This window comes from Lucilia sericata, unplaced genomic scaffold (assembly GCF_015586225.1).
Source record: "Lucilia sericata isolate MDLA Ls3-8-SP2 unplaced genomic scaffold, ASM1558622v1 Contig001642F_arrow, whole genome shotgun sequence".
NCBI lineage: Eukaryota > Metazoa > Arthropoda > Insecta > Diptera > Calliphoridae > Lucilia > Lucilia sericata.
Window position 1 is genome coordinate 1 of NW_023995556.1, and position 71,926 is coordinate 71,926.

The following is a 71,926-nucleotide window of genomic DNA, read 5'->3' on the forward strand; positions in this document are numbered from 1 at the left end:
GACTTTCTTCGACTTTTTTCAACTTATCGACTTTTTTCGACTATTTTCGACTTTCCGATTTTTTGACTTTCCGATTTTTTGACTTTTCGACTTTTATTTACAAAGTCGACTTTTTTCATAGACGATAGTCGAGTTATCGACTTTTGTGGAACAAAATAGTCGACTTCGACTTTTCGACTTTTTTCGACAAAAATCGATTGTTCGATTATTCGAAAGTAGATTTATAGAACCCTTGGTTGCTGTAGGGAATGTGCTAATTGCAAGCATACAAATATAGCAGGGATGGGTAATTGTGAGTATAGAGTGTATAAACTAACTAACTAACTACTAACTAACTAACTAACTAACTAACTAACTAACTAACTAACTAACTAACTAACTAACTAACTACTAACTAACTAACTAACTAACTAACTACAACTAACTAACTAACTAACTAACTAACTAACTACTAACTAACACTAACTAACTAACTAACTAACTAACTAACTAACTAACTACTAACTAACTAACTAACTAACTAACTAACTAACTAACTAACTAACTACTAACTAACTAACTAACTACCTAACTAACTAACTAACTAACTAACCAACTAACAAACTAACTAACTAACTAACTAACTAACTAACCAACTAACTAACTAACTAACTAACTAACTAACTACTAACTAAACTAACTAACTAACTAACTACTAACTAACTAACTACTAACTAACTAACTAACTAACTAACTAACTAACTAACTAACTAACTAACTAACTAACTAACTAACTAAACTAACTAACTAACTACTAACTAACTAACTACTACTAACTAACTAACTACTAACTAACTAACTACTAACTAACTAACTAACTAACTAACTAACTAACTAACTAACTACTAACTAACTAACTAACTAACTAACTACTAACTAACTAACTAACTAACTAACTAACTACTAACTAACTACCTAACTAACTAACTAACTAACTAACTACTAACTAACTAACTAACTAACTACTAACTTAACTAACTAACTACTAACTAACTAACTAACTAACTAACTAACTAACTAACTAACTAACTAACTAACTAACTAACTAACTAACTAACTACTAACTAACTACTAACTAACTAACTACTAACTAACTAACTAACTAACTACTAACTAACTAACTAACTACTAACTAACTAACTAACTAACTACTAACTAACTAACTAACTAACTAACTAACTAACTACTACTAACTAACTAACTAACTAACTACTAACTACTAACTACTACTAACTAACTAACTAACTAACTACTACTAACTAACTAACTAACTAACTAACTACTAACTAACTAACTAACTAACTACTAACTAACTAACTAACTAACTAACTAACTAACTAACTAACTAACTACTAACTAACTAACTAACTAACTAACTAACTAACTACTAACTACTAACTAACTAACTAACTACTAACTAACTAACTACCTAACTACTAACTAACTAACTAACTAACTAACTACCTAACTAACTAACTACTAACTACTAACTAACTAACTACTACTAACTAACTAACTAACTACTAACTAACTACTAACTAACTACTACTAACTAACTAACTAACTAACTAACTAACTAACTAACTAACTAACTAACTAACTACTAACTAACTAACTAACTACTAACTACTAACTAACTAACTAACTACTAACTAACTACTACTAACTAACTAACTAACTACTAACTAACTAACTAACTAACTACTAACTAACTAACTAACTAACTAACTAACTAACTAACTAACTAACTAACTAACTAACTACTAACTAACACTAACTAACTAACTAACTAACTAACTAACTAACTAACTAACTAACTAACTAACTAACTAACTAACTAACTAACTAACTAACTAACTAACTAACTAACTAACTAACTAACTAACTAACTACTAACTAACTAACTACTAACTACTAACTAACTAACTAACTAACTAACTAACTAACTAACTAACTACTAACTACTAACTAACTACTACTAACTACTAACTAACTACTAACTACTACTAACTAACTAACTAACTACTAACTAACTAACTAACTAACTACTAACTAACTAACTAACTACTAACTAACTAACTAACTAACTCTAACTAACTAACTACTAACTAACTAACTACTAACTAACTAACTAACTACTAACTAACTAACTAACTAACTAACTACTAACTAACTAACTACTAACTAACTAACTAACTAACTAACTAACTACTAACTAACTAACTAACTAACTAACTACTAACTAACTAACTAACTAACTACTCTAACTAACTAACTAACTAACTAACTACACTAACTACTAACTAACTAACTAACTAACTAACTAACTAACTAACTAACTAACTACTAACTACTACTAACTAACTAACTAACTAACTAACTAACTAACTAACTAACTAACTAACTAACTAACTAACTAACTAACTAACTAAACTAACTACTAACTAACTAACTACTAACTACTAACTAACTAACTAACTACTAACTACTAACTAACTAACTAACTACTAACTAACTAACTACTAACTAACTAACTAACTACTACTAACTAACTAACTACTAACTAACTAACTACTAACTAACTAACTAACTAACTAACTAACTACTAACTAACTAACTAACTAACTAACTAACTAACTAACTAACTAACTAACTAACTAACTAACTAACTAACTACTAACTAACTAACTATAACTAACTAACTACTACTAACTAACTAACTAACGAACTAACTAACTAACTAACTAACTAACTAACTAACTAACTAACTAACGACTAACTAACTAACTAACTAACTAACTAACACTAACTAACTAACTAACTAACTAACTAACTAACTAACTAACTAACTACCTACCTACCTACCTACCTACCTACCTACCTACCTACCTACCTACCTACCTAACTACTAACTAACTAACTAACTAACTAACCAAACAATGTACGTTACTTTTAAGTAGTTTACTAATGGCTGACATGTAATCTCAAATAATTTACCAAAGAACTTCAAACTAACATCCTTAAATTAATTATATGTTTAAAATATTACAAAAACTATGAATTCTCCTTCCCTGGAAAAAAATATTGTCAACAAACTTTGCTTTTACAGTTTGAGAATACCTGTAATATGTTAGTTTTCAAAGCCTTCAACCTACTTCGTATCTAAGTACAACTCTGCTGTCGAATTGTAAATGTTGACCGTTAAGTTTCCTCACAATTTTCGTATCTGTTAACACATTTTACAAAAAAACTCTTCAAATTACGAAAATAATAAAAGTTAATTTAAAAGCGGGAATTACATTAAAAATATACTTCAGAATTTTTAACAAATCAAACAATTATGGAATTATTTTTGAAAATTAACCGTTATAAAAATTTTCAACAGTACATTTCAACCCAATTTGTCTTCTGACATTTTTAACAATGGCTTTAAAACCATGAAGAAATTTTAGTTGGAAAGCCACTGATATTAATAAATAAAGTAACAAAAATAGCTGCGACCTAATGTCTTTTAAATTTTACTTGAAAAATTAAAGATTCCGTCACAAAATAACGAAATAAATATAAATAAATGTGTGTATTTGTAACGAGTTATAAAAGAATTTGGTTGCATATGGATTAATGTGAAAATATGTGTTTTAAGTTTTTATGCCCATAGAATTTTGTGCAACAAAAAAATAAGAAAAAAAAAAACGCGCGTAAGTTATGAAAAGTCAAGTTGTGTATTTGCCAATAAAAAATCTCTTGTATTCACAAATTTTATTGAAATGTTTATGGTTACGTATTGAAATGTTTGAGCCCGCATCATCGTGTAACCCACTTCTGGAACCATTTAAGCCTGGAACACATAATTATAAAACAAACGCCGGCAAATTGTTTTTGTTTATCCCCACACAATCTACTAACGTATGGCGTGTCCCATTAACCAGTGAAAATTCTTATAGACCAATTATCATGTAACAATTTATCCAAGAATCTAAGTCATCTTCTGCCCAATTCCAATTGGTTATAGAAGTTGTAAAAAGCGTTTGGTTGCATATCGGTTAGAGTGAAAATTTGTGTTTTAAGTTTTTATGTAAAGATTTGTACAAAAAAAAAAAAAACGCGCTCGAATGTTATCAATAGGTAGTCACGTTGTGTATTGACAACAGTACAAAAAAATCTATTGTTCTTCACAAATTTATTGAAACGTTTTTGATTACGTATTAAAGAAAGTAAGTTGCACGCATCATCTTGCAATGTACATCGTGAAACACACTTCTGAATTTGAAAACAAAGTCCGGTAAATTCGTGTTGGTCATCCCCACACAATCTACTAACGTATGGCGTACTACTTCTCCAATTCTATTCGATTGATAAAATATGGTCGAAGATCATCCCTTGATAGTTCGTTGATATTTAAAAAATATAATTATATATGTAGGTTAAGTCGCCTTTAAGGATTTTATCCTATTGGATATACACAATACCGGCTCTACTCGCTCTACTGCTCGCGAGTGCAATTATGTAATCTGGACATTTCTATATCCATCCTTCCTAAACATTCTTTGTGTTTTGTAGTAGTTTTGCATGTAATTTAACATGTCATAACTCCGAAACAAGTGACCACAACATGTATTTTTTGTAAACAAAACTGGAAACAAACCTTTTTATCAGGAAACCTAAGCTTAAACAATGACACACCAACTTCAAGCCGTGCCGATAAAGCTTTTTATTAAAGGTAATTATATTAAAATAGTCATAACATATTTATACATATGTACATATTAATCTATTGCTCACCTTTGACGGTACCCGGTCAAACGTTTATATAGAACGTTTATCTTATTTAAAGGTTACAATTTTAAAGATTATCAGGTCGGTTATGAAAAATTATTCTCCGTGACTTTGTTTCCTTTTACATGCTTTAGGTATAGGAGAGGGAACAAACTCCCTAGGAGTTTATTATTCAGAATAGGCCTGTATTACTTTTAATCGCCCCTATTCTGCATTTCAATTCGAATCGAAATTTTCTACATTTGGCAACTTTGGTATTCTGCATTTCGATTCGACTCTCCGCCACATAAACAACAGCTTGCAAAAACGTAGGTACAATCGTAACTCAAAAGAAATGGAATTTCGTCAGTTTTTTATTGGAAGACCTGAATGCGTAAACGTAATCGAAATGCAGAATAGAGGTTAATATATTTATAAAATCTAATAAGAAGGGGCAACAAAATTTTAACCTTAGATTCCCACTTTTGAATTGTAAATCAAATTTTTCCCAAATTCAAGATGTTATTTTAATGATAGATACGGCATATCAGATTCGATTTCAGTAGCTAAAAATCAATCGAATTGGCTTAAATGGTATTTACAAACCTTGATTTCATTGAACTGTGTTATAGATATAGTTCAGTTTTCCTTTAAATGAGTTTAGAAATTCATTCCTATTCTGCACTTTAATGCGAAATTTCTACTTCCAAAATGATTAAAAATACGGTTTTTTAGGAAAGCATTTAAAGTATTCAACTCCAGTATATCAAGAAATTTCTAATCTAAAAATGTTTGTCATCGGACTATACTAGAGGTAATATAGAAAAAGTGAGAAATGCTTGCTTTCTGTTACATAGTTGAATAACAAAACGACAGTGATGCTTACTGTAGATTTAATTACAAAATCAATTCAAATTAGTTGGAAATAAATTGCTAATTCTTTTTACAAATTCATTTAAATTAAATCAATTCAAACTAATTGGAATTTTAATTTTAAATAATTCATTTGATTTAGAAACGAATTGAAATTCTTTCTACAAATTTATTTGAATTAAAAACCAATTGCAATTCAATTTTACCAAATTTATTTGAATTGACTCACATTTCATTCAGTTCTTTTATTAGTACGAAAAGAATATAATATTTGCAAATTCGCGAATTAATTACAAAATGGATCATATCCATGTTATAAAACAAAGCTTTTAATTAAAAACTTATAAAAATTTACTAATTGCTTATTTCTCTTTTTTATTTCAGGTAAGTCTCTTCAAAACTTTATTACATGTTTATTAAGTTATTGGTAAGTCAGGATTTTTCATTTGTATAATAATCATATCCGAAAGGAGTAATTATTGTACTTAAAAATAATATTGCTTAGAGCCCCAACCCTTTTCAACCAATTTCCCTGGTGTAACTAAAACATGTTTAAACTTAAAATTCCCAACAAATAAAAAAAAAAAAAAAAAAAAAAAAATTAAATAAAAACCATATTTATTTTACAAGTTTACTTTGTAAAAATTTATTTTGTTGTTGTTTTGGTTTTGTAAAAATCTATTTCTGAATTTCAGAAATTTGTGTAAAAGAAATTTACAAAATACTTCCTTTCTTTGTATTCTTTAAAATGATGCCCCAAGTTTTTGTTTTTTTATTTAAAAACAAGCGACAAATAGTGTTGAACAACATTTTCACTATATAAAAAATAACATTTATTTTCACAATTTACATGGTCAAATAGTTATCGGGGAATTCAAAAGTGACATCACGGCCGGTAAGTTTCTTGTAGACCGAGGTGAAGGTGTCAACCTAAAAAGAAGAAAAGAAAAATATTAAATTAATAAAGTAAAACAAATAAATAAAGTGATATATTGTTTATAAGACTTATAGAACTATTTAAACATTTATTAACTGTAAAACTATAAATTACTTTAGTGGTTTCAAGTAAAATATTTTAATTTTTAAAGTTTTTTAATCTACCGCTTACGTAGGAAGTCCCATAACGCTAACAAGTTGAAAAACATCACTTATGGGAGGCAAATAGGCGGTGTTAATAATAAATTTAACCATTCTAGTAATTTAGAGAGCATGTAAGCAACAAATGGAATAAATTTATTCTTATTTAAAGAGTGAGAATAAATTATAACGAGTCGTTGTTTTAAAATTTACTGTACGTTCTTTTTGACAATCATTGATTTTGTAAATAACAATCAACAAAAAACACAAGAACGGTAGAATATTTGTTTAAAAGGAACCAAAAGTTTTAGTTTTTTTTATATAATTTTTCTATAATTATTTTATTTATTAACTTAGGAAATAGAAATTTCATTGTTATTGTCAAAGTAATTTGTAGTAAATTTCAAAAGTTGTTTAATCTGCCGCTTTGTAGGAAGTCCCATCACGCTAACAGGTTGAGAAACATCACGTATGGGAGGCAAATAAGCGGCCTTAAAGATACTGTTATTAGGTTTTAAAAAAGAAGATAATTTCACTGCTAGTCTATATTGATCCCGATAAAAATAGAAAAACAATACTTTATCTGACAGTTTTGAAGTGTCTATGGTGTCACTTCACATAGGTCAACTTTGTCACTCAATTTGTTGAGTTTGTGTGAGAGAGTGAAAACGAGAGAGGCAAGTTTTCTCTCAAAAATTTCAGCAACAAAATTTTCACTTTGTGAACCTAAACTAAGCGAAATTCTTCTCTTTTTATTCTGATTTTTTTCAATTATAAGCAACAAATGGAATATATTTAATCTTAAAATTTCAGATTCAATAATAACGAGTTGTTGTTTTAGTTTAATTTACGTTCTTTTTGACAATCATTGATTTTTACAAGAAAACACAATCAACAAATAACACAAGAACGTAATATAATACACTTTTAAAAGTAAGACCTGGGTCACACTAGGAAACTGTTTTTGGGAATCTTTTGATTTTTATGTGTGAGAGAAATATCAACGATCTAATCCATAATCCAGGTCTAATAATAAAGTTCGAATAATATATTCGTATAATATATTCTATCAAAAGTTTCTCAACAAAATTTTCTCAGTATGAACCAGGTCTAATAGAAAAGTTCGTATAATACATTCTAGCTTTTTTGACAATCTTATTCCGTTCTCTCTGAACTATTGTTTGTGTTCTTAATTTAAGCTCGAAAGGACAAATTCCAACTATTTTCTTTTAAATAGATTTCACTTTTCAAGAATTATCTGCAATTCCTTAAAGACATTCCTAAGATTTAGTGCCTACTCCTCTAAATACGAACGAACATGTACTTTCATACTTTGTTGTTGCTATTGTTTTCAACATAGAGGAACAGGCCCTTAATTCTAAGAATATATTCTTAAACCTTTACATGACTTGAATGACTCAAGTCTTTGCTTGAATCAATTCCCTGATAAAATTTTTGAATACATTTGGAAATTCATTGGAATCTAAAACCAAAGAAATAAACTTTTAAATGACTTACAAAAGAATGAGTTCAGAGTATGAAATATTCAAATATTTTCAGACGTATTGAGAAAATTAAGTTGAATTAATTCCTAATTCTTTTTTTTATCATTTTGTGAAATACCTTTTTATTTTTATTACAAATTTGGGAAAAAAAACTTGTAATTTTTTAAGTAAAAATATTTCTTGTAAATTTTACTGTTTGTCCTTTTTGACGATCACTGTGACTAGTGGTCATAATTCAGCAATTAACACAAGGACGATAATGTTTATAAAATTACTTCATGTTCCTTTTAAATATATTTCTTTAATGTTCAAATATTCAAATATTTTTAAACGTTTTGAGAAAAATTAAGTTAAATTAATTCTAAATAGAATTAATTCTTTTAAACTTTAATTCCTAAATCGCGCAAAATTTATCTTTTTTATCGTTTTGTAGAAATACTTTTTTATATTTATTACAAATTTGGGAAAAAAACTTGTAATTTTTTTTAAGTAAAAATATTTCTTGTAAATTTTACTGTTTGTCCTTTTTGACGATCACTGTGACTAGTGGCCATAATTCAGCAATTAACACAAGGACGATTTTCTTAATATATGAATCACTTTTAGTTCCTTTTAAATATATTTCTTTATAGTTAATAATTGATGATAGAAATGTAACCAACGTATGGAAATGTTTAAAGGCCATTTATAAGCATTTTCAAACAATAACGAGACATTGGCTGTATCATTTAATATTTGTCCTTTTTGACAATCACTGATCTTGGTTAAATATACAATCAGCAAATAACACAAGGACATTATAGTATTAAAACATAATATTTAAACTTATAGGAGTTCAATGAAGAAGTGTGTGGAGTTTTTGAAATGTTATAAAGTTCTTCAAATTGAACTTAAATTTAGTTACTATTCTCTATTTTTCAAATCTTTCCAAGAAGTTGTTTTAGAACTAGTAAGCGTTTCTTTAACTATTAAAGTGTTGTAGAGCTGTTGTCCTGAAAACTTCCGAGAAGTACTTTGGAGTCACAATATTTTACATCGACGACAGTCCCAAATATGCTGTTCATGAATCTGAAGTGGCTCTGTTTACACCCATTCTAAAACTAGTTCTTTTGGAACACATTCTATATTTGTTTTCTAATGAAACTACTTTAAACATTTTCAATTTTTCACAATATTTCTCATTGAACACACGCACATCAATACAAAATACTATTATTCCAAAAACAACAAACACTTCTTCATTTACACTTGTCTCCAACAACAACAATTAAAATCCACAAAAACAAAACCCCTCCCATTTATTTACAACTCCCGTGATCAACTTACTTTGTGTTCAATGGTGGTTTGTTGATTCTTGTCCAAATGAACCTTGATCAATTGAGAGCCATCCAACTTAACGCGGATGCGCTTGCCAACGATTTCAGCGGGGAAGACTAAATCTTCCAAGATGGCATCGTAGACAGCGGTCAAGGTGCGGGAACGTGGACGCTTTTGTTTCAAGGGGTTTCTGGCCTTGCGGGTAGGTTTGGGCAAAATTTTACGTTCGCCAACAACAACGACATGTTTGCCAGAGAATTTCTTCTCCAATTCACGAACCAAAATGATTTGGATCTTTTGGAAGGTCTTTTGTTGGGGAATGGGCACATAGATGATGACAGCCTAATAATAATAAAAAAAAAAACAAAAATCCATTTTAATACTATTAACACAACAATATAAAGAACAGCACTCAACACTCACCTTCTTGTTGCCGAATTCAATTTCACGGGCACGTGTAATGTGCAAATCTCTCAAGTAGGGCTTGAGGTCACTGTTGGCCTCCAACTCCAAGAGAGCTTGAGCAATGGATTTCTCAAAATCATCGGGCTCAGCGCCACCAGGCTTAATAATCTTGGAGCCAATCATCTAAAAATTGCATAAAAGAAACACAAACACATCATTTTAGTTGCTGCTTCTTTAATCATTTTCTTTTTACATAAAAAAATCACTTTTATTTTCCATCTTTTAGATTTTTTAATTTATAAACACAAACGTAAACACTTTTCAGCTTTTCTTTTCCCAGCCGGCTGCTGACATTTTTCTTTTTTTCTAATCGTTTAACATCTTGCTGTTTTTCTTTTTGTTAACACACAAATTTCATTTATATTTTAAATTCATTCTCTTAGTTTTCATTTTCAATACACATTTTTACTTTTTTATGGAAAATAATCGTAATTTTTTTGCTTTTTCAAAAACTTATCACAAAAAATACACCAACCTTGGTCAATTATTTTGACAGAAAAGGAAGTAAAACAGACCCACTGAACAGTAATTTCCTTTACTCGCTCGTTTTTCATTCGTTCGGAAGTTGGCTGCAGTTGTTGACAGGGTTGTATTTTTGTGTGTATAGCGAGTGCTAGAGATGGGTGTACACGTTGCAAAAAGTATGTGTGAAATTAAACAATATTTGTTGAAAATAGTTTTAAATTAATATAATAATTCAAAATTATATTTAATAATATTAAATAATTTATTTAATTACATTTTTCCGTTAGTAAAAAAACATAAATATATAGATTAATTTGGAATAACAATAACAATTGTGTGAAAATTCTATAAACGTTTTTTTAATACAAAATTTTGTTATCTTTTTGTTTCAAGTTAATTTTGATTTGAAAATTTGATTTTTTATAAGGCCAATTTTAAATAAACTTATTGTCTTTTTAGTTCATTTCTTTAAATCGACTTTGTGTAAAAATTAGTCCTAACAAAGTTAATATTAGTTAAGAATAAAATTAAGTTTTATATACCGACTTTCAAACAATCGACTTTTTGTCGAACAAATGTCGTCTATTTTGTCTAATCTAAGTCGACTATTTTGTAAGAAAAAGTCTAATCATCGATCTAGTAGGGTTCTATAAATCGACATTCGAATAATCAAACAATCGACTTCTGTCGAAAAGTCGAAGACGACTATTTGGTTCCAAAAAAGTCGATAACTCGACCATCGTCTATGAAAAAGTCGAAAAGTCGACTTTGTAAATAAAAGTCGAAAAGTCGAAAAAAGTCTATAAGTCCAAAAAAGTCGAAAAGTCGAATAAAGTCGGAAAAAGTCGCAAAAAGTCGAAAACTCGTAAATAGTAGAAAAAAGTCAAAAATAGTCGAAAATTTTAAAAAAGTCAAAAACTGTAAAATAGTCGGAAAAACTCGAAAAAAAATCAAAAATTAGTCGAAAGAAGTCAAAAATAGTGAAAAAGTCGAAAAAATCGAAAAGTCGAAAATAGTCGGAAAAAGCCGACTATTTATAAAATACTAATAGTCGAAAAGTCGACTTTTAATTAAATGAAAAAAGTCGAAAAGTCGACTTTTCATAAAATGCAAAAAGTTGAAAAGTCGACTTTTAACTAATTGCAAAAAGTCGACTTTTCGTTTCTACTATAGAACCCTACGATCTAGTAAATCAATTTCCGTAAAAATATATTAAAAAACAATTTTGTTATGTTAGATCATCGTATTTTTATAAATTGCAAAATTCAAAAAGTCGACTTTTCATAAATAGACAAAAGTTGATTTTTTTGTTTCAACTATAGATATCCAGAGAAAAGTCGCTTAATTGATGTAGTAAATAAAAGTTAAGTCGATAAAAGTCGAAAAACGTTAATAAGTCGGATAAAGTAGAAAAATACACGGAAAATGTTGAATTTCTATATTAAAAAGAATGAAAAACATATTTTTGTAACGGTCGCCTAAAACTTGATCATCGATATACTTTAGGGGGACTTTACACGATCACACTTTACGTACGTAAAGTCTAATGAAAAAGTAGATTCTATAATGTAGGGTTCTATAGTTGAAACGAAAAGTCGACTTTTCGACTTTTTTCATTTAATAAAAAGTCGACTTTTAGACTTTAGTATTTTATAAATAGTCGACTTTTTCCGACTTTTCGATTTTTTTGCGACTTTTTGACTATTTTCGACTTCTTTCGACTTTTTTTTTGACTTTTTTCGACTATTTTTCGAGTTTTTCCGATTATTTTAGAGTTTTTGACTTTTTTTCCACTTGTTTAAAATTTTCGACTATTTTTGACTTTTTTCTACTATTTTCAAGTTTTCGACTTTTTCCAACTTTTCGACTTTTTTCGACTTTTTTCGACTTATCGACTTTTTTTGACTTTTCAACTTTTTTCGACTTTTCGACTTTTATTTACAATGTTGACTTTTTTCATAGACGATAGTCGAGTTATCGACTGTAAAATTTCTCTACAAAATTTTATAAGAATTGGTCTATAATTGGCCCCCATATAACCTCTTTTTCAGATAATTACTTTACTTTTAATAAATAGTTTGAAAATCAACATATTAAGAGAAAGAGTTCGGTTCATAATTGATCCAAGTCCTAATGTTCACATTAATATCGATTCGAAATAGTCGAATATATCACTTGTAGTTGTTTTAATATTTACCAAAAGTTCAAAATTCTCCTCATTAATATTTTTTCAACTTTTAAATAAAAAAAATCAAAGATAAAATAAAAAATAATAATAATAAATTTTTTAAATATTTATATTTTGAACATAATTATAAATTTTCTTAATATTTAATATTTATATTAATATTTACTTAAATAACTAATTTAAATTATTTATTAATACTACACAATCTATTACAATTTTAAATATTTCAATCAACCCTTTAAAGTTGCAGCAACATTAGCTGCCTGCTGAGCAACACCAATAGTTTGTGTGGTAGCATCACGAGTATGTTGACCCACATGTTCCTTTATGTAAAAAATATTTATTAGTTAATTACATTATTTTCTAAAAATTATTTAATTTTATTTTTAAAACTTACAATTTTCTTGCCAATCTTTTTCAACCAACCACCTTGACTTTGAGTCACAAAAGCACACAAAATCAAAGCAAAGAAAAGCAATATTTTATTAAAGTTCATTGTTGTTGTTTTTAATTAATAAAATTTTATTTGTTTAAAGAAATGTTTTTTCGTTACTGACACTTTATTGCTGTACGGTTCTGAATAATAGTTTAAGCTGCTTTTTATATACATTTTTTTTACTCTCTTAAATACCACAAATGATGAATTAGGGGATTTTGCTATGGGTTTTGATATTTTCATTTATTAAAAGGGGTCTTGCTAGATTTTTTTATAAATATTAAATAATTTACAGAGCTTTCTTTTCTTAATGATTCATATAGAAAATTTGTAAACTTTTTGTCTATTATTTTTTAGAAATAAATTATGTAGTTAATCAGAACTATAACTTAATTTTGGGGTTTATATTTTATTTACTGAAATGTACTTTTAAATGAAATATTACCAATTAATTTGAGACTGGACTATAGACTAGACCATATACTGAATACTTAACTATAGACTAGACTATAGACAAGACTATAGACTACACTATTGACTAGACTATAGCCCAGACTATAGACTAGACTCTAGACTAGACTATAGACTAGACTATAGACTAGACTATAGACTAGACTATAGACTAGACTATAGACTAGACTATAGACTAGACTATAGACTAGACTATAGACTAGACTATAGACTAGACTATAGACTAGACTATAGACTAGACTATAGACTAGACTATAGACTAGACTATAGACTAGACTATAGACTAGACTATCGACTAGACTATAGACTAGACTATAGACTAGACTATCGACTAGACTATAGACTAGACTATAGACTAGACTATAGACTAGACTATAGACTAGACTATAGACTAGACTATAGACTAGACTATAGACTAGACTATAGACTAGACTATAGACTAGACTATAGACTAGACTATAGACTAGACTATAGACTAGACTATAGACTAGACTATAGACTAGACTATAGACTAGACTATAGACTAGACTATAGACTAGACTATAGACTAGACTATAGACTAGACTATAGACTAGACTATAGACTAGACTATAGACTAGACTATAGACTAGACTATAGACTAGACTATAGACTAGACTATAGACTAGACTATAGACTAGACTATAGACTAGACTATAGACTAGACTATAGACTAGACTATAGACTAGACTATAGACTAGACTATAGACTAGACTATAGACTAGACTATAGACTAGACTATAGACTAGACTATAGACTAGACTATAGACTAGACTATAGACTAGACTATAGACTAGACTATAGACTAGACTATAGACTAGACTATAGACTAGACTATAGACTAGACTATAGACTAGACTATAGACTAGACTATAGACTAGACTATAGACTAGACTATAGACTAGACTATAGACTAGACTATAGACTAGACTATAGACTAGACTATAGACTAGACTAGACTAGACTATAGACTAGACTATAGACTAGACTATAGACTAGACTATAGACTAGACTATAGACTAGACTATAGACTAGACTATAGACTAGACTATAGACTAGACTATAGACTAGACTATAGACTAGACTATAGACTAGACTATAGACTAGACTATAGACTAGACTATAGACTAGACTATACTAGACTATAGACTAGACTATAGACTAGACTATAGACTAGACTATAGACTAGACTATAGACTAGACTATAGACTAGACTATAGACTAGACTATAGACTAGACTATAGACTAGACTATAGACTAGACTATAGACTAGACTATAGACTAGACTATAGACTAGACTATAGACTAGACTATAGACTAGACTATAGACTAGACTATAGACTAGACTATAGACTAGACTATAGACTACTAGAGACTATAGACTAGACTATAGACTAGACTAACTTAGACTAGACTAGACTAGACTATAGACTAGACTAGACTAGACTATAGACTAGACTATAGACTAGACTATAGACTAGACTAGACTATAGACAAGACAATAGGCTAGATTAATGACTATAGACTAGACTTTAGGATACACTGGGCTAGATTATAAACTAGACTGTGGACTAGCCTATATACTAGGGTGATCGATTATTCGACATTTTTCAAAAACCGGTTTCGAATAGTTCGAATAGTTGACATTTCAAAAAAACCGGTTGATATTTTTCAAATTCAGAAAAAAAAACCGGTTAACCGGGTTTTCAAAATAAATAAAAAAATATATGTTAATTTGAAGAAAATAATGTTTATGTTTAAATTTGATTAATAAAACAGATTATAACTTAAGATCTAGTCGTCTGATTTACATTATTTCTTTAATATAAAAAAAATAGGAAAAAAGTGGACACTTCTGTTAAACATAAGGTACTATGTAATCCTAGCTTATTCTAAAGCCCTTTTAGGAAATTTTCATAGGCATTCTAACACTTCCATAATATTTCAGCGGTAAATTAATTATTGTAATTGGAATACAATCTTAAGATTAATAAAATTTTATTAAACAGTTATCAATTTTACAAATAAAATTTTTTAATTAATTAGGAAAAGGTTTAACCAATGGTGCTTTAGAAAAATATATCCTAGTTCCTGGACTCGAATATTTTTAAAATTTAAATGGGCTGTATTATTTACTTCAAAATTTCATTTAAATAATCTTTGAATACAAAGCAAATAAAAGTATTCGAAACCGGTTTTTAAAAAGTGAAAAAACCGGGTTATTCGATATTCGAAAAATCAACATTTAGAAAAAACCGACACTGGTAAAGCAGAAAAAACCGGTTTTAAAACCGGTTGAAAAATCGAGTCGATCACCCTACTATACCAGACGTAGAATTGAATTTTCCTGGCAAGTTAAAGTACTTTATAATCACATCGAATTGCAGGGCAATAACTGTTAAGACGAAAATAAAAAATACATATTTTTTTCACTACAGTAATTCCCCGTTCTAAATCAATAAAAGTGTTGTGTTTCCTTTTCCTGAACAAAGAAACGTTAAGTCAACATTGTTGTATCATGAATTATTATAAAAGCCCAACTTAAAGCTTTATTTATTAACAGTTGGCAATTGTATACAGCAAAAGAAACTCACTTTCTTCAAACTAACTAAACAAATATTTAAAGACAAAATGAATTTCAATAAATTGTTCGTATTATTCGCTCTAATTATGGTTGCTGTTGTGGGACAAAGTGAAGCTGGTTGGTTGAAAAAAATTGGCAAGAAAATTGTAAGTTTTGAATTGAAAAATTTCTAGTTAAAAAACTAAATATATATTATATATTCATTTTAATAGGAACGTGGGGGTCAACACACCCGAGATGCTACCATACGAACAATTGGTGTTGCTCAACAGGCCGCCAATGTGGCCGCCACTTTAAAAGGATAGAAAATTAAGTTCAATTAGTTTTTGTATTTTATAAGTAGTTCTACAATTTATTTATTCCCAATAATACTTAATAATAAATAAAAAAATAATTTAGAATATAGATAAAAAATATATTTGTTTTATGTGCCCTAATTAAACTGTTTAAAATCAATCCATTAGCCCATCTATGTGGAACGGCCCATAATTGACCCTACCCTCTATATGTAATCCTCTTCCGAAAAATGGGTTTAAAATATCGGTGTAATAAAGAAGTTCGACACAAAAAAGATTTTTATAAACCGAAATCTATATATTGGATTTTATGAGGATCGGTATATAGTTGGACCAACCCTCCATATAAAGCTTTTTACAAAAAAAGTTAATAAGCCATTTTTTATATTTTAGTTATTTCTGGACCAAGTTTATTATACATTTTGGTCTGTCAGATATCTTGAAGTCCACTAGACGAACATTGTTATAACGAAATTTTTATTTTTATGTTTCCAAAAGGGAAGTTCGTGATTTACTGAAAACACTTGATGTCCATTAATTTGTTCCATTCTGGAGCAAATTTTCATATATTTCTTATTTAGACGGTCTTGATATTATTATGATCCCCAGCTAAATAACCGGCACACAGAGGGAAAAATTAATATACATGCCTGGTACCAAATTGACAAAGAGATTATAATTTTTCAATAACACCCGTTGTCAAAGTATATAGGTACATCCATACGTACGTGTATATTTCATTTTCCCTCCGTGCACATTTAACAAACTAAATTCGTAAGTGATACATGCTTGATATAGTCCAGATCTGGAACGAGTCTCGTACAAAGATATCTCAGTTCGCGCTTTTGTAGAGTGGGCAGTCAAACATCGTTTCATGTTCTTTGTCTAAACATTTCGGAGGTGTTTTTACATTCCATAGGTATTAATGTGAAGGTTCTCTTTCAAGAATCCATCATTATAAAACTACCATTCAATCTTAGTGGTCGAAATTCTGCAATTGAGTTTCTTAAACAATAGTATGAAATCCCCGATATTTATAAACCCGTTTTGATGACTGTAAATTTAAAATATTAGCCAAGTTTTGGATTCCAAAAATATCTAAGGCCTTCAGAAAATTTGTATAAACAAACATACATACTTTATAGAGTCCCACGATTAAATTGTTCAAATTTCAAAATGATTGAAAAACTTATATGTATGCATTTACTTCAAATAATTAATTATATTTATTTAATATAAAAATAATACTAAATCAATTAATTTATTAAACATAAGGCAGTTATTTTGTACATTATACTAATTAAAATTATTAAATAAATAGTAAATTCATATCCATAATTTAACTTTAAATCAACCCTTTAAAGTTGCCGCAACATTTGCTGCTTGTTGGGCAACACCAATGGCTTGTATAGTAGCATCACGAGTATGTTGGCCCACACGTTCCTAGAAATAAAAAAAATTTAAATATTTTAATTTTTTGTAATATATATTAAAATTTTGTTGCAAACTTACAATTTTCTTGCCAAACTTTTTCAACCAACCACCTTGACTTTGACCCACAAAAGCGACCATAATCAAAGCCAGGAAGACAACAACTTTGTTAAAATTCATTGTTTAAGTTTTAAAATTATTTAAACAAGTGCTTTTTTTGTTGGTATTCTTTATTGTTGTGTGTTGTTTAAAGAACTGTTAATGATCGAAGCTTTAAGCTTAGCTTTTATATACATTTCTCTTTACTTATGTTTATTGTCTTTATATTTCTTTGTGTTAATTTATATTTTTGTTTAAGAGGGGATTTACTCTTTTTTCCTAACTATTTGGCTAAGGGGATTGACATACCCTTTCTTAAATGTTAATATTTTTCTGCTTAATTAATGTGTCACTAATGGTTAAGTGACGTAGGAATTATACTTTTGTAAATTAATTAAGAAAGTTAGCTTAGGCACTTTTGAGTTGAAGCAACGTTTACAAAATTTACCGAAATACCATAAAAAATTTTCCATTTTTCACCATTTTTATCCACTTCCGGTTCAACTTTCGAAGGCTTACAGTTCCAAATATAGTTCAGCCGTTAGGCTTGATTGCAGAATAAACAAACAGACTTTTAAAGAGATTTATAATATACTCTACCCGGTATGCTTCGCATGTTAAATTTCATATTTCTTAGTTCAAAATTAAAGAATACTCAAAGAGTTCCAATTGAAGAACGAAAAAGTACCAAATAATAGTCCTTCGAACCCTTCATAGATAATCATACAATCGGGTTCAATATGTATTACAGAAAATTTAAAAAAGTATCGGTTGAAGAACAAGAAGAGATTTTTCTTCACTCAGGGCCCTAAATGTTCAATTTTATGTTTCTAGGTTCAATATACCAAAAAGTACCATTTAAAGAACTAAAAGGTTCTAAAATTATCTTTCTAGAGATTTCCAATTACAAGTGATTTTCGACAAGTGACCCTGTAATGGTATTGTTGCAATTAGTTTTGTTATTAATTTGCGTAAAAATTACGATTTCTGAAACTATTTAGAAATAATTATTTAAATAAAATTTAATATTTGTGTAACAAATGAAATCATTTTCCACTAAGTGTATCAAATTCGTTCGTTATACAATATCATGCGAAACGAAAATAATGCACTATAAATAGTAGTTTGTTTGAAATGAATTTTTACTTTACTTATTTCAAAAGTTAAACAACATTTAAAATAAATATTTTACAAATTTTATTTACCTTTAAAAGTATTTTGATAATTATCTGAAAAATTTCAGATAGATCCGTAAAAAAGAAAATTTCAATATAAATATGAATTTCAGTGCAGTGCTCATTTTAGTCACCTTAATTTTCGCTATATTTGCGGGAAATGTTAAAGCTGATTTAATGAAAAGTATTACCGGTTTGGTGGTATGTTTTAATAGAGTTTTTCTTCTTCTTTTATCTCATTGATTAAATATAAAAAAAAAATACTTTAATTTTATCTTATATCGTTTGACAGGGCGATGCAACTGATCAATTTTCAGGCGCTGCAAAAAAAGTAGTAGACAGTGTACCCACTTTATAAATAAATTAAAATTTTAATAAAATAAATAATAATATTTTAGGGCCCATTATTAAAACTTGTCAATAACTAAAGATAGGACTTTATAATGCCGATAATTTGTTTCTGTTTATTATATGTATACGGAATGATAAGCTGGCGGAAAGATCTCCTATGCTTTATCGATATCCTTTAACTAAAGTACAATTATAATAACTAGAATAGAGTTATGTGCATTATAAAATCCTACTTTTAGTTGTTGCCAAGTTGTAGTAATGGGATTAAGATATTAACTTTATTTAAATACTATATGATTTGCCAATTTCATATCTATACCTGGACGAATTTTATAATACCAAAATTATTTTTGTCGCAAGTCGGGGTAATATTGGTTATATTGGTATAATTGGGGGATATAATTCCAGATTATCAAGGAAGTCATGTCGTAAGTATGGACTCTACGCTGTAGGGGAAACGTAATTCTGAGAGTCGAATATATAAGGCACACTATGAATTATATTCTTGCAAGAAATCTAAAAGGAAACTAAGGGCCTGTGTTATAGTTTAATTGAGGAAAGCGGTGATAACCAAATCACATTTGTCTTGTTTTGCGCACTTGTTTTGCTATTTATGATTATAGCAATCTAGGTCGCTCTGTACAGAATGCCTGTATACTTTAATCGGCTGTTAGAAATCTAAGTTGTTTAGTTAGATAGATAGATAGATAGATAGATAGATAGATAGATAGATAGATAGATAGATAGATAGATAGATAGATAGATAGATAGATAGATAGATAGATAGATAGATAGATAGATAGATAGATAGATAGATAGATAGATAGATAGATAGATAGATAGATAGATAGATAGATAGATAGATAGATAGATAGATAGATAGATAGATAGATAGATAGATAGATAGATAGATAGATAGCTCGCTCGCTCGCTCGCTCGCTGCTCGCTCCTCGATCGCTCGCTCTCGCTCGCTCGCTCGCGCGCTCGCTCGCTCGCTCGCTCGCTCTCGCTCGCTCGCTCGAGCTCGCTGCTCGCTCGCTCGCTCGCTCGCTCGCTCGCTCGCTCTCTCGCTCTCTCGCTCGCTCGCTCGCTCGCTCGCTCGCTCGCTCGCTCGCTCGCTCGCTCGCTCGCTCGCTCTCTCGCTCCTCGCTCGCTCGCTCGCTCGCTCGCTCGCTCTGCTCGCTCGCTCGCTGCTCGCTGCTCGCTCGCTCGCTCCTGCTCGCTCGCTCGCTCGCTGCTCGCTCGCTCGCTCTCGCTCGCTCGCTCGCTCGCTCGCTCGCTGCTGCTCGCTCGCTCGCTCGCTCGCTCGCTCGCTCGCTCGCTCGCTCGCTCGCTCGTCCTCGCTGCTCGCTCGCTCGCTCGCTCTCGCTCGCTCGCTCGATCTCGCTCGCTCGCTCGATCTATCGCTGCCGCCCCGCTAACCTCGGAACAATTCCTTTACCTGTGCCTCAGATAGGAATAGAATCTACGACCTCCGGTCTACCAGACTAGAACACTAACCTACCGAAGGCGACTTTAACATCCATAAAAACATTTTAAGCAAATAGGTGGACCGGCTATCAATATGAATATTTGGTACGAAATTAAGCATACCATCATATCGTATAACTATCTGGGAAACTAAAATAGTTATAGTCTTAAAATTTTACACAAATAGTTTTGCTACAAATATGTACATACATTTAGGGAAAAAACAGACGGACTAATATTTATACCCTACGCCACCATAGTGAGGGTACTATACGTATGTGCTGATGTTTGTAACGCACAAAAATATTGGTCCTACACCCACCTTAAAGTATACCGATCGACTCAGACATACGTGTTTTTCGGCCCAACGACGAAGCCTATTGAAAATGGTTGAAATCGGTCCATTATTTCACCTAGCTCCCATACAACAGCACCACCCGAAAAGGGCTTCTGAACTTATAATTATGTTAAATATTGTAGTATCTCTACAAAAATCGGCAAAACTTAGTTCTATATACGTCTTAATAATACTACCAATTTTCATAATTATTGGACTTTATTTGACCCTAGCCCCCATACAAAGTCCTTTTCAGAAAATTACTTGAAGGTCAATAATTCCCTAATAAACACTAGTATCACGATGAAATCCAGCATACATAACTGTAATGTAAACGTAAAGCCATGTACCAAAATTTATAAGGATAGGCCCATATTTAACCTCTCTTTTAGAAAATCACCTTTTTGAACAAATTGTTAAAATATTTCGGAATTAAGGTAAATAACTTAAATGCTTTGTTATTAAATATAAATTTGTTATTAAATATAATATATTGCTTAAAGTAAAGTTAAATTGTCTTAAGTACACATGAAATCTTCTAATCATCATCTTCATTTGAATCTGGATCAATATTTCTTAATATATGGCCAATTTGATGAACACTACTGGCAATATTATTAACTTTGCCAGCATTTTCATTAACAACATTTAATAAACGACTCTAAAAATAAAGAAAAGTTTTTAAATTAAATAAAAAATATTAAAAGTTTAAATAACAAGGAACTTACCGTTCCTTCATTTAAATCATCCAACCAATCGGCTGTGGTAAATCCCCAGGTGCCGACGATTAGTAGAACACAGAAGAAAGCAAATTTTTGAGCAGACATTTTTTTTAAATAAATTTTTAACACACAAAGCGAAATTGTAGTGAGCGAGTGATTGAGTGTCTAGAAATCAATCAGTGCTTTATATACCTGAATTATAGCCAAAAGAGGAGATAAGCGAAGATCTTTCGGGTGAATAAGGGGGTTTTTATACTTCTAGTGCTTAATTTGAATAAGGGAATCCCTGAGAAAGAAATAAGAATGTTTGAGTGTATATTTTTGTTTACCATGGATCTTTATGATTCTGACTAAATTCTTTGTTCACGTGCCACGCTTTGAGGAAATAAACATGGGCTCGTTGTACTCAACTTGTACTCAACAAGTTTATTAACTACCGGTTCATTGACTCGTGTTTGAGATTTAAATTTGATAGTTTTTTGTTGTGGTAGGTGACAAGCAACAAAGAAATTATTAAGGGTATTCGTAGAGACCAATACTAGTTTGAAAAAAATTAAAATATTTTATATAAAATTTTAAATATTTTATGAAGATGAAAATATTCTATTTGAATGTTCTGTGTTTTCTAGAATACCTTTTCGTATTTTTATTTCGGTACTTTTTATATAGGGGATACCCTTAATTAATCATTAACTATTAACAGTAGACCTAAAATAAAATGTGCAAACTTTAAGCTCTGTTATGCGTCACCTAGAAGCTACTTTTGTTTTGTTTTTATTTTATTAATTAATGTATGTTTTTTGTTTTGCTACCGGCATTCTTGAGGTAGATCAGTGCCAAAATTACAAATTATTTAAAATTTAAACAACATTTCTGTAGAAATTTTAAAATTATTTGATTTACTAATGGGACTTTTTTTATTGACTCAATTGTTAATCAATGGGTAAACTACCAGGAAGCTGGATGTTATTAAAAGAAAGAATCAATATTAAGATTTCGGAAAATAACTCCATTAACCAAACCGGTTAAATTTATTTGGGTGATTTTTTTATTAGAGCATACGTATGTAATAAACTCAAAATTAACTATTTAAGACCAATTTAAAAATGGCGCTTAATATATGTATGTATAATCCAAAATCCAAAGAACGGAGGGATTCCTTTCATATTTTTGCATTTTGAAAAATATATACGATACCTTATCCACAAATTGTGTATTAATAAGAAGTGGCCCGATAGGATATTTTCACGATAGTTAGACGATCTTCAAGTATAATATTCATCGTTCCTACCATCGCGAAATTCTCTACAAAGACGTTAAAGGTCTACTGTCGTCGTTGAAAGTTGAAACTTTTTAAACCCTCCACCACCATCAGTGGTGATAGAGGGTATATATAAGTTTGTCGTTCCGTGTGTAACACCAAGAAACATTCATCTAAGACCCAACAAAGTATATATATTCTGGGTCCTTATCAAATTCTGAGTCGATCTATGTCCGTCTGTCTGTCTGTCTGTGTAAAACACGCTCACATTAAAACTAAGCAAAGGAAATCAACCAAATTCACCCAAAGTATTTATTGTTATCCTAAGCAGTTTGGTATCGAGCTATGTCCGTCTGTCCGTCTGTCTGTCTGTCTGTGTAAAACACGCTCACATTAAAACTAAGCAAAGGAAATCAACCAAATTCACCCAAAGTATTTATTGTTATCCTAAGCAGTTTGGTATTGAAAATCAGCAAAATCGGTTCACAACGTAAAAAGTTACGAGTAAAAATTTCAGACTACCTCGAAAAAAATTACGTTTTTTTCAACATTCTTTTGAAGTTTTCTCAGAAACTACCAAAGATATTTCGATGAATTTTCTTACACATTAATTTTTTATGCCTGTGATCAATTATGTTCAAGATCTTTACAATCGATCGAATATTTCCCATAGCCCCCATACAAAGGTATATATTCCCGGAAATTAGTTTATCGTTAATAACTCCCTCAAATATATCGGTATCAACACAAAATTTTGTACATGCAAATATAATATGAACAGAAATCATACAGTCAACGTAGATCTCAGTCGGTCCACAATTGGTCATAGCTCCCATATAAGGTCCACTTCCGAAAATCACCTAAACGTATATATTTCATTGATGAATATAGCTATTTTTGATAAAATTCGAGTTAAATATGTTTTGTGTACATACAAATCAATCTACCAAATTTTTTACGGATCGGTCCATTATTGGTCATAGCTCCCATATAAGGCCCACTTCCTAAAATCATTTAAAAGCTCATATTTCATTGTCAAATAAAGCTATCTTGAAAAATTCGACACAAATATGTTTAGTCTAAATATGAATCACTCTACGAAATTTTTTTCCGGATAGGCCCATAATTGGTCATAGCTCCCATATAAAGTCCACTTCCGAAAATCACTTAAACTAATATATTTCATTGAATTATAAAGCTATCAGGATAAAATTCGACACAAATATGTTTTGTCTAAATATGAATCACTCTACATTTTTTTTACGGATCGGTCCATTATTGGTCATAGTTCCCATATAAGGCCCACTTCCGAAAATCACTTAAATGCATATATTTCATTGAATAATAAAGCTATCGGGATACAATTCGACACAAGTATGTGTTGTATACATACAAATCATTCTACAAATTTTTTTACGGATCAGTCCATTATTCGTCATAGCTCCCACTTCCCAAAATCACTTAAAAACACATATTTCATTGTCAACTAAAGCTATCGTGATAAAATTCGACAAAAATATGTTTTGTGTACATTCAAATCATTCCACAAAATTTTTTACGGATCGGTCCAATATTGGTCATAGCTCCCATATAAAGCCCACTTCCGAAAATCACTTAAAAGCACATTGTCAAATAAAGCTATCTTGATAAAATTCGACACAAATATGTTTTGTCTTTATGTATATGAGTCACTCTAAGATTTTTTTTCCGGATAGGCTCATAATTGGCCATAACTCCCATATAAAGTCCACTTCCGAAAATCACTTAAACGCATATATTTCATTAAATATAAGGATAAAATTCGACTTGAATATATTTTGTGTGCATATAAATCATTCTACTACTTTTTTCCCGGATTGGTCCATTATTGGTCATAGCACCCATATAAGTCCCACTTCCGAAAATCACTTAAACGCACATATTTAATTGTTAAATAAATTTATCTAGATAAAATTCGGCACAAATATGTTTTATCTTTATATGAATCACTCTTCCAAAATTTTCCGGATTGGTCCATATATGGTAATAGCTGCTATATAAGGTCCACTTCAAAAAAATCACTTAAGCGAACATATTTCATTATCAAATAAAGATATCTTGATAAAATTCGACAAAAATATGTTTTGTGTAAGGTCATAGCTCGTATACATATAAAGCACTTCCGAAAATCACCTAAACGCACATATTTCATTAATTAGTAAATCTATTATAGTAAAATTCGAATTGATTTTTTTTGGCATATAAATCATTATATGAAATTTTTTCCTTATCGGTCGATAATTGGTCACAATTCCCATATAAGGACCATTTCCGAAAATTACTGAAATGCACATTGACAATCAAAGTTATCGGGATAAAATTCGACATAAATGTGTATTTTGTATATATAAATCATTCTACGGAATTAATATACATTTTTCTCGACCTTATTAAAATTAGTTTGACATATGCATTAATGTTAGTGCCCTCAATACGGAAACAAAAATTTTGCCAAGTTATCTGAAAATTAGATATTTAAATGAGTTTTAATAAAAAGTAGCTTGCTGGTGAAGGGTATTTAAGATTCGGCATAGCGGAATATAGCACTCTAATTTGTTTTTTTTTATATTTACAAAGATTCCCTTAAATAAAGTGTCCTGGATAACCGGTGCATTTAGAACTTTTTAGTTTGGAGGCGTCGATATATGTATACGGCCAACATTCGAAAATTCGGGTGCCCTTCAAGGATATACACAATCATCGAACATGTTAGATCGCATACCAGACGCAGAATATGTCAGGAACTTTGTAACAGATAGAATGTCATGGGCAAGCGGAACATTAGTGCAAATACCCTCAGGGATCCGTTGCTACATGGATTGCCCTAAATTGGAAGATAACACGGGCCTGAGGTTCTATTTTGAAGACCCAGAAACAGAAATATACTACCTGAAGTTCGGACAACAACAGAATGCGTAAATTTAATTAGAATAAATATGCACCAACAGGGGTTAACATAGTTACCGACAGCCAGAAGGGCGATATCAGTTGATAAAGTTAAATCTATGACCGTGTGAAAGCTTTAACCGAATTCTCTCCCAGATGTAAGGTTTACATCATTATAGGTGCCAGGCAACTCGGGAGTGTTCGATAACGAAAGAGCGAATGTACTAGCTTTAAAGGGAGGGGAGCTCGAGGTTGTTAACCTGACGAACGCAAAACCATTCGACTGAATTAAAATGTGGGTGAGAGAATCACATAAGGCCTCTTGGAATAATGAGATGGGGGCGAAAACCGCAAAGACTCTAACGGGAAGCCTCCTCATATTGAATAATTCTGAGGATAGTATGCTGGGTGGACACACGTGTGGATTCAGACAAATATGGAGCATGTAGAGAGGACAGTGAAACTCTGGAGTGCTTTCTTTGTAATTGTCAGGCTTTTGTAGAAATTAGATCCAAATCTTGGGAGTGCTATTATTCCGGATATAACATTCCACACGAACACTGATTAGAAAATTCTTTGGAATTACATCCAGGAAATTGAGTTTCTAATCATTGGTCTATAATATATTCAGAAAATACTCTAATAAGGTTTTTATTTTTACCAACAAATATTTTCCATGAAAAGGAGCGCTCAACAGGTCCGATAATGGCCTAGATGTATTTCTTGGGATACCGATATTAATACTATATAAAAGTGTTTTTCTCGAGAAGGTCTCCTATTAGGGCCAGGTAAGGTGTTGTTGTTTATTAAAAAAAACTTCCAAAATAAATTTGTTCAGCTGCTAAACTGCTGTATTTTACCAAAATTTTGTTTTGTTAACAAAAAAAGGTATTAGTTATAAACAATAACTATGGTCGAGTAAATCCCGTTAAGCAAAGAAAAAGTACCGCACAAATTCTATTAACTCTATGAATTTCATATAAAAGCCAAGTTTATAACCGTAAACAATAACAGTTGCATCTAAGCTGAAGCATAACAAACTACAAATCATTCTAAAATATTTTTAAAAAATTTCTAAACTTTTAACATAATTATCAATATGCAATTCTACAAAGTATTCACTTTTATTTCCTTGATTTTTGCCGTTTTTGCTGGACAAAGTGAAGCTGGTTGGTTGAGAGATTTTGGCAAGAGAATTGTAAGTTTAAGAAAATATTTAATTTAGCTATATAAATTTTAAAATATTATTTTTTAAATATTTATCTATTTTAGGAACGTGTGGGCCAACATACACGTGATGCCACCATACAAGCTATTGGTGTGGCCCAACAGGCAGCCAATGTTGCCGCCACGGTACGGGGTTAATTATAAAAAATTATGTTATTTTATTGATTTAAAAAATAAGTTTATTTTATAATACAAATAAAGATATATCGTCATATCGAAATAATATATTAAATTGACTTATAATCTCGTCGATCAGCAAATATTTTATTTATTGGGGAATTAAAAAAATATATGTATAAAAACTCTCCAACTTGAAAAAGTTTTGGTAAAATAATTTCGAATAGCAAAGTAATCAATATCTATAGTGGGCGTGGCACACTGGGTGTTGTCACTATTTATTTAAAATTAAAATAAATATTTTAATTTATAATAACCTTTTGAAGGAGAGATATGGGAATAGTGATGTGATTATAGATCCAACAAAAATGGAAACCTAATTCAAAGCTTTTACCGATCCAAATACGAGAAAAAGCGGTACAATCATGATGACAATTAGAATAAAAACGGATATGAATCAGATTTTAGAATGAACGGGCGTTGAAGAAGGTATGTAGAAAATTTACCAACCATCACCAACTCATAAAGGGATGTTTGAAACATCCCAGGAAAAATTGAAACATGGGACGGCCTAAACTTCGGGCAAAGGAGCATCAGAAGTGAGCTTTAGTGGTGATGACATGTTAAGGAAATCGAAAACGAAATCGAATGGGTGTAGAAGCTCACAAAAGCTCATTGAAAACCCCACTTGGATAGGATGATTGCGGAAAGATTCTGAACAAGAGCGCGGAAATAAACATGCATTTAATGCTACAGAGACGGCTGAACATAACGACAACGAATATTTAAACAGCTCATTAGATCGGACACTTTTGACAGTTTACCGAGAAGACATAACTTACTTCTAGGAGATTTCAATGCACAAGTAGGTTCGTCTAATGTAAACATGTGAATGATATACATGGAATGGTGACCAAGAATGTAAAAGGAGAGTTATTTCTTGAAATTTGCCCTAAACATTAACTGATCATCGAATATGTTTGCTCGTTTATAAGCACAAGATTACATGATTATTACCAGACCAAGGTAGTTATTCCGTATTTCGTGTCGAAAGAAAAACTTTCGAAACATACTGTATTAAACATACAGAGGACAATTATGAACAATTATTTCCCCGGGAGTTTGTTCCCTTTTACATGCTTTATGTAAGGAGAGGGAACAAACTGCCAGGGAGTTTGTTAATCAGAATAGGTCTAACAATTTTGAAATTTTTTTCTTTCGAATCGAGTTATACATTAACCCCCCAAGTGATCGAAAGAAAACCACATAGCCATAAGCAGAATATGTTCTTTTAGACGTAGGCAATATACATAAGTAGCGATCATAATCTACTAGTGGACATCTTACTTCTTAAACTACCGGCTGTTTATACAAATGAGCGAATTCCCGGCCTTAAGGACAACCTATGTAAGTTTCGCGCTTGTAACAACGACATCAGTGATTGGGTATACATACATACGTTTTACCATAATAGATGATGCCGAAAGGTACGTGGCTCATGTGGCCTCTTAGAATGTCTGGACCATGAATTTAAAGAACTTAAGACACCAATACAGGGGAAATCGATCGAAGTGTGCTAACTTGAGAGAAATAAGCATGATTAATTTCATTACTACACATATTGTGACCAACCCCCTCTCGAGTACATTGAAACCTGACGACAGCAAGTTGGTTTCCGGCCACATCGATTTTACGTCAGAGACTGTAGAATGAAGATCTCTTATCCACACCACCATAAATGCACAGTCTTACATAAAAATCAACGGGGGTTGTTGTTATTTAATATTGTCTTAGATGTCATAATGAAAGCTGCGTCTAACGCATCGAAAACTACATCACGGGGATTACTTGAGAAACTCGGAGACCTGGAGTATGCTGACGGGTATCTGTCTTCTATGTTATAGGCAGATTAATAAGGAACAATTTAAATCTATGCGAATAAATATAAATTGTTACCAACCATTCCTTATTATTAAACAATAACTGAGGGTCTAGTACTAGAAACATGTATCTCGAGAAAAGCGAATCTGAAAATTTTTATGGTTGTTAAACCTGGAACACAAATTTCAAAGATTTGAATGCAATTCAAGTCTTCACCAACAGATGTCTAAGAAGAATATATGTATATAATCTTAAATCATGATCTATGGCTCCTGAAAGAATAATCCGCTCCGTTGCTTCAGAAATCCTACATTAAGAAAGCCACAAGTGGACCTGGCGCGAATAGCTCTTGATTGGAATCTACATTGCAGACAGTGAAGGGAAATAAATCGACACCGAAATTATTAAAACAACTACTACACTACGACTGTGGAACAACGGGAATGAATATATAGTTACAGTAGTTTTCCGATTTAACGAACCCATATGTTATCAGGCCTGTTCGTAAAATTGAAAAATTCGTTATATGCAGAACTAACTAAAACGTGGGTTTTTGGTAGGAAAATAATTAAAAATAGGTGCATAAAATATTTTTTATATGTATTTTATAAAAATTAATTCTTTTTTTATAAAAATAGCACAAAACACAAAATTCCGAATCTTATATACCCACCTTCAAACCATATTTGTGTCGAATTTCATCGCTGTATTTTTAATTCAGTCATGAGCGTTAAAGTTATTTCTCGAAGTTCATCGCTATACTCGTATTTTTAAGCGAGTAATGAGCGTTGAAGTAATTTTCTTAAGGGGGCCTGATATGGAGGGTAAGGTCAATTATGGACCGATTCCCATAAAATTTGTTAAAGATTTCGGTTAGTATAGAACATGTTTGAATCGAATTTCATCGGCGTACTCGTATTGTTAAGCGAGTAATGAGCGTTAAAGTCATTATCTGAAGGACGGACGGACATAGATACATCGAACTAAAATTTAATAAGAATCCAGAATGTGTTACAGTTTTGGGTATAAAAGCACCGCTACAACTTAGGTTATTTGTTATTTTGATAAATGTCATTTTATCTTCATTTAAATAATAATATTTTTATTAGTTCGTTAAACAGAGTACAAAAAACAAGTTTTGTTCGTTATTTAAGGTAGTCAATAGGAAAAATTAGCTTGTTCGTTAAATGCGATGTTCGTAGAATTGAATGGTCATTAAATCGGAAAACTACTGTATATAGAATATGGTAATAGTGTTTTAGATTATTTACAAATTTATTTATTTATTGTTTAAAGTAAAGTTAAAAATAAAATTGCTCCTAAGTATATAAATGATATCTGATTTCTTCTAATCGTCATCTTCATTTGAATCTGGATCAATATTTCTTAATATATGACCAATTTGATGAACACTACTGGCAATATTATTAACTTTGCCGGCATTTTCATTCACAACATTTAATAAACGACTCTAAAAATAAAGAAAAGTTATTAAATTATATAAAAATATTATAAGTTTAAATAACATTATGCATTAATCTTACCGTTCCTTCATTTAAATCATCCAACCAATCGGCTGTGGTAAATCCCCAGGTGCCAACGATTAGTAGAACACAGAAGAAAGCAAATTTTTGAGCAGACATTTTTTTTGGAATTGAATTTAAAACACACAAAGCGAGTGAGTTACTGATTGTTTAGAAATTAATTTTTAGTGCTTTATATACCTGTCCAAAGATCAGAAATGTGGTTTGTTGAAGAAAAAGGGGATTTTTTCTTCTAGTTTTTTAACTGATGCTGGTTGATGCTTATAATTTCTATAAAAAGGGAATCCCTGTGAAATAAGTAGGAACATGAGCATAATCTTTCTGGTTCTGACCAAATTCTTTGTGCACGTGAGACACTTTTTCGTTTATTAGCTATCGGTTCATTGACTCGTTTTCGAGATTTAATGTGATAATTTTTCTGCATTTCTGGTATTCAATGAGGCCAATACTATTTAGAAAAAAATTTTAAATATTTAATAAATAAGAAATTTTGAAAATATTTTATCAAAATTAAAATATTCTATTTGAAAGTCTACAAAATGGTGTTTGTTTTCTAGAATACCTTTTCGTACTTTTATTTCTGGTACTTTTTATATGTATCTAGTGAATACCCTAGTTAATTATTGGCAAGGAATCTAAAACAAAAAGTGTAAACTTTTAGATCTGTTATGCGTCACCTAATACCTATAAAAAACCTAGGTTTTTTTTATTAATTAATGTGTATGTTTTCTGTTTTGCTATCGGTATTCTTGAGGTAGATCAGTGCCAAAAACACAAATAATTAAAAATTTAAACAATATTTCTTTAGAAAATATAAAATTATTTTATTTACTAATGGGACTTTTTATTGACTCAACTGTCAATTAATTTGTAAATTACCAGGAAGCTGGATGTTTGTAAACGAAAGAACAAATATTTAGATTTAGGAAACAAGTCCATAAAAAGTACCTAAATACTGGTAAAACCTGTAGTAATTTTTATTTAGGTGATTTATATACCCTACACCACTTTAGTGGGGAGGGTATATTGGATTTGTGCTGATGTTTGTAACATACAAAAATATTCGTCCTAGACCCACCTTAAAGTATACCAATCGGCTTAGAATCGTTTTCTGAGTCGATTAAGCTATGTCCGTCCGTCCGTCCGTCCGTCTGGCAGGCTGGCTGGCTGGCTGGCTGTCCATGTAAACCTTGTGCGCAAGGTACAGGTCGCAATTTTCAAGATAATTGGATGAAATTTGGCACGCACGTTTTATTTGACCCAAGGACGAAGCCTATTGAAAATGGTTGAAATCGGTCCATTATTTCACCTAGCCCCCATAGAACAGAACCCCCCGAAAAGGGCTTTTGAGCTCATAATTTTGTTAAATTTACAGATATATCGATAAAATGCGGCACAACTAAGTTTTATAGAAGTCTGGATGACCCTGCCAAATTTCATAAAGATCGGGCCCATTTGACCCTAGCTCCCATACAAAGTCCCCTTCAGAAAATTACTTGAATGTCCCAAATTAACTTATAAACACAAATATCGCGATGAAATTTAGCACAATAAAATATTATGTAAATATAAATATATTCACAAAATTTTATCGGGCTTGGTCCATATTTGCCCCTAGCCCCCATATAAAGCCTCTTTCAGAAAATTAGATTTTCATCCATAAATTGCTTAAATGTATCGGAACAAGGGAATATTGAAGATAAATGCTTTATTATGAAAAATAAATCACATTTAATATTCATAACTGGTGTAGGGTATCATATGGTCGGCCACGCCCGACTATACTTTCTTACTTGTTTATTACTTAATCAGTTCGAAAAGTGGATGTATTTACATTAAATCCGAAGAAATACAAATAGGCCTCGAATCGAACGCACTACCTCCGGTCTACCAGACTAGAACACTAACCACTAATCTACAAAGATATGAATTTAAGTGTCATGGGACGAAAATGCGAGATTTTGAATAGTTGTATGCAAATTTAAAGAACTACTGGCGGTTATTCAGATCAATTCAAGATCAGTGGGGATTTATAAATATTAAGTGATATGACATTTTTTTTGCTACGGTTTGCTACTTGGGCTAAAGATTACTGCTCATATTTTGTAGAAAATTTGTATATGTGGTCCCCAACTTTTTGTACTTTTGAGAGCATAGCTCTATTTTGTGCCAACGCCTCTACTTCTCCCCAAGTCTTGTCACTATGGTTTACTTCGGCCTCAATTTGTCTCCTACATATATGAACTGGGCGTTCTATTCTTCTGCTTCCTTGGGGATTTCAGTCTAGTGTGTCAAATCCTTCGCCATTTGCATCGTCTCCTAATTTCAGTGGATAATGATTGTTGGCCAGTTCCACGCCAAAGCGTGTAGTTAGATGTGATTTTCGACCAAAACACATGAAGGATTTTACGACGACGATTTACGAATACTTACATTTTACGCATGTCACGAGTATCAGCATTCCACGTTTACATTTGCGTTGAATAATGTTAATTTCGTACGCAATGCTATAGAGGGTAATTTCCAATTCGATGTTAGGCGACCTAACGCTTGACAAGCTTTCTGCAATCAATTATCAATATCCTGGCTTGAATCTCTTCTATCTCGCACCAATTATATATAAATCTTGGGAGGCTGAATTTACGCGTAATGTTTTGTCTTCAAGACTTTAATTTTCAAGGATGCCGCCGCCTGAGTTACATTTCGCAAGTTTGCGGCTAGTTCTGAGTAGCAGTGCGCCAGTAGATAGATATCATCAGCGTAATCAAGATCATTTAGGCGACCCTCCAATTCCCTTACTATCCCACTACTGTTATCGAGGGCTCTACCAAGCATTGTGTCTAGAACAGACAGATCACTGACGGTGAGAGTTCTAATAGGTGTCCATAGTAAACTGCCATTTTTTATTCTGCAAGAGGTGTTACTGTATAGGCTCCTTATGAGGCGTATGAATTGGATCCTCCCACATGCATTACAAATCACTTCGTGATTTAATTTATCGAATGCTTTCTCGAAATCTATGAAGCATATATACAAATGTGAGCCCCACTCTACCGATTGTTTCACAATAACTCGTATATGGTCGATAGTCGACTTGTGACGTTTGAATCCAGCCTTTTCCTGCCTTATCGTTGGCGTCACAATGTCCGAAATCTTCGGCTGAATATTTATGCTATTACCTTAATAATAATGCTTAGCATACCCGCCAGTTATTAGGGTCTGTAAGGTCTCCCTTTTACGGAATATTTATTCTGATATACTCATTGGCACGATAGCATCTACTGATTAAATGCGTTGATTATGCAACAATCGTGCTGCAGATCCTCCCCAGAACGTAACTTTAACGTTCATAGTTCACTTAAAAGACCAGTATATAAAAAATCGAAACAAAATTTTTTTTTAAGAATCAAAATCTCTCTACCCAATTTTATGGGGATGGGTCCATAACACAGGCCGAAAAATGTTCAATCCAGAGAACAAAGTATACTTTTCTAAAGGATTGGGCTGCTCTTAATCCGAATCTGGCTTCCAAACTTCTCCATCACATCTGGGATTTGAGATGTGCAGAAAACCGGTTAATTATCAGTTATTCCTTAAAAAAATTTTAGAGCTCGGTCCATAATTGAGTCAGGATAGGTATGTAAAATAAATTTATTTAGCTGTTAAATTGCTGCAAACTAATAAAAGTTAATTCTCTCTCTAAAAAATAGTATCATAAACAATAACTATTGACGAGTGAATCCCGCAGCTTTTGATTTGGGAAATCATCTGAGATTGCATGTGCGAAGGCCAGTTGAATGAAGTCTTTTAAAACATCAACAATTTTCAATATGTCGTCGTTCACCTTTAGGTCAATGATCTTTGACTGCTTCTCCAGTTATGCGAAGGCTCTACTTACTGTTTGAGTGTTGCTGAAATGAAATAATCATAGAAACTGCATTTCGAAAACCGTACTCGGTATAAAACGAGATCTTGCCCTTTTGGTATTTTACGATTTTCTTCAGATACACCAAATTTCTCCCTTATTGGGATATCAAATGCAACTTTATAGTCGACAAATATAGAGAAAACAATGTCTTTACATTGTCTTCTTTAGGATATAACGTAACATGAATATCAGGTCTGTGGTGGACTTACCTGACCTAAAACTCCACTGATACTTACCTATCAGATTGTCAAATAAGTCGTTTAAGTTTGCATTCATTACATATTCATTCTTCAGACCACCTATATGCACCATATTCATTCTTCAGACCACCTATATGCAAAATACCAACTCTTCGCCTTCGTTTTGTTCTGCGGACAATCCATTAGTTCCCACCGATTTAGCTGGGTTATAGGTGTTTGTACTTCTATATGTTTAGTTAGGAGGTACGTCAATGCAGTCATCATTGATTTCGGTATTTAATCATTCACCTTTAGGTCAATGATCTTTGACTGCTTCTCCAATTATGAAAAGGCTCTACTTACTGTTTGTGTGTTGTGGCCAATGACGCCAATATCTTCAGCTTAGCATACGCTGAAGAAGGAATAGTACAATAGTGCATCGCCTTGTCGAAAACAGTATTCGGAATAAAACGAGATCTTGCGCTTTAGAGATCTCTTTCGACGTCTTAATGCAAAGCTGAACGATTTTCTCCAGATACATCAAATTTCTCCCTTATTGGGATATCAAATGCAACTTTATAGTCGACAAATATAGAGAAAACAATGTCTTTACATTGTCTTCTTTAGGATATGTCGTAACATGTGGCAGTCTCCACTAATACTTGCCATTCATGTTGTCAAATAAGTCGATTACAAATTACACCTGATAGTATGGCTCTCCCTTTTTGTGATTGGGATACAGAACTCTAACTTTTCATTCATTAGACATTCATTCTTCAGACCACGTATATGCACCATACCAACTCTTCGCCTTCATTTTGCTCTGTGGGTAATCCATAAGTTCCCACCGATTTAGCCGGGTTATAGGTGTTTGTACCACTATATGTTTAGTTAGCAGATACGTTAATGCCGTCATCATTGGTATAGGTATTATATTTGCGTATTTGTTTGGGAAAAGCTTTGAAAAGTAGTTCTTCCACGTCACAAATTCTTTTTAATGAAATTTACTATCTCCGAATCTTCCTCGGAAGTGCTGGTAGGCACTATATTTTAGGCTATCTATCTCGTATTTATTCCAAATAATAAAGAAAATTCCATGATCTAATTCAAATTAATTTATTTTCTTTTCATTTAACTTATAAATATTAAATTTAAATAATCTAAATTTCTTAAACAAAATATGACACAAAATAATACTAATATTAAATTATAATGCAAAATTTTTCTGCTTTAACCTCTGGCGGTGGCAGCAACATTAGCAGCCTGCTGGGCAATACCAATAGCCTGTATGGAAGCATCACGGGTATGTTGACCAACACGTTCCTAGAATTACAAAAAATATTTAAATAAAATTCTGCATAATATTTATTTAAGTAAAACTTACAATTTTCTTTCCAATTTTCTTCAACCAACCCGCCTGACTTTGACCAGCAAAAACAGCCAAGATCAAGGCAACAAAGATGAAAACTTTATGGAAATTCATTTTATATATTTTTTTAAATTTAAAGAGATTTAAATGTGTTCTAGTTGAAGGTTCTTTAGTTGTTGATTGCAAACTGTTGTTGATTATCGCTTGTCATTAGACTTTTATAGCAATCGTTTAATTCAAGAAGCTGTGTAGGTAATTTTAGTCTGTGATAGAGGGGATTTACTTTGGGGCTAAAGTTGATATTATGCTTTAAGTGATAAGAAAAGAAGCTGGGGGATTTTATTGGGTTTGTTATTGTGATGCAGTTTTACTATAATTTGTCGTAAAACAAATATGTACATGTATATTCACACAGTTTGTACTATATTTGTCATGTCGAAACTGTCTTTTACGTTCTTTAAATGGGCCTGTAGTTTCCCACATTACTAGTGCAATGACTTATATGAAAATAATCACTAAATGAATACCTAAAATCATAAATAATTATGAATGGAAACGTAAATCCCCTCTTATAAGTCAACGATGTATTGATAACAACTCAATACACGAGACTTTCTGTCTAAAACACAATTCCTATAAAAGTCTAGTTCAAATCAACAAGTATCACTAGTTAACATTCGCATAGAAAACAATCAATCTAAATATTTTAAATATTTCTCTACAATTGAAGTACTAAACATGAATTTCCATAAAGTCTTAATTTTTGTCGCCTTGATCTTGGCTGTTTTTGCTGGACAAAGTCATGCCGGTTGGTTGAAGAAAATTGGCAAGAAAATTGTAAGTTTTAATTAAATAGATATAAGACCGAATTTTATTTATTATATTTTTTTTTGTAATTCTAGGAACGTGTTGGTCAACATACCCGTGATGCTTCCATACAAGCAATTGGTATTGCTCAGCAGGCTGCTAATGTTGCTGCCACTGCTAGAGGTTAAAGATAGATATAATTAGTAATTTAATTAGTTTATTATTAGAATTTATATTATCAACTATGTTTATACATATTTATTTATTTCGGAATTAAATTTTTGGAAGATTTTTTATACAAAATACAATCAAATTATAATTTATTTCAATTTGACTAGTTTCTAATTTTGTTAGATCAACTATTCAAAAAATATTGAACAATATTGGATATAATCGTAAAGTCGAAAGTAGTTTACCATAAAAAATAACTCAACCAAAGTTGGGGCGATCAATGTCTGTAGCAATAATAATAATAATATAAAAGCCTACATATGTATGTAGTGGAAATACGGTCAACTATCTGTTAAAGAAAACAAAGGTCATTGGATGAGATTTTAAATTCTTTATGTAGTGGAGAAAAAAGAAATCTTCGCTATAGTCTAGACTATAAATAATATTTATCCCTATAGAGTCCTTTAGAATAGACTATATACATATAGTCCAGTCTTTGAAATAAACTATAACTATATTCCAGACTATAGATTAGACTATAGTTCAGGCTATAGTCCAGACTGTAAACTAAACTATAGTTCAGACTATAGATTAGACTATAATCTAGTCCAGATTGTAGACTAGATTAGACTATAATCTATATAATAGATTACAGTAAAGATTATAGACTAGACTATAGTCCAGACTATAGACTAGACTATAGAATATACTATAATTCAGACTATAAAATTGACTATTAAATATACTCCAGACTAGAAAAAATACTATAGTATATTTAGACTATGGAATAGACAATAGTCCAGACTACAGAATAGACCATAGTTCAGACTATAGACTAGTCAAAACTAAAGACTAGACTATAGTTCAGACTATGGAATAGACTATAGTCCAAACTGTAGAATATGCTATAGTCCAGACTTTACATTAGACTATAGTTCAGACTTTAGACTAGACTATAGTCCATACTATAGACTAGACTATATACCAAACTATAGACTAGACTGTAGTTCAGACTATAGACTAGACTGTAGTTCAGACTATAGACTAGACTGTAGTTCAGACTATAGACTTGACTATAGTCCATACTATAGACTTGACTATAGTCCAGACTATAGACCTGACTATAATCCAGACAGTAGACTAGACTATAGTCCAGACTATAGACTAGACTATAATACAGACTATAGATTAGACTATAGATTATAGTTCAGTCTGTAGACTAGAGTATAGTCCAGATTATAGACTAGAGTATAGTAAAGGATATAAACTAGACTGTAGGCCGAATTATAGACAAAACTATAGAACAGACTGTAGAATACTCTAAAATCGACTATAGAGTAAACTATATTCCTGACTATAAAGGGCACATAATCCGAATATACCCTTTATAGAAACTATCAGCTTTTATATGTATATCAGACTATAAGTAGAATAGACAATAGTTCAAACTATATAATGAAAAGTGTGGACTGTATTACTAATACCGATATTACTACGAGATTTAAATGGGTTAGAAAAAATTATTTATGATATTAAAACACAATTCTTTGGGAATTGATCCATTGTAGGATATAAATTCCATAATAGTCCTTATTCATAACTCATGCTGGCAAAATTTTAAAAAAGTCAAAAGGATTGACCTATTCTGAATTCGAATATGAACTCAGAATTTCTTCATTTCATCAGGTTCTAGATAAAAGCATAGAATTTGAAATATGTATGTTATCCGAAAACACCTATTTATAAAATTTGATATGTCGTCTAAAAACCTTACCTATTGGCTTCAAAATAAATGATTAATCTTTTTTTAAGTTTCATCCTTCTTTGAGATGCAGATTCGAATTCGGATTAAAAAGGTCCAAAGTCCATTTTAAATTTTTTCATTGTTGGTATGACTAAATCATTTTACCAGTTGAAAAAATTGGAAATTCCAATTGTAATTTTTTGTTTATATTTTTAAAGTACAGTTAAACTCAGCTAAACTGAATGATTAGTATTAACTACAAAGTCTACAAATTTATATGCTTACAAATTTCAGTGGAATTTAAAACAATAAAAAAAATTACGAATATACAAGTCGTTTTAATTTTATTGTACCGTTTGAAAAAAGAACATCCCCTGCTAAACAATAAATGATCTAAAATGATCTTTCTTATCTCAAATTGAAAATACTTTCTATTGTGGCTTTAGAATTTTATTATGGGTATTTTATAAATAGTGCAAAAATATTTGTCACTGATATGTATCATTTGAATAGTTGAATTGTGTAATAGTATACTATATATGTATTATGAATAATAAATTTTTAGAATTACATTTTTGCAATGTACAGTGGGGCGGGAATACTTAAACTACTTACAGAGCAAAATATTTGTGTTAATTTGTTTGTTTGTTTGTGGGTGTGTTTGAAGTCTATAGACGTCTGCCACGCCCACATACATATAAATATTAAAATAACCATATCTCAGAATCTGCAAAAGCTAGAGTCCTCAAATTTTATACGGACAATTTTGACATCCATTTAGGCGTGGCACCTCCCATATAAATAAAATATTAAATCAGTATATCTGATATATAAAAACTTTGACATCCATGTAAACATTTGCGTAATAACTTCAACGTTTAGCAAAAAGGGGCGTGTCACCTCCCATATGAATTAAAGACAAAAATTCGTATATCTGGATAACTATTGGATCTAGAGTCCCCAAAATTTACTTGAACAACCTTGACATCCATGTGAAGATTTGGGTAATAAATACAAATATCCCGAATAAATTAAATAAAAAAAACTCGTATATCTTTGACAAAGGACTTTAGATAACTATTCTTTTTGGCCTACTATCCAATAGTAGTACTTACCTTGGTGCAAATTTCATCCAAATCGAGTTTTTAAGTTGGGTCACTTGACACGAAATTGTCCATGTATAAATCCCCGTTTCCCACTAACTAAAACTTACTTCCTTGTCATATAAACCCAACTTTTGACTCATCAGACATCCATATAACTAATACAAATACATTTAATATTCACGGAAAACCATAAATATATTAATGCATGTCAGATCTATCTATCACTTGTACTTTTTGTTGTACAAGTACAAAAAATAAAATCCCCTCTTTAGAGAAATTTTTATGATTAAAAACGAATTCATATAAAAGCAAGTCTTTAAACATCAATCAGCATCATTCTACAAACACATTCAGAATAGAACCAACGTTTTATTAAAAACAATTTCAAAACCACAACATAATTTATTAATTATAAATACAAAAAAAAAAAATGAATTTCAATAAAGTATTTATATTTGTTGCTTTGATTTTGGCTGTTTTTGCTGGACAAAGTCAAGCGGGTTGGTTGAAAAAAATTGGCAAGAAAATTGTAAGTTTTACTTGAATAACAATTATTTTTCATTTAATTTTAATTAAAATATTTATTAAATTATAGGAACGTGTTGGTCAACATACCCGTGATGCCACTATACAAGTTTTGGGTGTAGCCCAACAGGCGGCAAATGTGGCTGCCACAGCCCGAGGTTAAAATTTGGATTAACTGAGAGTATTATATATTAAAATTTTGACCAAATTTTTTATATTGAGATTATAGTATAGTTTAAATTATAACTGCCATATTTAGATGTTAAATTATTTATTGGAATAAAAACTTTTTTAAGTAAAATATATAAAAAAAGAGATATTTTATTACTTATATTGTTAGATTGTCTTAGAATCTAATAAGTTATCAGATCAGAACTACTTTTGTGGTTCTGCGACCAATCGAAAGGGCAAAATCAATCTATCGAAAAGAATAACTGCCTTATGCAAAAACGATTATTACAGTTAACAAAGGTTTACTATACACTTTTTCCCTATTAAAACAGGTTTTAATAACCAATGTTAACTTAAAAATCCTTTTTGGATAAGGCAGTAAATATATAATCTTAACTAGTTAGTCCGATCAAAAAGCTAAGTTGTTTTAAACATGTATAATTATTCCCCCCCACCATACACATACATATTTAAACACATGTTGTCTTTAAAATTATGTATTTAATTAAAATCTTTTTGAATTCATTATCACACATAACAAAATGTTTAAATAATTATTCACTGTAGTGTAAATGTAAATTTAATTAGAAGTCAACTACAGTTTAGAATCCTACGTTAAAATAATAAATTTACTTAATTAAATCTTTAAACAAAAATCAACAAATGCTTGGTGGGTCTTTTACTTTCATTGAACATTTGTTGCCACAACTGTCTGGTTGTCTCACTTACAATGAAAACATCAGTCAATCTGTCGTCCACTTACCGATATTCCTATCATACTGTCATTCCTGGCATATTTACGTTTAGATTAAATTATATTGTGTGTATTTGTTTGTTTAACAATTGAAATTTTTGTATCTATTTGATTTAAAACAAAAGGCAAATGTATAAAGTTGGCGAACCACCCTTTTCTATTTCCTTTTCCGTTGTTTTCATTTTTTATGCTTTCATGCTTCAAATGTTTACATATCCTGTATGATGAATGTTTATTTTTACTTATTATTTGAATTAATTTTATCTGATGAAGAAATTAGGAGGAGTAAGTAGTGGTGATTGTTGCCTACAAAATCTAAACAAATACAAATTTGTACATTAAATAAATAGTAACAAAAGAAATAAAATTAAAACACCAACAACATAATACATACATATAAACCACAAAGTATATTTCCTTGTCTCAGGATACATTAAAATAATTTGGTAAATAAGTTGGTGAAACAATATAGGAATAAGGACAAGCAAACATTTGTTGGTAATATGAGTTATTAAATAAATAGCAGACATGCCCGGTAGTACCCGGTGATACCCTTAATTATAAATTATAAATATTACGATTATTCTTAATCTTAATAAGTACTGCAATAACTGTTACATTGTTTTAATATATGAAACATTTCATTAGTACAATGAATAATTTCGTTTTTAGAATGAAATTTATCATTATTAACAATAACCAATTTCATTTCTTCTATGAAATAGTTTCACAGTTACGTCGAAAAATTTATTCATAAAATTAATATAACATTCTCTATTTATGTAATGAAGGTTTAGCTCGCTAACAATGAAAAATTTCATTGGTTAAATGATGAAATTCTTGTCTGGAATGCAGCTTTTTCACTTTGTGTACGTGGATAGACCATACGGTCTAACATGCAACCAATTATACAGTACTCAGTGTTGGCCTATTTCACGGTGGTCTTTTTCGACCACTGGGTGAGATTTTGTGACCACTCACCACCGCCCCATTGTGTTTCTTACATGCAGGTGGAAATTTACGTAATGGAATTTCCGGTTCAGTATACGTGCACTTTGCTCAAATACTTGAGTTGTCTAATCTCTGACCGTTGCTGCCCCGTTGCTTAAATTCTGAGATGCAAAAACATCACTTCCGTTTACAACCACGCAGATGGGATGGCATCTGTTGAGTCAACAACAGACCTAGTGACGTAACCGGTAGACCGAAGTTCAAATCCATCAAATAAGCCGAGACTTTGTTCTTGATCATACACTGTGGTAAACCTGGACAAGGAAGGAAAATTCAATGGTATCACTTGTATAAGAGACCTTACATCCATCACAATTCAACGCTGTACACTTCTCGATTATCAGACACACTCATAAGAGAACAACATACGACAGACTCACTCTAGGTCATTCCAAGGACTAGCCGAGGAGTGAAATGACATCACCTCTTTACCACGGGATTGCAATACACCAAGATGATGGTCTTTCATCGAGGAAACATACCCGGGGGGACACAGTACTGAGTACGAATGTCGAAGTGCTTTACGTGAACACCTGTCCTAAGGGCCTTATTTAACGGTAGTCTTTTTCATCCACTGGGTAACCTTGAGAACGGTCTACCATCGCCCCTTCAATCTTCAATGAAGAAATCAGTTGGCAATTTTTGTACATGGCTAAGCCGGTCCATGTACAAGCACTTTGCTGAAGTACTCGAGCTATCTAATCTCCTGCCATAGTAGCCTCGTTGGGGAAGGAGCAAGCTCAATCTAACAACGACAAAGGAAAAAGCAATCACTGATTAGAGTCAATAGAAGGGGCGTACCCAATATCAGGTGTTGTTGTTATGAGGAATGTCCCTACAAACATTCTCATCATCTAAAGATTCACCCCAGTGCATTCCTGGACCTCTTAAAGTCGCCCAATCACACTACTGAGATGGCTTCTGTTGGTTTGGCAACAGCACCTAGAGACGTATTTGGTAGCCCGAAACACCCAAGATAATAAACCAGGATCCCTCTTCATGAACCTATCTGTAACAAAGGATGCAAGAATTTCCAAAGTCAACTGAATCCAATAATTGCCCCGTCGCGTAGCATGAATCAATATATCCTGTTAAGATGGCAATAGCACCGAGAAACTTCCCTGAAGCGTGAAAAGGCATACTAAATCAGTACTAGTCTCTAATATATGGAGACTTTCCCAATCATTCACCAATTTTTGCATCAGTTCCATTCCCATGATCATAAAGATCTTTCTACGGAATGACAGGCGACTACTGAACGCTAAACTGAGAAGTGGTCGCCGATTCGTCGATACTATTCGATATATATGGAGACTTTCCCAATCTTTCACCAATTTTTGCATCAGTTCCATTCCCATGATCATAAAGATCTTTCTACGGAATGACAGGTGACTACTGAACGCTAAACTGACAAATGGTCGCCGATTCGTCGATACTATTCGATAAGGGGAATATGAAAAATTCGTTTGGAAAATTGTTTCGTCAAAGTATCATCTGTTAATTGAGCATTCGTTGTCAATTTCATTTTTAATATGACAGAGTATTATCCAACTTGAAACAGGAATAAAAAGAAATTGTTAAAACTTTTCGACCTTATCACATTCGAAATGAAACCTTTAAAGGATGCAAGACTGTCTACGTATATGTATGTTAATGGATGATATCTGAAGATATAGGTTTCAAATATTTCTCGTGTTGTAAATTTGGGTCGGAAAAACAATCCAGGTTTTACGAATTATATTATTATGACAACGAGATCAAGCTTATCGGACAGTATATTCCTATAACTGTTTTTGAAATATCAGCAACTTCTATTAATATTAGTCTTCTCTTAATATCTCCTATTCGAGAAACGTCAAAAAAGTGAGTCTTAGGTACTGAACTGTTACCACGAACTGCAAGGTTGAAAACTTCATATATTAGGATTTGTTTATTTATCTTTGTTTGTGTTAGAGAAGGAAATCCGTTAAATGTTATTCTTACAAACAACACAAAATCCTTGTTATCCTTCAAAATTAATAGAACATTTTTGACAAGCAACATTATTTAAATTTGATTTCTGTTGAAATTTACGATATTTGTAGGCAATATATAAGTTTTTACGCCCAATACCACTATTATGGTTTGTGGTGATGTTTCTAACGCACTAAAATTTGATCCTATACCCAGTGGGTATTACCCACCTTGCAGAATAAGTCATGTTCTTTCGTCTGTCCGGCCACCTTTGTAAACCTTGCGCGCAGTTTTCAAAATAATTTATATGATTTCGTTATAAAAAAACATTTTTATTTTTTATTAACAAAACTTATAATTATCTTTAACATTATAAAAACTAAATTTATTATAAAAACTAATTTTAACTTAATCTCGTTTAACTTTCCTTCCCAACACTCTACACATTAACTTAATTACAAATTTTGTTAATAACTTAATTAATTTAATAATAACATATAATACTGCTAAAATAAATGCAATTACATCTAAATTCGTGGCCTCCACAAATGACATAGTTTTTAGGGGACTTTGCATGTGAGGCGCTCCCTTGTATCTGATCAAATATTCCAACCAATAAACTGCAGTTTCTTTAGCTTTTAAAGGACGATCGCGATATAATAACGAAAATCTTTTTACGGTATTAGCATACTTTGGATTTTCTAAAACTTCTTTAACAGTTTCATAAATAATTTCCTCCGTAAGTGGTTCATCATTATTTATACTCAGACCATAACCTTTGCTTACTACTTCCACCATATTCATGGGCTGATCACCGAATATAGGCATACCCACTATGGGAACACCATAGAATTTAGCCTCAGTTATGCCACCCTTACCGCCATGACCAAAGAATAATTTCACATTGGGATGACCCAAAATATCACTTTGTGGCAACCATTTGCGATATAGAATATTTGTTGAATTTCCCGGTACGTTGGATTCGTCATCTACTTTCCATACTACTTTTTGAGGTAACTTCGACAAGACATTGAAAATTTTTTCCAACGCTTTATCCGGCATATGATGAGTTTTGATGTTGGTACCCATACTGAAAAATATAACACCATTTTCGGCAGAGTTTATGAAGTCATTTAGATCCTAAAATAGTTGAAAGCAATTAATAATTTCTTAAAGTTTATGATTGTGAAAAATTTTTACCTTAGCTAAAGCCTTAGGTTCATCATTAATATGTATACCACCAATTTCAATAAGTGCTGGTACTAAAGGTCTAACGGGTTTCTCGCTGTAATGATGACTATAAAGAACCATGGCTACACGTTCTTTGGCTTTATCGTAACTAACATATTTATCGGCTGGGAAATTTTTGCTGAAATGTTTAAAAGCAAACAGTTGTAATTAGTAAATGATTTAAGTGAAATTTAACAAATCGATGTACTATAGATATTGGAACCTGATTGAGATATTGGCTTAATTTTTTTTTATAGAATCGATAACTATGTTATCTAAATAAAATAATAAAGTTTGGCATAAATATGGGCCAAAGTCAGTTTTGGATTCAGAGCAGCTCAATCCTTTAGAATAGTGTGACTTGGCCTTTGGGTTTCGACTTTCTTCAAATTTTGTCGGCCTGTGTTATTTATATTTCTAGTTCCCACGTTTTTTTTACGTTTGCAACTATTTTTGTTCTCTTATCTTATCAATATTTATTGTGTATTCATGCAACTACTACATAAATAATTACTTATACCGAATGATAGTCTATTATTTAATTATTTATTACTCAATCAATTGCGAAAGATTGAAAAGTTTATTGTTAAAAGTTAGTTTTTTATTATTAATTTTTTGATTTGGATTACCCCCAACCATAACAATTAAATATTATTAAAAAATATTTATGAAAATGACAATGCAATTATATAGTGTAGTCTAGTCTATAGTCTAGTCTATAGTCTAGTCTATAGTCTAGTCTAGTCTATAGTCTAGTCTATAGTCTAGTCTATAGTCTAGTCTATAGTCTAGTCTATAGTCTAGTCTATAGTCTAGTCTATAGTCTAGTCTATAGTCTAGTCTATAGTCTAGTCTATAGTCTAGTCTATAGTCTAGTCTATAGTCTAGTCTATAGTCTAGTCTATAGTCTAGTCTATAGTCTAGTCTATAGTCTAGTCTATAGTCTAGTCTATAGTCTAGTCTATAGTCTAGTCTATAGTCTAGTCTATAGTCTAGTCTATAGTCTAGTCTATAGTCTAGTCTATAGTCTAGTCTATAGTCTAGTCTATAGTCTAGTCTATAGTCTAGTCTATAGTCTAGTCTATAGTCTAGTCTATAGTCTAGTCTATAGTCTAGTCTATAGTCTAGTCTATAGTCTAGTCTATAGTCTAGTCTATAGTCTAGTCTATAGTCTAGTCTATAGTCTAGTCTATAGTCTAGTCTATAGTCTAGTCTATAGTCTAGTCTATAGTCTATAGTCTAGTCTATAGTCTAGTCTATAGTCTAGTCTATAGTCTAGTCTATAGTCTAGTCTATAGTCTAGTCTATAGTCTAGTCTATAGTCTAGTCTATAGTCTAGTCTATAGTCTAGTCTATAGTCTAGTCTATAGTCTAGTCTATAGTCTAGTCTATAGTCTAGTCTATAGTCTAGTCTATAGTCTAGTCTATAGTCTAGTCTATAGTCTAGTCTATAGTCTAGTCTATAGTCTAGTCTATAGTCTAGTCTATAGTCTAGTCTATAGTCTAGTCTATAGTCTAGTCTATAGTCTAGTCTATAGTCTAGTCTATAGTCTAGTCTATAGTCTAGTCTATAGTCTAGTCTATAGTCTAGTCTATAGTCTAGTCTATAGTCTAGTCTATAGTCTAGTCTATAGTCTAGTCTATAGTCTAGTCTATAGTCTAGTCTATAGTCTAGTCTATAGTCTAGTCTATAGTCTAGTCTATAGTCTAGTCTATAGTCTAGTCTATAGTCTAGTCTAGTCTATAGTCTAGTCTATAGTCTAGTCTATAGTCTAGTCTATAGTCTAGTCTATAGTCTAGTCTATAGTCTAGTCTATAGTCTAGTCTATAGTCTAGTCTATAGTCTAGTCTATAGTCTAGTCTATAGTCTAGTCTATAGTCTAGTCTATAGTCTAGTCTATAGTCTAGTCTATAGTCTAGTCTATAGTCTAGTCTATAGTCTAGTCTATAGTCTAGTCTATAGTCTAGTCTATAGTCTAGTCTATAGTCTAGTCTATAGTCTAGTCTATAGTCTAGTCTATAGTCTAGTCTATAGTCTAGTCTATAGTCTAGTCTATAGTCTAGTCTATAGTCTAGTCTATAGTCTAGTCTATAGTCTAGTCTATAGTCTAGTCTATAGTCTAGTCTATAGTCTAGTCTATAGTCTAGTCTTTAGTCTAGTCTATAGTCTAGTCTATAGTCTAGTCTATAGTCTAGTCTATAGTCTAGTCTATAGTCTAGTCTATAGTCTAGTCTATAGTCTAGTCTATAGTCTAGTCTATAGTCTAGTCTATAGTCTAGTCTATAGTCTAGTCTATAGTCTAGTCTATAGTCTAGTCTATAGTCTAGTCTATAGTCTAGTCTATAGTCTAGTCTATAGTCTAGTCTATAGTCTAGTCTATAGTCTAGTCTATAGTCTAGTCTATAGTCTAGTCTATAGTCTAGTCTATAGTCTAGTCTATAGTCTAGTCTATAGTCTAGTCTATAGTCTAGTCTATAGTCTAGTCTATAGTTTAGTCTATAGTCTAGTCTATAGTTTAGTCTATAGTCTAGTCTATAGTCTAGTCTATAGTCTAGTCTATAGTCTAGTCTATAGTCTAGTCTATAGTCTAGTCTATAGTCTAGTCTATAGTCTAGTCTATAGTCTAGTCTATAGTCTAGTCTATAGTCTAGTCTATAGTCTAGTCTATAGTCTAGTCTATAGTCTAGTCTATAGTCTAGTCTATAGTCTAGTCTATAGTCTAGTCTATAGTCTAGTCTATAGTCTAGTCTATAGTCCTAGTCTATAGTCTAGTCTATAGTCTAGTCTATAGTCTAGTCTATAGTCTAGTCTATAGTCTAGTCTATAGTCTAGTCTATAGTCTAGTCTATAGTCTAGTCTATAGTCTAGTCTATAGTCTAGTCTATAGTCTAGTCTATAGTCTAGTCTATAGTCTAGTCTATAGTCTAGTCTATAGTCTAGTCTATAGTCAAGTCTATAGTCTAGTCTATAGTCTAATCTACAGTCTAGTCAGTAGTCTAGTCTATAGTCTAGTCTATAGTCTAGTCTATAGTCTAGTCTATAGTCTAGTCTATAGTCTAGTCTTTAGTCTAGTCTATAGTCTAGTCTATAGTCTAGTCTATAGTCTAGTCTATAGTCTAGTCTATAGTCTAGTCTATAGTCTAGTCTATAGTCTAGTCTATAGTCTAGTATATAGTCTAGTCTATAGTCTAGTCTAGTCTATAGTCTAGTCTAGTCTAGTCTAGTCTAGTCTAGTCTAGTCTAGTCTAGTCTAGTCTATAGTCTAGTCTAGTCTAGTCTAGTCTAGTCTATAGTCTAGTCTATAGTCTATAGTCTATAGTCTATAGTCTATAGTCTATAGTCTATAGTCTATAGTCTATAGTCTATAGTCTATAGTCTATAGTCTATAGTCTAGTCTAGTCTAGTCTATAGTCTAGTCCATAGTCTAGTCTATAGTCTAGTCTATAGTCTAGTCTATAGTCTAGTCTATAGTCTAGTCTATAGTCTAGTCTATAGTCTAGTCTATAGTCTAGTCTATAGTCTAGTCTATAGTCTAGTCTATAGTCTAGTCTATAGTCTACTCTATAGTCTAGTCTATAGTCTAGTCTATAGTCTAGTCTATAGTCTAGTCTATAGTTTAGTCTATAGTTTAGTCTATAGTCTAGTCTATAGTCTAGTCTATAGTCTAGTCTATAGTCTAGTCTATAGTCTAGTCCATTGTCTAGTCTATAGTCTAGTCCATAGTCTAGTCTATAGTCTAGTCTAGTCTAGTCTATAGTCTAGTCTATAGTCTAGTCTGTAGTCTAGTCTATAGTCTAGTCTATAGTCTAGTCTATAGTCTAGTCTATAGTCTAGTCTATAGTCTAGTCTATAGTCTAGTCTATAGTCTAGTCTATAGTCTAGTCTATAGTCTAGTCTATAGTCTAGTCTATAGTCTAGTCTATAGTCTAGTCTATAGTCTAGTCTATAGTCTAGTCTATAATATAGTCTATAGTCTAGTCTATAGTCTGGTCTATAGTCTAGTCTATAGTTTAGTCTATAGTCTAGTCTATAGTCTAGTCTATAGTCTAGTCTATAGTCTAGTCTATTGTCTAGTCTATAGTCTAGTTTATAGTCTAGTCTATAGTCTAGTCTATAGTCTAGTCTATAGTTTAGTCTATAGTCTAGTCTATAGTCTAGTCTATTCTATAGTCTATTCTATAGTCTAGTCTATAGTCTAGTCCATAGTCTAGTCTATAGTCTAGTCCATAGACTAGTCTATTCTATAGTCTAGTCTATAGTTTGAGAATGTTGCTTAAGCAAATTATCAAAATCGGTCTTTAGTTGAGTATGTCTGTACCTAGATAATATGTATGTCAATTGAAAGGTCTTCCGAAAACCTTTCCAATATAATATTTATTTAATAAATTATATTCTTTCTACTTACGCATAAACTTCTCTCAGACTTCTTTCCTGCGTTGACAGCATTAACAATTCTCCCGCTACAGCCGCAACATTCTTTAAGCGAAACATGAAATCTATATGATCATCGTTCATACTATTCAGGAGAGTAACAACTGAATACGATAATGCCAACGGATTACCGATCATATTTAATATCGAAGATATTGGTATATTTGGCCATAATAAAGCCACCGGACAATCAAAGTGTTCTGCTATGCCGAAAAAGAAATCACCAAACAAATAACCAAATAACATTAAATCAAATTTATTTCCCGGATTGTGGAGTAGATCTTGAAATTTAGGATCTTCAAATATAACCGCCAATTGTGCCGACATCATTTTCATCATATCCAAAGATTTACGAAATTTTTCGAAACCTTTCAGTTTTGTAATTTTTATGGCAACATCCATGTCGACCTCACCCTTATCCAATTTTATGTGTGTCATAGAGGGATGCATCCAATCCGATTTTAAAGGTAATACAGAGACAACAGTGACATTGTGTTGACGTTCGGCCATGGCCTTGACTACGGCCATTTCTATGATTAAATGTGAGGGACTGCATGAGGGTAAAAATGCCAAAATATTTGCTGCCTCAGTCTGTTGGGGTGCCAAACAAAATGTTAAGGCGACGATTATTGTTAAAAATTTAAACTTGTTTATCATTTTCTTAATTTACGAGTATTTTTTATTAGTAGTATTTATTTTATGTACAATTGCACGTTATTCTTTTGTCCATTCGTTCTGACTGCTTAACTAAAACTAATTGAAAATTCTAAAGTGTCTCTCAATATCTATATTTCTAGACATGTTAGCTACTATATTTTAAACAATTTAAGGCAATTTTTGTTTATATTATACATATTGATATAAATCGTGATTATCTTACGTTACTTGTTAGAATAAAAGTTAACGTTTTCATATTTTTAGTTGTAGATTGCTCCTATCAATAAAAAACAAACATATCTGGTGATAAGGAACAAAATATTAAAAGTCATGTTACTTACTACAAATTTTATAATGATATATGTAAAATTGAATACAATTTATTCGAAATCAGAGTACTCAGAGAAACCAGAGTATACTATTCTAGTTCTTAATTTGCTCATTTCTTATCGTAAAGATGAAAAAAAAAACTGTTAAAAATTTGTTCGATAAATTTGAGTCTATCGGCTCTCAAAGTAATGAGGCAACGTGTAGTTTAAGTTGGCTGGTTCTACTCATCGTATATCTCGGAAACTGGTACAACTAGAGTCTTCCAATTTTTCGCTGACAACTTTGACACATATTTGAATATTCGGGGAGAAATGGGCGAACTAGCGATAGTAGGTGTGGCACATTCCAAGCCTAATATTGCTAGCCAATACCAAATGGCGTAAATTTGGTGTCAATATGAATATTTTGTGCAAAAATGGGCGGACAACAAATAGTGGGCTTGTCATCTACCATATGAAGCAAATACAAACATATCTGGGGAACTATAACAGATAGGGTGCAACGACTAACTTTTTTAGCATTAGTATGAATATTTCATACAAAAATTGGTATACTAGCAATAGTCACATCTGAGAAATTATCACATCTGAGAAAATATAGCAGTTACAAGGTTTAAAATTTTGTCGGAGCCACTTTAAAACAAATATTGGCATGGTTATATGAATTAAGTACAAAAGTTCGTATATCTGTGAAACTATTTCAGCTAAAATCCTCAAATTTTCCACGAAGTCAAGGCTGGGTCGCCTGTCTGACATTACCCTTGTTTGGGTCCCTGCGCATAGGGACTATTATGGAAATGAACAGGCAGATGAGCTTGCCAGAACGGGATCTGCTCTAGATATAGCCGTTCCAGTAGAAATCCCGTTAGGTTTTATCAAGAGTAGTATCTTCAGAAATAGGTGCAATAACCTAGACATACATATGTATGTAAAGGGGCCAAGATGTTGTGGCCCTCCTTCAATGAGAAACGCACCTTATAAACCGAAGTATACGGGATATATCGAGATTAAAAGCAGTAATAACAGAGCACTGGATGCTAGGCAGACATGCAAGTAGGCTTGGGCTACCCTTCAATGAACACTGTCGCAGTTGCAAAGACAGGGAACAGATCGCAGTTGCAACTGCGATCTGTTAGAGGTAGAATCTTCAAAACTCGTAAAGAGGTTTTTATATTTATATTGATTTTAGGGTAGCAAAGCACACTGGGTATAGCTAGTTGTTCTATAATGGCCTTGTCATTCGCTGTTCAGAATCTAATTTTTTGCATCTAATCTGATTTTGACATTGATACAGAAATTGTTCCAGAGTTTCAGTAATTCTATGTGATCACTCAGAATACGTACTAACCTATACCTCGAGCTTGTTCATCTTACTGGTTCTACCCTAACCTAAGTCCCATATGGTCTTAGATTTAAATACGTTATTGCACAGACTTCTGCCTGGGAGCTGGTGTTGTGATTAGTTAGACTGTAGTATATTTCGGTTTTCGGGTTTTCAATGTAGATCCTCAGACTCGTTTTATCTCCCAGTTTATAAACATCGTTGTAGCAACGGATTTATACGGGGATAAGCTCTAATGTACCGCTTGATCATCATATACTCTCTGGGATCAGTGCCGCTAGTTTTGTCTCTGATATGCGATCGGGCAGGTCTGATGTTTGTGCATAAATTTCCAATGTGTTTAGTACATATTGATGAAGTGACCTATAACTCAAGGTTTCATACTAATATGAATATCAAGGTGTTTTTTTATGGGGCCTAAGGACAATTATAGACGATTATTTTAGTCCAACAAATAATTTTATTACGTTTGGTATTTTATTTATTATAAATTTATACACAAATATTAAAATTCGAGAGTATTTTAAATTTAGTTTTTCTCTTAAAATATCCATTTCATATATCATTACTAAAACATTCCTCAATGCTAATACTCCTAGCACGACTAGCTTCACGACGATATAAAAACAAGGAAATCAAATTTTGCATAAATATATTAAATCCTAATTGTTCTTCCAGATCGGGATTTTGGCTTTCACGCACTTTTTCTTTGTTTCGTTGTGTTTGGCTGTTATTAAGCAAACTTGCGTCTGGGAGCAATTCAGTTGCGTTAGGTTTATTTGTGCTACGATTAGCATATAAACAAAATGGTTTAGTGTCTGATGTGAACTGTTGGTTGTAGACCTTATTATTAGGATTATTAAACATGCCATGAAATTCCTGTTTAATCGATTCCAAACATGGAACTGTTTCCGTAGCACTAGTTGGTATTGGTTTAACGCAATGCGCTGTTGTGTTATCAGCAACAACTAATTCAGCAGATTTTCCGAAACAATCCAAAGTAGCGTAATAAGGATGATTTTTATACCCACCATCAAAAAAGATGGGGGGTATATTGTTTTTGTCATTCCGTTTGTAACACATTGAAATATTCGTCTAAGACCCATAAAAGTATATATATTCTGGGTCCTTATTAGATTCTAAGACGATCTAGCCATGTCCGTCCGTCTGTCCGTCTGTCCGTCCGTCCGTCCGTCTGTCCGTCTGTCCGTCTGTCTGTCTGTCTGTCTGTCTGTTGAAAACACGATAGAGTCCAAACGGAAGTAGCTAGAGAGCTGAAATTTTGCATAAATACTTTTAGTTAATGCAGTTCGTTTGGTATTGAAAATGGGCAATATCGGTCCACGATTTCGCCTAGCCCCCATATAAGGTCCCCTTCAGAAAATGACTTTAACGCTCATAACTGACTAAAAGAAGCACCTATAGCGATGAAATTCGACATAAACATATTTTATAGGAACCTTAAAATCTTTGTAGAATTTTATAAGGATCGATCCATAATTGACCCTACCCCCCATATAAGGTCCCCTTCAGAAAATGGCTTTAACGCTCATAACTGTATAAAAGAAGCATCTATAGCGATGAAATTCGACATGAACATATTCTATAAAAACCTAAATCGCTTTGTAAAATTTTATAAGGATCGGTCCATAATTGACCCTAGCCGCCCTATAAGGTCCCCTTCAGAAAATGACTTTAACGCTCATAATTGTCCAAAAGAAGCAGCTATAGCGATGAAATTAGACATGAACATATTTCATAGGAACCTTAATATCATTGTAAAATTTTATAAGGATCGGTCCATAATTGACCATATCCCCCATATAAGCTCCCCTTCAGAAAATGACTTTAACGCTTATAACTGACCAAGAAAAGCATCTATAGCGATGAAATTAGACATTAACCTATATTATAGAAACGTTAGTCGCTTTGTAAAATTTTATAAGGTTCGGTCCAGAATTGACCCTACCCCCCATATAAGATCCCCTTCAGAAAATGACTTTAACGCTCATAACTGTCCAAAAAAAGCATCAATAGCGATGAAATTTGGCATGAACATATTTTATAGGAACCTTCATATCATTGTAAAATTTTTTAAGGATCGGTCCATAATTGACCCTATCCCCCATATAAGTTCCCCTTCAGAAAATGACTTTAACGCTCATAACTCTCTAAAAGAAGCATCTATAGCAATGAAATTCGACATGAACCTATTTTATAGAAACCTAAATCGCTTTGTAAATTTTTATAAGGATCGGTTCATAATTGACCCTATCCCCCATATAAGGTCCTCTTCAGAAAATGACTTTAACGCTCATAACTCTCTAAAAGAAGCATCTATAGCAATGAAATTCGACATGAACCTATTTTATGGAAACCTAAATCGCTTTGTAAATTTTTATAAGGATCGGTCCATAATTGACCCTACCCCCCATATAAGATCCCCTTCGGAAAATTACTTTAAAGCTCATAACAGCCTTAATACCGATGAAATTTGACATGAACTTATTTTATAGGAACCTTAATATCATAGCAAAATTTTATAAGGATCGGTCCATAATTCACCCTATCCCCCATATAAGGTCCCCTTCAGGAAATTACTTTAACGCTCATAACTGTCCAAAAGAAGCATCTATAGCGATGAAATTCAACATGAACATATTTTATAGGAACCTAAATCGCTTTGTAAAATTTTATAATGATCGGTTCATAATTGACCCTACCCCCCATATAAGGTCCCCTTCACAAATGGCTTTAACGCTCATTACTAGCTAAAATCGTTCTAGAAAATTTGACGAGGATCGGTCCATAATTGACCAAACCTCCCCCATCTAATAAGGTCCCTCTCAGAAAATGACTTTAACGCTTTATACTACCTTAAAAATACAAGTACAGCGACAAAATTTGTTACAAATTTCTCCACCAAATTTTAGGAGGATCAGTCCATAATTGATCCTATCGATATACATAATATGTATGATGGTAAAATTATACATATATGTAATGAATGAGAAAATTGTTTTGATAATAACAAAAGCATCGATTCTTAAATATCAAAGTTTATTTATAAGCAAGCACTCCTTTTCGGCAATGTTTTGATGGTGGGTATACAAGATTCGGCACAGCCGAATATAACACTCTTACTTGTTTAAGTCGTTACTGGTATTTTCATATAGAGTTTTGATATTTGCTGAACACTCTAAGTTAGCATATGCTTTAGAAAAACTTCTTACAAACTTAGTGCCACTATTGCGATGTCTTGGCGATACCATTAAATCCGGAACACTGTAAAGTACTGATGTATTGGATTGCAATTGTGGAATTTTGGTGGGTACAATGCTGTTCGAATCATCAGGATCTATATATAAACCATTTAAATTGCCACGACAATGAACATTAACAAATGTTATGTGAGTGTCCTGTAGGGTAATATTTGATTGCAAGGGTTGTAGAATGTCCTCGATAAAATTCAGTTCTCCATCCGTTGTATAGAGAATGTTATTTTTAGTAGCATGTGTCATGGTAATAAAATATAAACACTTAAGAGGCTTTAGATCTTTAAGACGTAGACATTGTATCAACTTTAAAATTTCCGAACGTTTGAAATCTTGTATAACAATATGAGGTGTACGGGAGATTTGAAATTGATGTATTAAATGTAGAACATCCTTCTCACTGCCCTCACGTATACCGCATTTTGAGTTTTGATTGGTAAAATAGTAATTGTTAATGATAATAGCCAGAGCTGGATTAACACTATAAAAATACATTTCAGCATTCCCTTTCGATAATGCCATGATGGCACAGAAATTTTTTAAAATCATTTCTAATTCTTGGGCCGATATAAATGGTCGATATTTAACGATTTGCAATAAATTTTTTAACATTAAATCACCAGATCCCTTATGACAGTCTTGAAATAGAAAAGTATTCTCCAAGTTACTTAGCAAAATATTATTATAATCTGCAAACATGGTATTAACGAAAAAACCAAAAGCCAGATTACGACCATTTATAAATTCTTCTCTCATTTCATAGAAAGCACAAATCACTTTTAAATTATAGCGTAAATATTTATTGGATTCGATTGCCTCAATTATTTTACTCAGATTCCCTTTGCGACACGGGAAATGATAGCAATTGATCATAATTATGATTGTTGAATAGCTCATAAAGTACGATTCTGAGAGTAGTCTATAGATTTCATGTGACTTTACTATTTGAAGATCCAAATTAAAGATGCTATCAATAAACGAGGGGATTTTCTTCCAAATTTTACTTTGATTTACATGTTTTTCACAGTTCACAACGAGCAACATTAGCCTTAAGCCCAACAGTTCTAAATCTTGTTCAGTTATAAAATTGGCCAAGTCCATTGTTTATTGGTTGGTATCAATGCTGTTACTTATTTGTTGGTAGAATATAAATTACTAACATTTATTTATTTTTAGAAAGTTTTGTTAGACACTAAGGGCTAGTTTTTAGTATCAAGTTAATCTATAGTTGTAAGTTAAACTAAATATTACCTACCAGTTAAATGAAAGTGTACATAACTCATTACTTCTTAACGACATCTGCGGCCCTATGAATCTATTTGTGTACTACAATAACTAAACTACTGCGCATTAGTGAACAAAAATAATTATATTTAAACTGCGCATATATTTTTTAGCTTAACCTACCAGCAAGTTAAGCTACGTTTAACTAAATAGTAAACAACTAGTTCTTAAGAATAGTAGTTGTTAGTTTTATTATTTATCTTAAAAAAACAGGTATTATTAAATGTCATATTTTGTTGTAATGAATGTCAAGTCAGGGTTGCAAATTAATCAATGAACTGTTAAATTTAAAATTTTTATCATTTAAAGAAGAAATCAGATCACTGAGTCTTTTTTGATTCCTTTTGGTGACCTAAAAGCGATTAATAAGTTGCACGCTTGAAAAATTATTTGAGAAAGATCCTGGCATATGTATGACGAGAATACCCTGCAAAATTAAATACATACGAAATGTTTATTATTTTTATAGAAAATTTTAATTGATTGATTTTATGTTCTATATTATCGAAATTTATCACGTGAATAAATTCGCATTCAGTAAGGAGCGTGTATTTTTATTTTCATTCGTTTAGTTTCCACCTAATAGAAAATTTCAAAAGTACTATTTGAAGAAGGAAAAAGTACTATAAAATACCTCTCAAAGATTCTCATTCAATCAAAAATTGTATGTTTCTGTGTACAATACTATAGAAAATATAAAAAAAATATAATTTGATGAACGAAATACTACCAAAAGTCCCATTTTTTCGATTCTCATTCACTCAGGTCTACACATATTAAATTTAATATTTCTATGTTCAATATGTAAAACCTATCTCTCAATAAATTCTCATTTAATAAGGACCCAGAGTCATGTGTTCCGGTTCCCCATTATAGAGAATACAAAAGGTACCACTTAAAGATTGAAAAAGTTGCAAAGAGTCCCGACTAGCAGATTATTATTCAGTCAGGACCATGCATGTTCAAATTTGTGTTTCTAGGTTAAATATTTTAGAAAATTCAAAAAGTACTAATGTTCTCTCTTAATGAATCTTATTCGAAAAGGACCGTGACAAACAGTATCATTTGAAGAAGGAAAATGTCCCGACTTCAGTAAAATTTTTACTAAACTTCGGCACAGGGAGGGATTATAACCAGACAATATTTAAAAAAAGAGAGTACTTTTTAGGATTATAATTTAATCCGATCGCATTACTATTCTATGAATTAGTCTTTGGACTAGTTCATGGGCTATTCTATAGACTAGACGATACATAATAGCAATCATAAATTGATCATCCTGGTGTTTGAAATATGATGGTTTTAAAAACTTATTTTGTGATCATATTTCAAGCAGTTGGAAGATCTAAAATCGTTTCTTATATAATTGTTATTTTTTTTTTTTTTGCAATGGAACAGCAACACTTACATTTAAAAATTACTCAAAAATTAATCGAAACTGATTAGAAAAGGGGCTCTGAAAAGCCTCTTTTAGAAGAGTTGCCAAAAATTTTCTGTGGCCTAAAATGAGTTGATATAATTCCCATTTCGTTTATAAAATTTGTATGATATTTATAAAGTTTGGTGAATATAGTTGGGTGACTAGTCACTAAACTAAGTCTAAATAATTCCAATTACCCCCATTATCTCAATGTCTGGTTATAAGTAATCGTAAGGTTAAATTGACAGTTTACATACAAAAAATATTTTAACCGGCAGAATATCTACAGGTTAAACAATAACCGGAGGTGGAGTTAACGGGGGTTAATGTTTAAAATCTTATTTATTTGAAAAACAATAACAAAATGTACAGCAATCACAAATAGGTCTTCCAGGTGTTTGAAACCTGATTGTTTATAAATTTATTTTGTAGTTACATTTCGCGCATTAGAAAGATCAAAAACAGTTTTCAGTTGTATTGTATTTGTCTGTAACAAACATAAAAATTACTCAGAAAAGTCTCAAAAATTACTGTAATATGATTCAAAAATAATTCTAAAATAACCAGTAAGACAGCTCATTAATGACTCAAAAAAGATTACAAAATGAGTCAGAACTGATCAGAAGTGGGGCTCATAAAAGACTCGTTTAGAAGTGTCGCGGGTAGGGTACCGTTTTCTCCCGACGAATGTATCATTTATGATTAGAAAATGAGCGCATACATGATCATTTTAATAGTGCAGAAAAGTCATAAATGACTCGCATGTGATCAAAAATTTAAAAAAATGCTAGCTGCTACATTGTACCAATTGTTTTAACTATAATTTGACAAATAAGAAACAGCTGTAATGACAGAGTTGTAACGCAATCAGTTTACCGTTAAATTTGAAATAGTATATTGATTTAGCTCAAGATGCTGATGATGAAACATTTGTAATCCTCTCGGCTAAGTGCCATTACCTAGCGCTAGCAAACATCCAAATAAAGACAAAAAACAATTGAATGTGCTATATTCGGTAGTGCCGAATCTTATATACCCTTTACTATAGTGTATGTTTTGTTACAAAGTTTTTTAGCTTTACGAAGATATTAAAAAAAAAAATTCTTCAATTTTAAGATGATACGATGAATTTTGAAATATAAAATATTTGGTAAAACTTGCGCAAATAAACAATAGAATTTAATGGGCGATCTAAATCTGGGACACTGTAAAATACTGAAACATTGAATTGCAACTGTTGAATTTTTGTGGGAACAATACTGTTTGCATCATCGGAATCTATATATCGAGCATCTAAACTACCACGACAATGAATATTGACGAATGTTATATGAGTATCCTTTAAAGTGGCATTGGATTGTATGGTTTATTTTCATCTGGAAGTGTGGATTGTAGTCACTTCTGTACAATTGTCAGACGAGAGCACACATTTTACAAAAACAAAATACATTGATTTCTAGTTTTCGCCGTCTGGAAGTATACTTTTAGGTTACTTCCGGATGATAGTAAGAAGAGTACAAAAACAAAAAAATATAAATACTCCATTTTTTAGCGTGAAAAAAAAAATAAAAATAAATAATGCAGAAATTTTGCTAAGTTCAGTGATGTTTTGTGTTTTGTTCAGTCATGTTCAGTTTTAATTATTCATCGTAAAACTTAAATGAGTTATTGAATTTAATGTTCATAGAAAAATAGTGTAATTAAAATATTGTGAATCTTAAGTAATAAAAAACAATATGACAGTGTTGTGTTAAAAATCAACTGTTAATAAACATTTAAGAAGGTTTTCTCAATTGGCGAAGTGTATTAAATATATACCAAAAAGTATAAGGAAGGATTATATAAATAAAATTAAAAAGTAAGTTGTCATATTAAAATACTATTTTAGGAATATGTTAACAACTCTAAACGGCTTCCATTTCCATTATTTTCAAAAAAGTCTAATATGTTTCATTAAAAATGTTTTTATATTAAATTTCGACTCTCTCTTAATTCGTTTAGGAGGTATAAGCATTTAAAGACTTTTTCAAGTTGTACATTTCGGCTTTCATTTGATGAACATTGCATTTTTAACATATTTAGATTTATTTGAGTTAAATCTTAACTTTCAATATTTTTAAAACTATTTGCGCATTTAGGTCTGGAATCATTATATTGAAATTAATACTACTGTTTTATACATAAATTATTTTTTGACTTGGGTCACTCGACACGAAATTGCCCATATAAGATATTTAATATTGAAACCAGATAGTTTTAAACCCACCTTTCTTAAATAAATACAATTTTATTAATTTTCATATAGCTTTGGATTTAATTATTCTAATTATAGGTACTTTTTTAGTTATTAACACCAGGTCTTTCTATGACCTATCATATGATACTAATATTCTTAATATTTAGCATGCCGTTCCCAAGATATTGAACCTAAGTATTAGAAGAGAGCAAACAAAAAATAGTATTGCAATATTAGTGTCAAAAGCAATATCCCGTTTAGGGTCGTTAAGGTGTTTCTATCGTTAGTGACTGTAAATAATTTAAACAAGTAAGAGTGTTATATTCGGCTATGCCGAATCTTATATACCCACCATCAAACCTCGTTTGACTCGAATGAAACTTACTTATGTCGAATTTCATCTATATATTCGTATTATTAGGCCAGTTATAAGCGTTAAAGGAATTTTCTGAAGGGGACCTTATATGGGGGGTAGGGTCAATCATGGACCGATCAACATAACATTTTTTAGATAGATTTTGACTCGTATGAAACTTACTTATGACGAATTTCATCTATATACTAGAATTTTTAAGCCAGTAATGAGCGTTAAAGTCATTTTCTGAAGGGGACCTTATATGGGGGGTAGGGTCAATTATGGACCGATCCTCATAAAATTTTTGGATCACAAGAAACTTACTTATGTCGAATTTCATCGCTATATTCGTATTTTTAAACAAGTTATGGCTGTTAAAGCTGCTTTTCGAGGGCCACTTGTATGGGGGCTATCCGAAAACGTGGACCGATATTGCCCATTTTCAATACCAAACAAACCTACCTATAAGAAATATTTATGTGAAATTTCAACCCTCTAGCTCTTTCCATTCGACTCTATCGTGCTTTCAACAGACAGACAGACAGACAGACAGACAGACAGACAGACAGACGGACGGACGGACGGACAGACATGGCTAGATCGTCTTAGAATTTAATGAGGACCCAGAATATATATACTTTTGTGGGTCTATGACCAATATTTCGATGTGTTACAAACGGAATGACAAAATCAATATACCCCCCATCTTTTTTGATGGTGGGTATAAAAATAATCCATGACTTAGTAATTTCAGATCTTTATAGACGGTTTAATTCCAAGTTATTGAAAAAATGTTCATGAAAGGTAATGTTTTTATTGATTCAAAACAATAAATAAATAAATTAATTAATTTTTAATTATTTTATTTTTTAGAAAGCAGTAGCTAATATTGTACCCCCTATTAAAATACTTCTAACCGAATTAAAATATAAAAAAGGGATCTGGTAAGTTATATATGTCTTATTTCATCACGTGGTTCCATTAAAAATGTCGATTATTTGCAGAAAATGTAAAAAATGGATCTGACCGTTTAAACTTTGGTGGTAAATGTATTGGACATGAGAGAATCCTATTTTTATTGCTTCCTAAAGTATAACTGGTAATTTCAATAAATATTCAATATTAATTATAAGATTATTTTGGTTTATTTCGTTGAAGGATTAATGCGTTCCATAATATAACTCTTACAATTTGATGGATTAATCATAAAATTGATGAAGAACTACAAAAATATTTTAGAGTCCAACGTTTTACAATTTTCGGAAGTATACCAGTCAGCAGTTGGAATATTAATACAGATTCCCTGAAAATTATCTTATTATAAGGTAATAATTCTAAATTTTTGATACATATGTACATTAGACCGACTCACTCTGTATGGAAAACAAAAACGTGTTTTTGTTACCCCTCCCAAAATTTACCTTGCTTTGTTTTATGATGATTCCCAAAAATTTTTTAAGTGACCGCTGGACCAAATTTAAAAAAGTTATTTTGGAATTATTTTTTTAAAATTTTTGTTTGTTTTGAAACAAAATATCCAATACGGGTATCGTTTAAAAGGTATTTTAAAGTCGCGTCCAATGATGTATTAATCATAAATAACCGTTTGCTTATAATTGTCATATTCCAAAATATTTAAAATTGTTAGGTTTTTACTAAGAAAAATGAAATATATGCACAATTTTGCAAATTTTGCGCACCACTAGACTTGGCTTCAAAAAACCTTTCAAATGATACCACATACTGTATATATTGTTTAAGAAATGCTGTATAATTTAAAACAAAATAACTAAAAAGGGACTTTTTTGTAACCGGTTCAGCTCACGAACGGCCATCGACAGACTAGAAATATTTTGGGAACCATTATAAAACATAACAAAGATTTTTTGAAGCTGGATAAAATATTGAATTTAACATGAAGAATCGTGTTCCCATACGATATTTTCTTTAAAACTGTCCAGCTCACGAATGGACAACACTTAAGCGAAAATATTTTCGGTCTAATGTACATATATTACTTTTTTTAGATTAGTTGTTAAATCAATTATATTTTCTACTATTTTAATTTCAATTAATTCAATAAAAACTATAAAATTTCATTTTATTTAGATTTATTTTTATAGATTTTATTTTGGTGAGTATACAAATAGAAAAAGAGAAAACTCATCTTCTAGAAGACGAGAATACTCATCTTCTAGAAGAAGAGAATATTCATCTTCAAGAAGAAGAGAATACTCTTCTTCTGGAAGAAGAGAAAACTCATCTTCTAGAAGAAGAGAAAACTCAACTTCTGGAAGATAAGATAGGAACACTTCTAGAGGATACTAGGTAGTCACTTCAAGAAGTGACTTCCTAGTCACATCTAGAAGAGTCTTTGGCAATACCTTACTTCCAAGAGTCATCTAGAAGTTTCTTCTGCGGGTCTTCCAGAAGTATCTTCCAAGTTACTCTTAGACGTTCCCCAGCTCGGCATCAGTTCTTCCCGACTGGTGACAAGAATTCTTATACTTCCGCAACATCGCTGGCGAGCTTTTAGCACGTTTGGAAGTTTCACACGGGTAACTTCCGCAATAGAAAATGTTTGTAGGGAGTGTTGGATCTTGTATTATAACATAGGGTATTTTGGAAATTTCAAACTGTTGTATCAAATCATGAACATCTCTTTCGCTGCCCTCACGTGTTTCGCATTTTTCTGGGTGTTTGGGAAAAAAGTAATTGTTAACTACAATGGCCAAGGTTAGATTAATAGTATAATAATGTAAATTCACATCCCCTTTTACTAGTATTAGTCTTGCGCAGAAATGTGTTAACAGCTGTTCCAATTGTTCTAGCGATGTAAATATTTGGTTATCCATTTTTTCAATAAGACTATTATCATTAAGTCACCGGATAGAAATTGACAATCCTGAAATAAATAGGTGTTTTTCAATTTACGTAACATACCACTGAAGTAATTACGATCTTCATACGACAGTGGAAAGTTTTCATAAAAAGTAAAAATCACTTTAAATTTATTCCGCAAAGAGTTGTTGTATTCGATTGCTTTAATTGTTTTTCGTAGATTTTTGGCACGACACTCAAAGTCGTAACAATTAATCATAATGATTAATTGTGGTTTCAGAATTACAATTCCGTATAACTATTTATATATACAAAATACACATTTATGTCGAATTTTATTCCGATAACTTTGATTGTCAATGTGCGTTTAAGTAATTTTCGGAAATGGTCCTTATATGGGAGTTGTGACCAATTATCGACCGATCAGGAAAAAAATTCGTATAATGATTTATATGCCAAAAAAATATAGTCGAATTTTACTCCAATAGATTAGTTAATTAATAAAATATGTGCGTTTAAGTGATTTTCGGAAGGGGACTTTATGACCAATTACTGGCCTCTCTTGAAAAATTTCATAGAGTGATTCATATGTATATACACAAAACATATTTGTGTCGAATTTTATCAAGATAGCTTTATTTGATAATGGAATATATTTTGAAGTGGACCTTATATGGGAGCTATTACCCATTATGGACCGAACCGGAAAAATTTGGTAGAATGGTCATACTTTATCCCAATAGCCTTATTATTCAAAGAAATATATACGTTTAAGTGATTTTCGGAAGTAGACCTTATATGAGAGCTATGACCAATTACGGGCCTATACGGAAAAAATTTCGTAGAGTGATTCATATATAGACAAAACATATCTGTGTCGAATTTTATCAAGATAGCTTTATTTGATAATGAAATATGTGAGTTTAAATGATTTTCGGAAGTGGTTCTTATATGGGAGCTATGACCAATAATGTACTGATCCGGAGAAAAATTGGTAGAATGATTTATATGTATATAAAACATATTCAAGTAGAATTTTATACCAATAGATTTAGAATTCAATCAAATGTGTGCGTTTAAGTGATTTTCGGAAGTGGACCTTATATGGGAGCTATGACCAATTATGGTCCTATACGGAAAAAAATTTGGTAGAGTGATTCATATATAGACGAAACATATTTGTGTCGAACTTCATCAAAACACCTTTATTTATCGATGAAATATAGGCGTTTAGGTGATTTTCGGAAGTGGACCTTATATGGGAGCTATGACCAATTGTGAACTGACTGAGATCTACGTTGGTAGTATGATTTCTGTTCATATTATATTTACATATACCAAATTTTGTTTTGATACCGATATATATTTGAGGGAGTTATTAACGATAAACTAATTTCAGGGAATATACACCTTTCTATGTGGGCTTGATTCCTAGCAGAAAAAAATAATGTGTGACAAAATTCATCGAAATATCTTTGGTAGTTTCTGAGAAAACTACTTAAGAATTGGTAAAAAACTTAATTTTTTCCGAGGTAGTCTGAAATTTTTACTCATAACTTTTTACGTTGTGAACCGATTTTGCTGATTTTCAATACCAAACTGTACCGGATAATAAAGAATGTTTTAGATGAATTTCTATTGCTTCATTTTAACGTGAACGTGTTTTACACAGACAGACAGATGGACACACGGACATAGTTATCGACTCAGAATTTCATAAGGATCAAGAATATATATACTTTGTTGGGTCCCAGATGAATATTTCTTGGTGTTACACACGGAATGACAAAGTTATATATACCCTCTATCAACAAAGATGGTGGTGGAGGGTATAAAAATTCTGTCTCCTGAGTAAATGGAAATCTGTAGGTAGGAATTTTGGTACATCTTTGTTTTTCAACTAGTAACATTTTAGTTTTCTATAATATTGAATTTCGAAATTAAACACGCTGAGTCTTGAGCAAATAAGAATCTATTTTTGATTTTTCTACAATATTGAACCTATGTACATATAATCAGACATATAGTATCCTGATGGAATGAACATTTATAAGAGTCAACTTTTTGGTACTTTCGTTAAAATGTTAAACGATAGTATTAAGCAAAAGTTGTTAATAAAAGAAAATTAGATTTTTGATTAAATATATTGTTAAACGTTAAGTTGCCCGTTCCTGATGCTTCTTTTGTTTAATTTCTACCTCTCTAAACTACCAAAACCTCCACAATATCTTTTATTGAACATAACGTAATCACGATAATCACGATATCACCAGGTAAATCCTCTAAAACTATACGAAGGGAATATGGCTGGAGCTAAAAACTAAATTCGATACGCCAATTTTCAATTAGAACCGCATCCAATGTGCTCCAAATTGCTGAGTGATGCCAAACTGAGATATTTACAATGCTGCCATAGTGTTTGCTATCAGGACGGGTTGCTACAAATGTCCTCTAAACAACATCTTCATGAGAAAACGAAGATCAAAGAGCTATGTCCTATTATAGGCAGATCCAAAAAAAATTGCCGGACAATTTTCTGTCCCGATATGATGAATGAATAGTAATGAACTATGTTTGTTTTATTAATGGGCATGGTTTAATTCAAAGCCGATTGCTATTTAACATAAAAATGTGCATTTATTTTATGTATGATAAATAAAATACATATTGCTCGAAACTATGCCTTTGATTATTTAAAAAAATAACGGCTGGTGTCAACACAACAAATGGGTAACCTTAGAAATCTTTAACAATAATAACATATGGCAACACGTTTTTTCTTTATGTAGCTTTACGTCATCACGTAATGAAATGTCAATATAATCAACAACAAAAAAACACCACCACCACCATTCTACAAAAAAAAAAGAATTTTGTTGCTTTTTTGTTTATAATTCTTTTAAAAGAAGAAAGTGCGCTTTTATTTATTTAATTTAAAAAAATAAATAATAATGGCCACACGCAAAGCTTCTAATAGAAAGCAAACCAAAACAGCCAATAACAAGAGTTCCCTGGGCAAAAAAAGAAAACAGCAGAAAAAAACCTATAGCATTGCTAAACAGCCTAGAAAATATATGTCGCAGGAAAAGAGGGCTGCCGTTCGTGCCAGGGATAGTTTGAGAAAACGTTTGCGTCGAGCTGCTCTAAGTTTGGAAGAATTAATGGAATTGCGTCAAAAAGAGGCACTAGAAAAGAAAAAATATCGTGAGAATTTGACGGAGGAACGATTAATCGAACTACGTAATAGAGATGCGGAACGAAAACGTTTGGAACGTTCAAAAATTGGTGTACGAAAGACTAACGAATCCTATGTGACGAAAAGAAAAAATAATAAGAAAAAGGTTACTGAAAAAACGGCCACGGCGATAAAGATTAATGTTATCAACAATAAAACAACAGCTAAAACTAATAAGAAGAAGTCTACCAAGAAAGTAAAGTTTTCTTAAAGTGGAAAGTTAAATTTCCACATAAATTAATAACGTCATTTCAGTTTGCTTTTAAGTTCAGCATTACTTTTACATAACATTTGAAATAAGTTTTTCTTATTTTTTTTTTTAATTAAGAGCTAAGCAATGATTTTTTTTATATAAAGAGGAATGTCATTTAAAATTGATATTTATCAAATAAATTGACTCCCTTTTTAACAGGTTTTAACAGAAGGAGCCAAATTCTAATGACCAATCATTGATTTCTAGCATTTCTATACATACATGTCTTATAAAATGTATATTTTTTTTAAATGATATCATAAAAAGTTTAATATCTCCTTAATGAATTACAATTTTAAGTTGTTTCCTTTAAAATTTAAATAAAAACTACAAATTATATTTTAAATAAACAAATCTTTTTATTATTGAGTTCTAAATTTGTCTGGTGTAATAAAAATCGGCTATTCATCGATATAGTGGCCTGAAATTTGAAAAAAAAACATTTTCGTTCCAAATAGCTCGAAGAAACCTTTGTTTATTAGGTCGATTATGTACCTATCTCTCTTGCCACTTCAGTTGCATGGCCAAATGATGTGATTACTGGACGTTTTTTGTGAAATAACTGGGAAAATATATAACAATGAACGTTTTATTTATTAATAATATTCATCCAATGAGTTTTCCGTTGACTTGGGCCATTTCCAGACTGAAAATATTAGTTGGCAATGCAACTGAAGTTCGGTTGCCAAATATAATCGACCCATATATCTGCTATATCATCACAAAGTCCATATCTTCTTAATTCTTCGAGATATCTTAAAGTTTAAAACACCCTAAACTTCGCCCTAAATCAAATTCCTATCACTTTTCCCATAAAAATAATTTTAAATTGTTTAAAAATCTCTTGTATTTGCTGAGATACTGTCCTTTGAAATTTTCGCCGTACAATAAATCTTTAGGTCGAAGAAAGGAAAAGAAGTTAAACGTTTATTTTAAAGTCGACAGACTGTTCTTTCAGTTGATATAACAGATTTTATAAACAAATGTGTCTTCGTGCTGTTATAACACATTAAATGTGGCCCAAAACGAGGGTTTTCAAATTTTAGGTCAATATCTCGAAAACTTGAATATGTGATGGAGAAATTCTGAGTTATATGTGTGGACTCTGGGTTTCGTTTAGTATAAAATTATGTTGGCTTGTGTTATTAATGTCGGTATTAAATTGGACATAAACACGTTCTAAATTAACCCAAATATAAGAAATTTTATTAGGATCGTCCCATAACCCGAAGGTGTCTTTTAGAAATTATAAAATTATTATAAAAATTGTATTAAAAGTAGTCACTATATAACATTATATGGAATTCTGAATATTTAACATTAAATGGAATGTACTATTCGAAATTAAAATTCGATATTAATCCGTTTTATCATAATAATAATTACTTATCCAAATTCTGTAAAGATGGGTCTATTATAGGACCCCATATAATTCCTTAGTTGGTAATTGTTGTTTTTAATAGAACATGATAATGAAAGGCTATAGCAGAATAAAATACTCTCACTTGTTAGGTTTGACGCGTTTATTTTTTATATAGCATAAATAACGATATATTAAATATATGTATACCAGTATGTCGTTGTAATTAAAATACTATGTAAGCGTCGACAGTTAATTATGTCAGAAAGTTGACTTTCAAAAATTAGCAAAAAGTCGACTTTTTGTTTCAACTAATGCTCTATCTCACCCTAATGTGTATGGTTTTTTTGGTGAATGATGATGGTGTTTTGTCGCTTTAAAAAACTAGAATCATAGTAAATTAAACAATGATGAAAAATACAAATTGTGGTGGATCAAAAATTCACCACAAAATTCACCTTAAAAGTATGCAGTTGTTTTTGTTGATTTCACCTTTGTTTAAATCCAAAAAGTATAAAATTGAAAAAAAAAAACTACTAAAGAAAGTTATTCAATTTACAGTTACATATTTATTTTAAATTTCCACTTATCGTATTTTATTTTGCACTAAATATTTTGAAATTAATGTGTTTAGGCAAATTTTTGTTTAATTTTCATAGAATTAGTGAATCATAGATTTAAAAATAACAAATAAACTTAGAAGCAATAACATTTTTTAACAGGACTTTTTATAACCATTACCCGTTACATTAACATACAAAGTTATTTCTTACACAACATTGCCTCACTAATTTCTAAAATATCCGTTAAATTTAAATTTCCCACATATTACAACTGGCAACTCTTAAAGAAAATTTTCACAAATAAAAATTTTCAACTGGCAACTCCCTGCATAAGTATTAGCATGGCTTTTAATAAACAGTGCAGCAACCATGTTTATCTTGATAGTTTCCATAGTGAAGTAAATTTGTTTATAATCTATGTATGTATGTATATGTCTGAAAGAGACTATATGCTAATTTTAATTTCAAAATTTCAAGTAGGAAAGATTCCACGCCCAAGTTTAAATGTCAAATATCTCAGAAACATATTGGTATGGACAACTTTGACATCCATATAAATATTTGTGAAAAAATATAATATGACTAGACTTTCGACCAGACTATAGACTTGACTATCGACCTGAATATAGACTAGACTATAGACTAGACTATAGACTAGAATATAGACTAGACTATAGACAGACTAGACTAGACTAGACTAGACTATAGACTAGACTATAGACTAGACTATAGACTAGACTATAGACTAGACTATAGACTAGACTATAGACTAGACTATAGACTAGACTAAACTAGACTATAGACTAGACTAGACTAGACTAGACTAGACTATGACTAGACTAGACTATAGACTAGACTAGACTATAGACTAGACTAGACTATAGACTGACTAGACATAGACTAGACTAGACTATAGACTAGACCTAGACTAGACTAGACTAATAGACTAGACTATAGACTAGCTAAGACTAGACTAAAGAACTAGAGATCTAGACTAGACAGACTATAGCTAGACTATAGATATGACTAGATAACTAGACTAGACTATAGACTAGACTATAGACTAGACTAGACTAGACTATAGGACTAGAATAGACTAGACTAGACTAGACTATAGAATAGGACTATAGACTAGACTATAGACTAGACTATAGACTAGACTATAGACTTAGACTATAGACTAGACTACAGACTAGACTATAGACTAGACTATAGACTAGACTATAGACTAGACTATAGACTAGACTATAGACTAGACTATAGACTAGACTATAGACTAGACTATAGACTAGACTATAGACTAGACTATAGACTAGACTATAGACTAGACTATAGACTAGACTATAGACTAGACTATAGACTAGACTATAGACTAGACTATAGACTAGACTATAGACTAGACTATAGACTAGACTATAGACTAGACTATAGACTAGACTATAGACTAGACTATAGACTAGACTATAGACTAGACTATAGACTAGACTATAGACTAGACTATAGACTAGACTATAGACTAGACTATAGACTAGACTATAGACTAGACTATAGACTAGACTATAGACTAGACTAGACTAGACTATAGACTAGACTATAGACTAGACTATAGACTAGACTATAGACTAGACTATAGACTAGACTATAGACTAGACTATAGACTAGACTATAGACTAGACTATAGACTAGACTATAGACTAGACTATAGACTAGACTATAGTCTGACTAGACTATAGACTAGACTATAAGACCTAGACTATAGACTAGACTATAGACTAGACTATAGACTAGACTATAGACTAGACTATAGACTAGATATAGACTAGACTATAGACTAGGACTATAGACTAGACTATAGAATAGACTATTAGACTAGACTATCGAACCTAGACTATAGATAGACTAAGATAGACTCTAGACTAGGACTATAGACTAGACTATAGACTAGACTATAGACTAGACTATATGCTAGACTATAAGACTAGACTTAAGGACTAGACTATAGACTAGACTATAGACTAGACTAAAGACTAGACTAAAGACTAGATTAAAGACTAGACTAAAGACTATACTATAGACTAGACTAAAGACTCGACTATAGACTAGGCTATAGACTAGACTAAAGAGTGGAGTAAAGACTAGACTAAAGACTAGACTAAAGACTAGACTAAAGACTAGACTAAAGACTAGACTAAAGACTAGACTAAAGACTAGACTAAAGACTTGACTATAGACTAGACTAATGTCTAGACTAAAGACTAGACTATAGACTAGACTAGATTATAGACTAGACTATAGACTAGACTATAGATTAGACTAAAGACCAGACCATAGACAGTTAGGAAAAGTACCGAAAATGTCGTGGGGGTT

The 71,926-nt window shown here is 31.4% G+C and overlaps 9 protein-coding genes and 3 non-coding genes across 12 annotated transcripts; 4 read left to right on the forward strand and 8 right to left on the reverse strand.

Moving 5' to 3' along the window:
• Nucleotides 1–6,284: 6,284 nt before the first annotated feature.
• LOC119612276 (40S ribosomal protein S7) lies at nt 6,285–10,634 on the reverse strand. Its single transcript, XM_037968035.1, has 4 exons — nt 10,507–10,634; nt 9,990–10,154; nt 9,576–9,908; nt 6,285–6,597 (listed from the first exon to the last, which is right to left on the reverse strand). Exons 2-4 carry the CDS (start codon nt 10,152–10,154, stop codon nt 6,514–6,516), a joined length of 582 nt encoding a protein of 193 aa, XP_037823963.1. The 5' UTR covers nt 10,507–10,634; the 3' UTR covers nt 6,285–6,513.
• Nucleotides 6,927–7,020, reverse strand: LOC119612278. The gene has a single exon (XR_005232119.1). It is a non-coding gene; the product is annotated as a small nucleolar RNA psi18S-1377 (small nucleolar RNA).
• LOC119612280 lies at nt 7,562–7,657 on the reverse strand. The gene has a single exon (XR_005232121.1). It is a non-coding gene; the product is annotated as a small nucleolar RNA psi18S-1377 (small nucleolar RNA).
• LOC119612279 lies at nt 8,899–9,047 on the reverse strand. The gene has a single exon (XR_005232120.1). It is a non-coding gene; the product is annotated as a small nucleolar RNA psi18S-1377 (small nucleolar RNA).
• Nucleotides 10,635–12,775: 2,141 nt separating the features above from the next.
• Nucleotides 12,776–13,265, reverse strand: LOC119612275 (sarcotoxin-1C-like). The gene is made up of 2 exons (XM_037968034.1): nt 13,082–13,265; nt 12,776–13,007 (listed from the first exon to the last, which is right to left on the reverse strand). Exons 1-2 carry the CDS (start codon nt 13,178–13,180, stop codon nt 12,915–12,917), a joined length of 192 nt encoding a protein of 63 aa, XP_037823962.1. The 5' UTR covers nt 13,181–13,265; the 3' UTR covers nt 12,776–12,914.
• Nucleotides 13,266–16,173: 2,908 nt separating this feature from the next.
• Nucleotides 16,174–16,569, forward strand: LOC119612270 (sarcotoxin-1C-like). The gene is made up of 2 exons (XM_037968030.1): nt 16,174–16,339; nt 16,406–16,569. The coding sequence occupies exons 1-2, from the start codon at nt 16,241–16,243 to the stop codon at nt 16,496–16,498; spliced, it is 192 nt and encodes a 63-aa protein (XP_037823958.1). The 5' UTR covers nt 16,174–16,240; the 3' UTR covers nt 16,499–16,569.
• A 1,173-nt stretch (nt 16,570–17,742) lies between these two features.
• LOC119612273 (sarcotoxin-1C-like) lies at nt 17,743–18,194 on the reverse strand. The gene is made up of 2 exons (XM_037968033.1): nt 18,002–18,194; nt 17,743–17,932 (listed from the first exon to the last, which is right to left on the reverse strand). The coding sequence occupies exons 1-2, from the start codon at nt 18,098–18,100 to the stop codon at nt 17,840–17,842; spliced, it is 192 nt and encodes a 63-aa protein (XP_037823961.1). The 5' UTR covers nt 18,101–18,194; the 3' UTR covers nt 17,743–17,839.
• Nucleotides 18,195–27,275: 9,081 nt separating this feature from the next.
• On the forward strand, nt 27,276–27,747 carry LOC119612268 (sarcotoxin-1D). Its single transcript, XM_037968028.1, has 2 exons — nt 27,276–27,458; nt 27,533–27,747. The coding sequence occupies exons 1-2, from the start codon at nt 27,360–27,362 to the stop codon at nt 27,623–27,625; spliced, it is 192 nt and encodes a 63-aa protein (XP_037823956.1). The 5' UTR covers nt 27,276–27,359; the 3' UTR covers nt 27,626–27,747.
• An 8,489-nt stretch (nt 27,748–36,236) lies between these two features.
• Nucleotides 36,237–36,694, reverse strand: LOC119612269 (sarcotoxin-1B-like). Its single transcript, XM_037968029.1, has 2 exons — nt 36,521–36,694; nt 36,237–36,459 (listed from the first exon to the last, which is right to left on the reverse strand). Exons 1-2 carry the CDS (start codon nt 36,617–36,619, stop codon nt 36,367–36,369), a joined length of 192 nt encoding a protein of 63 aa, XP_037823957.1. The 5' UTR covers nt 36,620–36,694; the 3' UTR covers nt 36,237–36,366.
• A 371-nt stretch (nt 36,695–37,065) lies between these two features.
• On the forward strand, nt 37,066–37,625 carry LOC119612272 (sarcotoxin-1B-like). The gene is made up of 2 exons (XM_037968032.1): nt 37,066–37,342; nt 37,408–37,625. Exons 1-2 carry the CDS (start codon nt 37,244–37,246, stop codon nt 37,498–37,500), a joined length of 192 nt encoding a protein of 63 aa, XP_037823960.1. The 5' UTR covers nt 37,066–37,243; the 3' UTR covers nt 37,501–37,625.
• A 3,046-nt stretch (nt 37,626–40,671) lies between these two features.
• Nucleotides 40,672–41,165, forward strand: LOC119612271 (sarcotoxin-1B). The gene is made up of 2 exons (XM_037968031.1): nt 40,672–40,862; nt 40,929–41,165. Exons 1-2 carry the CDS (start codon nt 40,764–40,766, stop codon nt 41,019–41,021), a joined length of 192 nt encoding a protein of 63 aa, XP_037823959.1. The 5' UTR covers nt 40,672–40,763; the 3' UTR covers nt 41,022–41,165.
• Nucleotides 41,166–45,058: 3,893 nt separating this feature from the next.
• On the reverse strand, nt 45,059–51,192 carry LOC119612277 (UDP-glycosyltransferase UGT5-like). The gene is made up of 3 exons (XM_037968036.1): nt 50,384–51,192; nt 45,948–46,116; nt 45,059–45,887 (listed from the first exon to the last, which is right to left on the reverse strand). Exons 1-3 carry the CDS (start codon nt 51,064–51,066, stop codon nt 45,156–45,158), a joined length of 1,584 nt encoding a protein of 527 aa, XP_037823964.1. The 5' UTR covers nt 51,067–51,192; the 3' UTR covers nt 45,059–45,155.
• Nucleotides 51,193–71,926: the final 20,734 nt, after the last annotated feature.

Bases quoted from the DNA above. Each gene is read 5' to 3' on its own strand.
- LOC119612269 (XM_037968029.1), bottom strand. From the start codon at position 36,619: ATGAATTTCCATAAAGTTTTCATCTTTGTTGCCTTGATCTTGGCTGTT. The intron at 36,460-36,520 runs GTAAGTTTTACT...TTGTAATTCTAG, and splicing joins AGAAAATTGGAAAGAAAATT to GAACGTGTTGGTCAACATAC.
- LOC119612268 (XM_037968028.1), top strand. From the start codon at position 27,360: ATGCAATTCTACAAAGTATTCACTTTTATTTCCTTGATTTTTGCCGTT. The intron at 27,459-27,532 runs GTAAGTTTAAGA...TATCTATTTTAG, and splicing joins GAGATTTTGGCAAGAGAATT to GAACGTGTGGGCCAACATAC.
- LOC119612272 (XM_037968032.1), top strand. From the start codon at position 37,244: ATGAATTTCCATAAAGTCTTAATTTTTGTCGCCTTGATCTTGGCTGTT. The intron at 37,343-37,407 runs GTAAGTTTTAAT...TTGTAATTCTAG, and splicing joins AGAAAATTGGCAAGAAAATT to GAACGTGTTGGTCAACATAC.
- LOC119612271 (XM_037968031.1), top strand. From the start codon at position 40,764: ATGAATTTCAATAAAGTATTTATATTTGTTGCTTTGATTTTGGCTGTT. The intron at 40,863-40,928 runs GTAAGTTTTACT...ATTAAATTATAG, and splicing joins AAAAAATTGGCAAGAAAATT to GAACGTGTTGGTCAACATAC.
- LOC119612276 (XM_037968035.1), bottom strand. From the start codon at position 10,154: ATGATTGGCTCCAAGATTATTAAGCCTGGTGGCGCTGAGCCCGATGAT. The intron at 9,909-9,989 runs GTGAGTGTTGAG...TATTATTATTAG, and splicing joins TTGAATTCGGCAACAAGAAG to GCTGTCATCATCTATGTGCC. The intron at 6,598-9,575 runs GTAAGTTGATCA...TCTTCTTTTTAG, and splicing joins AAACCACCATTGAACACAAA to GTTGACACCTTCACCTCGGT.
- LOC119612273 (XM_037968033.1), bottom strand. From the start codon at position 18,100: ATGAATTTTAACAAAGTTGTTGTCTTCCTGGCTTTGATTATGGTCGCT. The intron at 17,933-18,001 runs GTAAGTTTGCAA...TTTTATTTCTAG, and splicing joins AAAAGTTTGGCAAGAAAATT to GAACGTGTGGGCCAACATAC.
- LOC119612270 (XM_037968030.1), top strand. From the start codon at position 16,241: ATGAATTTCAATAAATTGTTCGTATTATTCGCTCTAATTATGGTTGCT. The intron at 16,340-16,405 runs GTAAGTTTTGAA...TCATTTTAATAG, and splicing joins AAAAAATTGGCAAGAAAATT to GAACGTGGGGGTCAACACAC.
- LOC119612275 (XM_037968034.1), bottom strand. From the start codon at position 13,180: ATGAACTTTAATAAAATATTGCTTTTCTTTGCTTTGATTTTGTGTGCT. The intron at 13,008-13,081 runs GTAAGTTTTAAA...TTTTACATAAAG, and splicing joins AAAAGATTGGCAAGAAAATT to GAACATGTGGGTCAACATAC.
- LOC119612277 (XM_037968036.1), bottom strand. From the start codon at position 51,066: ATGATAAACAAGTTTAAATTTTTAACAATAATCGTCGCCTTAACATTT. The intron at 46,117-50,383 runs GTAAGTAGAAAG...TAAACATTTCAG, and splicing joins AGTCTGAGAGAAGTTTATGC to CAAAAATTTCCCAGCCGATA. The intron at 45,888-45,947 runs GTAAAAATTTTT...CAACTATTTTAG, and splicing joins AACCTAAGGCTTTAGCTAAG to GATCTAAATGACTTCATAAA.